The 72,089-nt window shown below is 47.1% G+C and overlaps 1 protein-coding gene across 2 annotated transcripts; it reads right to left on the reverse strand.

Moving 5' to 3' along the window:
• Positions 1-2,426: 2,426 nt before the first annotated feature.
• On the reverse strand, positions 2,427-41,626 carry LOC122539706 (tensin-4-like). 2 transcript variants are annotated; one of them, XM_043674712.2, is made up of 15 exons: positions 41,505-41,626; positions 29,270-29,995; positions 26,822-26,964; positions 26,328-26,448; positions 20,990-21,359; positions 19,625-20,118; positions 19,051-19,137; positions 16,936-17,064; positions 15,909-15,998; positions 15,397-15,474; positions 14,606-14,686; positions 10,514-10,682; positions 8,701-8,769; positions 6,547-6,573; positions 2,427-5,227 (listed from the first exon to the last, which is right to left on the reverse strand). In XM_043674712.2, the coding sequence occupies exons 2-15, from the start codon at positions 29,889-29,891 to the stop codon at positions 5,086-5,088; spliced, it is 2,622 nt and encodes an 873-aa protein (XP_043530647.2). In that variant the 5' UTR covers positions 29,892-29,995; positions 41,505-41,626; the 3' UTR covers positions 2,427-5,085. The 2 variants fall into 2 exon arrangements, with proteins under 2 accessions (XP_043530647.2, XP_087833831.1); XM_087977705.1 differs by lacking the exon at positions 41,505-41,626 and adding an exon at positions 31,015-31,034.
• Between the last annotated feature and the right edge of the window lie 30,463 nt (positions 41,627-72,089).

Genomic DNA, 72,089 nt, shown 5'->3' on the forward strand with positions numbered 1-72,089 from the left:
GGTCACTCTGTCCCCAGTGACCCACCCCCAGGGTAGGGACAGGTTTGTGTCCATGGGGGGTGGGGGGGGGAGGGGGGGGGGCTTTCATTCTGACCCTTCCCTCCATCAGTTCTCCATTCTCGGAATCTGTCCCATCATCCACATGCAGCTGGCCCCCTCCCCACCCACTCCCCCCGCTCCACCTTGCCTACCTCTCGCCACTCCCCCTCTCCCCCTCCCCTTCCCTCTCCCCTTACCCCCTCCCTCTCCCCCTCCCTCTTTCCCCCTCCCCTGCTCCCCCTACCCTCTCTCCCTCCCCTTCCCTCTCCCCTTAACCCCTCCCTTTCTCCCCTCCCCCTCTCCCCCTCTCTCCCCTCCCCCTCACTGCCCCCCACTCCCCCTCCCGCTCCCCCTCCCTCTCCCCTCTCCTTGCCCAGTTTGGTTCCGCAGCTGAGCTTTTGCTCAGAAACAGATTCCCTGAAACCTTGGAGATGTGCACTGGGTAAAGGGACTTGGGGGGGGGGCTGGTGTTGGATTAAGTTGAAAATCCCTTTACCGCCAGGTGATAGTCACCTGTATGAAACCTGTTGGTCTATGGCCTGGTGTGCTGGGATGTTTAACTGGGAAAGACAGTCCCAGGATGTGGAGTCTGTCTCCCTCTTGTGGCCACTGAGTGTGTGAGCAATATGCTTCTGTTCTGTCTGAAAGGGCAATGCACTGGAGGATATCTGTCAGTCTTTGGGCATGTTCCATTTCAGTTAAATCATTTCTGTCTTTGTAAAATATCCGCCCACATTTGTTCCAATCTTCTGAGTAGCTTTTGCTCAATAAAAATGTATTAATGCTCATTTGTCATTTCAATGACCTCCAGCTCAACTATTTGTTTTGCTTTGGGAGGAAAGACTGTTCCAATGCCCATTCCCTTTGGGTGAGGAACTGCTTCCTGCCCTTACCCCAGGAGGGGCCTGACCTGGATTTGAAGATGCTGCTACTTTGTTCTGGCCTCTCCCTTCCTGAGGAATTCTTTCTCTCTGTCGAACCTGTCAAAGCCTTTCTGTTAAATACCTCAACATGATCATCACTGAATCAATTTCGAAGGGAATTCGAGTGAGTCAATGTGGCCAGACTGGGAGGACTCTTGTGGTGCGATGGTAGTGTCCCTGTCTCTGAGACAGGAGATCACTGTCCATTCTCACCTACTCCAGAGTGTGCTGTACTATCTCTGAACAGGTTGATTAGAGAAATACCTATTCAGCCTGATTTCAATTTTAACCTGTTTTCCTGCAGCAAATGGTTCATTCAGCCCCACAGCCCCTGCTTTAGAAAAGCTTATATCTTGTGATGTTCACACCATCCTTTGTGAGATGAGACCAATAGGAAGGAGAGGCAGCAGCAGAGGTGAATGAAGGGGCAGGATCTTCTCAGGGTCTGAGTGATGTAGGCGAGGGTGAAATCTGGGGCAGAATTGGATAAGCCTCAGCACGGGTCCATTTTAAATGCGGCCAACTCTGCTTCCATGTTTTTGCTGACTAATGAGGGGAGTTTCTCACTGGCAGCAGAATGGTTGCTGATCATGGGGCATTGGTGCTTGTTAAACGTCTTTTTAATGCCATAACCCCCCCCCCCCCCCCCCCCCCCCCATTAATATTCAGTTTCTTCTCTGACCGAACATGCTTTTGAATAAACTCAGTATAAAGCAGGCTCCTGGTGGATTCATATCACCACTTGCTTCCTGTAGGTCTCAGGGCACCAACCACACTTACCCCATGGCCATGGGACATTGGCATCTGACGTGGGAGCTGTGAACTGCCATGGCACACAGTCACATAGCATGGAGATAGGCCCTTCGATCCATCTCCTCCAATCCTGACCAGCCTTTCTAATATGAACTAGTCCCATTGTCCCATATCCCCCTAAACCCTTCCTATTCATATCCCCATCCAAATGCCTTTTAAATGCTGTAATTGTACCAGCCTCCTCCACTTCCTCTGGCAGCACATTCCATACACGCACCACCCTCTGTGTGAAAAGGTTGCCTCTTAGGTCCTTTTAAATATTTCCCCTCTCACCTTAAACCCCTGCCCTCTGGTTTTGGACCCCCCTAGCCTGGAGGAATGGCCTTTGCCCTTCAACACTGCACCTCAGGTTGCATTGGGGAAGCTCTCCCTGTGGCATTGCTGAGCTGCCGTGCCCAGGGGGAATATGCCCAGCTCATTATGGGCCCCAGAGCCTTTCACTTTATCAGAATTTCTCTCCCTCTGCCAAGACCCCACTTCCACTGCCTTTTCAGGAAAAGGGTGACACAATCCTCTGGGAGAATGAAATTCCAGATTGTCCCACAAAGGAACGTTCCCCCCATCCCTTTGAGACCCGTCAGAATGTTCCATGTTTCAGACAAGTCATCTCTCCAGAGAGAGAGAGAGAGAGACAGAGAGATAAATGCTATGCAGTGTTTGATCTCAGACAGACATCTTTTATTTTGTAATTACAGTATGTAGAATGGTAAAAACAATATTAATTCAGTAACAGAGTGCTTAGAAAATCCTAAATTCTTAGAAACAAGGGGCTGGATTGTAGACTCACTGGCTGAGGGAGGGGTGATAGGGAGCATGGATGGTATGCCATCTTTGTGGAGTTACTGAGGGTCAGGGAGCCACTAATTGGAAAACCAGAGCCCAATAGCTGCAGCTTTTGTTGCCAGCTGGTTTGGGGGCTCAGCCGTGAAACTGCCTGGGACTGTGGGCCACTGGGGGCAGCACACTCGGAGGGTTGGGGGTTGTCTGCATTGTGCCCCCCACCCCCTCAAATCCTATAATCCAGTCCAGGATTAATCCCACTGGCATGATCTTTACCACGGAGAATAAAACAGCTCAAATTGTGTCAGTAGGAAGCCTTTAGGGTGTTTTGTGATGAACTAACAGAGACATTGCTTTAGAAATGTGCTTCTGAACTCTGATGGTTGAAAGGCTCAGTTCAGACCAGTTCAGACCCGCAGTTTACAAGATTCACACCAATGGGATTACAGGGATAGAGCCCGGTTCAACCCAGAGATAGACATTAATGGGGAAGGTTAGACTGAAATAAATATTTGGATCAGTGTCAGGACCACAGCTAGTGATAGAGTGATAGAGTTTTCACAGCATGAACAGAGGCCCTTCGGTCCATCATATCTGTGCTGTTCACCAAACATCCATCTACTCCAATTCCATTTTTACAGCACCTTGCCCTGTAGACTTTGTGCTACAGCATTTCAAATGCTCATCTAAGAAGTTCTAAGTTTCCTGTGTCTACCACCCTTTCAGGCAGCGAGTTCCAGGTTCCCTGATTTAATTAACTCGGTCAACCTGCCAACACAGGACACAATATCTGAAGACAAGACTAAACTCCAAAAACATAGGTAACACTGAGGAGGGTAGTGGTAGGATTCAGGGGACAGGGACTGGCTTGGTGTTGGTGGGGGGGGGGGGGGGGGGGGGGGGGGGGTGGAAACAGGAGGCAGATGCAATTTAACCCAAAGAAATATAAAGTAATGCACAGCTGAAGGGCCCAGGTAAAGGGAATGTACAGAAAATGATACCATTTTAAAGAAGGGTGAAGGAAACAAGAGCTGAGAGCTCACAAAGTCAGGACAAAATGTTTTTACAACATGATTCCAAAAAGAATATTTTGTCCAATTCTGTAAGTTTCTCTTTAGTCTCTCAGAGGGAGAGGATTTACTGGAACAGAGTCAGGGAATGGGGAGGTGAATGTGGAGAGACTGGAGAAGCGAGGATCACTCTTCCTTCAGTACAGCAGGTTTACAGGAGATTAGACAGAACAGTGTCCACATGAACGTGGAGGCACCACCATTGTCACTGGGAGGAGGGTCATTAACTAGAGAGACACCCAGAGGTGACATGAGGACGTTTTTTTTAAATGCAGTGTCAGATCATGATGGCCACTGCTTCAAAACATCTCTAAAAGGAACTCAGGAAGTATCTGAAGGAGACTTTTCACAAAGCTGTTGTTAAAAGGAGGGGGCTAGGGGAGCATGATATGATGGGCTGAATGGCTTCCTCTTTGCTGTAGCATTCTGTGATGATTCTATCATAAATCTAGAAGATGCCCTGCAGCAACTCACCAAGGCTCCTCAGTCAGCACCTTCCAAACCCACAACCACTTCCTTCCAGAAGGACAGGGGCAGCAGATACATGGGACCACCACCCCCTATAATGTTCCCTCCGAGCCACTCCCCATCCTGATTTGGAAATATATCCCCGTTCCTTCACTGTCACTGGGTCAGAATCCTGGAATTCCCTCCCTAAGGACATTGTGGGTCTACCTACAGCACATGGACTGCAGCAGTTCAAGGCGACAGCTTACCCCACCTTCTCAAGGGGCAACTAGGGACGGGCAATAAATACTGGGCCTAGTCACATCCACGTCCCAAGAACTGAAACGGAAGACCAAACCCAGGTTTCGGGTCTGTTGTCAGAGGGAGTGAAGGAAGAGGAGAAATAAATAAAGAATGAATTCTCTGAATGAGGTGGGTGGTTTAGTAACAGAGAGAGATTGAAGCCAGAGGATTGGAAGGAGGGTTTGGGTAATTAATCAACACAGCAGGTCAATGGATAATTGGTGAGCTGGAGAGATGATCAGTAATCGATATTACTAACTTTACATCGATGTGATAATGCTGTCAGATGTGGGACAGTTTTCATAGACAAGACAGGAAACAGATGGTGCAGTTTGAATGTGATTCCATATAAATGTGACTTTGTAAAAAGCTGTACACATTCCATGCACTGGCAGACAGCAATGGGATATCATTCCAGTACAGCCTCCTGTTTATAACTGGGTGTGAGGCACTTACTAACAAGTCCCTCAATGGCCCCCTCAGTGTTTGGCTAAAGCTGTGAAACGAGTTATGCCAGCTGGCGTTGTGATAGGGCTCCATTAGCTCCTCAGACACTGCCAGTGGGATCGGGGTCTCAGTTTGTTAGTGTCACTGTTTGACTGCAGTGCGTCAGCCTCCTGGACATTGAGCACAATGAGCAGGGTCCCAGCACACACTGTGGAGGGCCATAGGCTAGAGCTTTGGAACTCTTCCCCAGTTTCCTGGTTTGATCACATCCTGTTCGGTTCCAGGACAAGTTTAGACACAAGGTTGATAATGAAGTGAGCAGAATGCTCCTGCTCAAACTCTGCAAACAGGTGACAGACATTTTCCAAGGAATTTCCTGGTTTCTTCGCCACAAACGCAAAAAGCCTGAAAGTAAAATAAAAATCAAAGCTGAACAACTTCCTGCATTCAAAATAAAAATTACCTCAAAGCCATCTTCACAATTAACCAATAGGATACGAGTGTCTGATGTCAGAAACACTGCATGTTATTTATGGTTCTGTTATAGACAGTATTAGACTAAAAAAGAGAGAAAAAAAATCACAAATTTAATGAAATGTAACAGTTACACAGTTCCCAGGAGGTGAATCGTATCTGGGATGTTAATTTCCACAGGGACTCTGATTCCTCACAGTTCTGTTATTAGCCACTCACTCCCTGACAGAAACTTCCAAGTAATTAAAAGCTTTAAACCTCCCAGACTCAGTCTCTGTGTTTTCACAGAGTCCAATCCTAATTTCCAAGGTATAAATGCTGGAGGTAGAGTGGAGGGAGGTGCTGGAGGTAGAGTGGAGGGAGGTGCTGGAGGTAGAGTGGAGGGAGGTGCTGGAGGTAGAGTGGAGGGAGGTGCTGGAGGTAGAGTGGAGGGAGGTGCTGGAGGGGTGTTGGGATTAATCGGATAAGTCTTTGCTCCTAATGTATGTGTCCCTTGATCCTAACACGGTTTGCCCTCCTGTAAAACGCGTGACAAAGTGTAACCTGAAATTTAAGCAAGTGGGTGGCCCAAAGATCATGAGGCAGGATTTCTTTATCCCTCTGAGATTAGACCCTTACAAACATGAAGGGGAAAGGAGGCTGGATGAGGAAAGCAGCGTGTTTTCGTTGAATGGCCTGAAGTTCATGTCTGCTTGAGAATGTCCTTTGTCTGTCTCCTTGTGGCTGATGGGAGGATAGGAACAGGAGCATACCATTCAGCCCATTGAGCCTAACCCACACTCTATATAACCATTGAATACTTTATTGTCCCCATTGAAACAGAAACAGCGTCAGTTTCCCAGCCCAGACCAGCCTTTTGCCCAGAGACAGTCTCTAGAGCAGGAGAACTGCCCTTTGACCTGAGAGCAAAGTGATCAACATTGTTCCGTCCAATGGGAATGATGATTCCTGTTTGAGTGAACCAGCCACCTGGTTGAGGTGTTTGATTTGTGGGAGGGGTCACACTGTCCCCTAAAGTGAGGCACATTTCCTGTTAGTGAACTCCGAAACCAGAGCTGAGTGAGCCCTTCATGACAGGGATAGTAAGGGGTTGGGTTTGGGGTCGGATTTCTACCCTGGGACCCCATCCTGTCCAACAAACTCAAGCTGACCCACACCCAGCTCCCAGAGAGAGGTCAGCTTCAAGTCAAAACACGTCCTCACACCAGCGTTTGTAATAATCCATGGTCGTTCGGTGAGTAAACCCTTACCTGGAAGGTTCATTATCCTTACGCCACCTGGAAAACAAAACAGGAAGATGTAAACCTCTCACAGATTCTCAGTTCAGTCATTAACCCCATTACAGTTTTAACTGTTTCACCCACAATCAATTACTTTGACTGTTGCTACATAGACAAGTACACAGCAAGATCCCACAAGAGGAATGCTCTGAACACTCAGCCAATCGACATTCGACAGGATTGACTGAGGAACAAAGATGCAAAAAATCTCAATTCTGATGTTGATGATCAACACCCAGGGTCTCCCCCACATTTCCCCCCTCCCCAGACACAGGAAGTTAATGTCATTAATAGCTCCACTGGAAGGAGCAGGGCAAAGACTATTGAACACACCCAACCTTTGTCTCTGTAACGATGCTTCAGTTGATTGGGCTGGTTTGATAATGTCTCATGTCCAGCTGGTTAATGGTAGCTCAGTGGTTAGCACTGCTCCCTCACAGCGCCAGGGACCCGGGTTTGAGTCCAGCCTCGTGCGACTGTCTGTGTGGAGTTTGCACATTCTCCCCGTGTCTGCGTGGGTTTGCTCCGGGTGCTCCGGTTTCCGCCCACAGTCCAAAGATGTGCAGGTCAGGGTGGGTTGGCCAAGGGAAATGCAGGTTTACAGGGATAGGGTAGGAGATAGAAATGGCTCTGTGTCTCTGACCACCATTCGTAGGGTCAGTGTGGACTCGATGAGTCGAATGGCATGTCTCCACAGTGTAGGGATTCAATCATTAACCCATTGGGACTCGAGCCTCAGGCAGAGTATGGATCAGCAAACCTCAAACCAATCTCAATCAGGGAGGGATCAACTAACAGTCCAGGCTCCTGGTGGGAACAAAGGGTAAAAACAATGACTGCAGATGCTGGAAACCAGGATCTGGATCAGTGGTGCTGGAAGAGCACAGCAGTTCAGGCAGCATCCGAGGAGCAGTAAAAAACCCCTAGGGCTTTTGCCTGAAACGTCGATTTGCCTGCTCCTCAGATGCTGCCTGAACTGCTGTGCTTTTCCAGCACCACTGATCCAGACCCTGGTGGGAACAGTGCTGATCGGATGGTGCTTGGGAGGGGCAGGAGTTAGGGTGAATCTCTCGTCCCCAAATCGACCTGTTCACTTCTCAGGGGCGGGGGTTGGTTGGTGAATAAGCTCGCACTGGAGGAGGATCCTGATCCTTTGAATTCCGGTCATTTCCGAGCTCCCACTAACCTCACTGGCCCAGGTAGTGATTTTTCACACCCGTCAATCAATTCTGTGGAAGTAACTAATCCATGGGACCACAGTGATGGACAGGAGCTCATGGGGGGGCGGTGGGGGGGAGAGAAAGGGGAATAGAAAGAGAAGGGAGGGGAAGAAAAGAGGAGGGAGGAAGGAGGGGGCACTGTAAGAGGCATCATCTTCCCAGGACCATGTTCAGCTGATGCCCTTTCCCTCCCACTCTCCTTGGTACCAGATGAATCTCCCCCACCCCATGCTCTAAGTGCAATATTTATCCCACCCCCAGATCTGGATCTTCCCAATCTGCAATGCTGTGGGATCCTGCTGTGACTCTGCTGGCTGCTACCCTATGGCAGCGACTGTATTTCAGAAAGTCTTTGATTGATTGTAAAACACTCTGGGACACTCTGCAGTTGTGAAAAGACGCTACACAAATGCAAGTTTTCCTTTCAGTAATGAAGGAAGTGTTCCTTTCCCCTGGATCTGATGATAAATCAGTGAAGTATCTCTGAATGGCTCCCTGTTAGTCACTGATTTTCTGTGGGGGCAGGATAACTGCATCAAGGACATGATTCTGCTTAAACTGATTCAGAAAGGAATCAAATCATTTCTCTTACTTTGAAATGTTTTTGTCTCTGTCAGGGTGAAGTATGTGGGGTTGGGACATGAACACCCAATCCAGGGTGGAGCTGTGCGCGGTGATCTCAGCTCTATGTCCAAACCTGCCCCATTGCCTTCACAAGAGACTGCTCATGTCAGCATTTCCCATCCCAGCCAGAGGCTGTGATCCCAGCTCTGTTCACCCCCACCCCAGGGAGAGGCTCGGTCTCACCATGCAATGGAGGGGCGGGGGAAATCTGAGGCTAACTCCTCACTCTGCAGCTGCGTTGCAGACTGCACCCAGACTAACACAGTGATTACTGACTTACTTCCTCTGCAGTGGATCCAAACCACAGTGATTGACAGAGTTGGCAGGATAATGTCGTCTGAAAAAAAGTCTTCAAAAGGGAAAGGCAGAAACGATTAAGATGCAGCTTGAAACCACCTCAAACATAAACCCATCACCTCAACTGCTTGAGGTCAAACAGGCAGAGTAACCAGCCCTTTGCATATTGACCCTTTAAAATCTGCTCCCGTGAGGAACAGGGTTGAAGACCTGGAGACAGAGTTCACCCACTGGAACTCTCTGTCCACAGATCCCAAGCCTGCCTTGCAATGCCAGTTACCCCAGCCCCAATTTCACCCACTCTGGGGGTACTCCCTCCAGCACCTGACCACACCCCCCCCCATTACTGTCAGAGTCTTGGGGAGGGGGACATTAAACAGGAGCTGCTAATGAGTCACTGGGCAGCACTGGACAGGGGTTACATGGACAGCACAGGAGACACCAGGGTCCAGAGATATCTGAGAACATCAGACCAGGTGATTGGGAAATATTAAAAACACAGTTGGATTAATGATGATTGGACAGTTTTCACAAGTTGACCTTTGAACCCAAATGTTGCTAAAAGTGGTTTTGAACCCACATGGTGCCTGGACCCTCCCCTGGTCAGTCGCTTCAGCGTCTCAGTGACAGAAAAGCCCATTTTCCTCCAAATTGCATTGTGTCCTTGTCTGACCTGGGATTGGGACTCCAACTTTAAGCCTGAAACACTGAGGAAGGAGCTTGTCAGCAAGAGGGAAACAATTAAAAACAGCCCATGTCTTTAACTCCACAGTCACACTGTCCCCTTGCTGGCCATGACTGTTACGGCTCACTTTCAGGGAACACGTAAAATCAACAGGTTTCAGGTGAAAGTGAAACAGGGACACAGGGCGGCCTGGGCCCAGCTGCAGGGAGGGCGGCCTGGGCCCAGCTGCAGGGAGGGCGGCCTGGGCCCAGCTGCAGGGAGGGCGGCCTGGGCCCAGCTGCAGGGAGGGCGGCCTGGGCCCAGCTGCAGGGAGGGCGGCCTGGGCCCAGCTGCAGGGAGCAGGAAAGCTGCCCTCTCTCTGGGTTTAGATTACTTTACAGTGTGGAAACAGGCCCTTCGACCCAACAAGTCCACACCGACCCGCCGAAGCGCAACCCACCCATACCCCTACATTTACCCCTTACCTAACGCTACGGGCAATTTAGCATGGCCAATTCACCTGACCTGCACATCTTTGGACTGTGGGAGGAAACCGGAGCACCCGGAGGAAACCCACGCAGACACGGAGAGAATGTGCAAACTCCACACAGTCGGTCGCCTGAGGCGGGAATTGAACCCGGGTCTCTGGCGCTGTGAGGCAGCAGTGCTAACCACTGTGCCACCGTGCCGCCCACTGTGCACCCTCGAGGTTGTGCACCCTCGGGGTCTCCCCTTGCCCAGGATTGTCTCAGAAACCCCCTCATGGCCTCTCTTACTCGGGGGATAATCCTGGTCTCACTCATCACAGCCTCGACCAAGATTCAGACTCAGGAAACCGTGCCCCACCCCACCCCCTCATTCCAACCACTCACCCCATCTCCCTCACCCCCCCAACCCCCTTCCTAACTCCACACCATCCCTCCATAACCCTCAGCCCATCACTCCACACACTCCTGACCCCTCCACTCCCTGCCATGCCTCACCCTCCCTCACCCAGCACACACCTACTCCCACTTCCTCCTCCCCGTCCCCCAAGTTAAAAAATGTTTCTGTGAGGAGGAGGAGGAGGAGGAGGCAGCAGCAGCAAAGCATGGAGAGGCTTCCCTCGTCCAAGGTAGCTGGGGCTACTCACTTCCTCTTGCTGTCGGTCAGGGTGATGCCTTGATCGGTCACTTTGAACTGGACGACCGTGGGCTGAGGCCGTGGCTCCTGTTCTAGGGTTGCAGAGGCTGCCTTGAGAACAGCCTGTGGCCCTGTCAGAGACTCCATGGTTACGGAGCTCAAATACAGAACACAGCATGCTGGGAAAACAAATTAACATCTCATCAACACTTTCCAAATAAAACACAGTCACACCGCATTTCCATAGTACCTTTTACATCCGCAGCGGACCTCCCCAAGTACCTCATACCCAATGGGCAGCCACCGGAGTAATGAGGGAAACACAGCAAACTCCCACAACGTGATAAAGTCCAGTTAATCTGCCCCAGTGATTAGACTACCTACAGTATGGAAACAGGCCGTTTGGCCCAGCAAGTCCATACTGACCCAGACCCATTCCCATACCCTATAGTTTCCCCTGACTAATGCACCAAACACTATGGGCCTTATGGCATGACCAATTCACCCTGACCTGTACATCTTTGGACTGTGGGAGGAAACCCACGCAGACACAGGGAGAATGTGAAAACTCCACACAATCAGTCACCCGAGGCAGGAATCGAACCCGGGACCCTGGCACTGTGAGGCCGCAGTGCTAACCACTGAGCCACCGTGCCACCCCAGGTTGGGGGTGGTCAGGAATAAAATTGCCATGGTTCCTCACTTCTTTGATGAGAGGTGATGGTGGTTTGCTGGATAAATATTGGCGTAGAACTCTCGAGTGAACTTGGAGGTTCAGTTTGCCTTATCGGAGGGAAAAGGTGGGGCCTCAGTTTAAAGTTCTGTCTCAAAGACATGGAAGAAGCTATTTAGGGATGATGCTGTTTTCCAGGGTTGACTCATGACTTCTCCTTTTGGAAACTTGTGACTGTGTTTGGACATAACAGGTTCACTGTGGGTGAGTAATTATGTGCACAGGAAACAGCCTAGGGCCGTTACCATGGCAATGTTGTTATGAGGTAACTGTGGAATGGGGGATCCCACAGCAATGATTCTCTGAGCATCGAAATGAACAATTCTTATTCAATTAGGAGTGGGATCTCAGGAAAGGTTTCATCACTTTTGTGAACATTTGTGTTCCAACAGCTGGTAATTGGTGCCCAAATGTTAATATAAAAGTTTAAGAATTTTAGGATTTTCAAAATACACCATCGGTAACCGCCTGGTGCCTACCACCTCAGTCAGTCTCTGGCTCAGGTTGTTAGAAACAAAATTCAATAAAATTTAGACGAGACCACCAAAACTGGAAACAAGGCAATTTATTACGAACTTGCAAGTAAGGGCTTCAATTGCATAAGCAAATGAGCAAATTAGAACTCAGGTTAGTGTACAGTTATACCCTTTGAGCTGAGTGAGGTCATCTCTCCAGACTCCTAATTACCCAATCTCTCTTACTGTGCCAGACCACTGCCCAGCTGCGCTCCACCCTTATTACTTCCCCCTTCCCCAGGTTGGCCACCTTCCTCTCTGTAAGTGCTGACACATTATTTTGTTGACAGTACATCTAGATCTGGTTTAACATCTTGTATCAATTCTGCTGGTACATTCCATCCTCGGACATTTCATTAACTTGTAACATTTTGTATAGCTCAAGCATTTTGGTTATCTCAGCTTTTTGCTGAAAGCATAATTTTACAAAAAGAACTTTTTGTTATAGTAATTACACATCAAAGTTAGTATTTAATTAACCACAATTATACACTGAAAAGTCCCTAAACACCTGCAGGGTTGATAGTTCTCTTGCTGTACCCCTTTTCTGTACGCTTTTTCTCTATCGGCAAAAACAACACTTTACCCCATTTCTAACAAGGTGAAGGGTTGTTAAGTTAAAGCAAAAACAGTGGATGCTGCCATCTGAAACAAAAGCAGAAAATGCTGGAGAAACTCAGTGGCTCTGGCAGCATCTGTGGAGACAGAAACACAGTTAACATTTCAGGTCTAGCCTGACCCTTCTCTAGAAGTGAAAGGGGCTGGAAAATGGTGATTTTGATGCCATTGACAGAGGGGGAAGAGGAGAATGCGGAACAGTTTGTAATGACCATAAGACCAAGGAGCAGAAATTAAGCCATTCAGCCCATTGAGTCTGCTCTGCCATTCAATCGTGGCTGATAACATTTCTTAACCTCACTGTCCCACTTTCTCCCTGTAACCCTTGATACTCAAGAACCTATCTATCTCTGTCTTAAATATACTCAGTCTTCAGTGGCAATGAATCCCACAGATTCACCACTCTCTGGCTGAAGTGGTTTCTCCTTACCTCTATTCGAAGAGGTCTTCCCTTTACTCTCAGGTTCTGCCCTCGGGTCCTAGCCTCTCCTACATCTTCCCAACATTCACTCTGTCCAGGCCATTCAGTATTCTGTAAGTTTCAGTTAGATCCCCCCTCATCCTTCTAAACTCCATTGAGTATGGACCCAGAATCCTCAAATGTTCCTCACGTGTTAGGATGGTGCCCAGAGCAAAAAGACAAATGCAGGTAAAAGAGGAGGTTAAGATGTAAAATGGATGAAAGCGTGAAGAGGATAAAATGGGTGAACTTTCCCGAGAGCAAAGCGAACAAGACCCAGCCAAAAGAGGGTGCGGGGAATGTAGGAAAACTGGAGGGTAGTGGACAAGCTGGGAGGTTGTGGATTTCGATATGGAGTCTGAGAAGCTGCAAAAGAGTTGCTGTAGTTTACTGCCACCAGTCCTCCTTAATCTGGATGGCCCTGCAGACCCTGTCAGCAGTGCAGGATAGACAGTGGCTACGTCTTAACAGAACAGGCACTTGTCTCAGGCAAAAGATGGTTTACTGCAATGATAGCAATAAATAGTTGGCGTTTATAGAGTCAGGCAGCATGGAAACAGACCCTTCAGTCCAACCAGTCCACGCTGACAATGTTCCCAAACTAAACCAGTCCCACCTGCCTGCTCCTGGCCAGTCTCCCTCCAAACCTTTCCCATTCATGTCCTTATCCAAATGTCTATTAAATGTTGTAACTGTACCTGTATCCACCACTTCCTCTGGCAGTTCATTCCACACAAAACACTAAAATTGTTGCCCTTCATGTCCTTTTTAAATCTTTCTTCTCATCTTAAAACTATGCCCCCTAGTTTTGAAATTTCCCACCTCAGGGAAAATACTTTTGCTATTCACCTCATCTATGCCCCTCATGATTTTATAAATTTCAATAACCTCAACCTTCCAAGGTCCTGTGAAAAATGTCCAAGCCTATTTTTGGAAATCAAACCCTCCATTCCTGACAACATCCTGGTAAATCTTTTCTGAAGCCTCTCCAGTTTAATAATATCCTTCCTATAGTAGGATAACCAGAATTGTACACAGTACTCCAGACAAGGCCTCACCAACGTCCTGTACAACCTCAATGTGACAACCCAACTCCTACACTCCAAGGTCTGAGCAATGAAGACAAGTGTGCTAAACCCCTTCTTAACCACCTTCTTCGCTGTCCACTCCACCTCCAGTTTTGGTGTCATCTGCAAACTTACTAACTGTACCTCTAATGCTTGCATACAAATCATTTATATAAATGACAAAAAGTAGAGGGCCCAGCACCGATCCTTGTGGCACTCCACCGGTCACAGGCCTCCAGTCTGAAAAACAACCCTCCACCACCACCCTCTGTCTCCTGCTATGAAGTCAATTTTATATCCAGTTGGCAAGCATACTCTGAATCCTACATGATCTAACTTTACTACCATTAAAAAAAATCTTAAAGACTCTCTGGTGCTAGACAGAATCCTTCAGGTCCCTGCAAAGGCCAGTGTAAAACCCTGGTCTTCACCAGATAGGGTGGAGTTAAAGCAACTTCAACATTAACCCTTTTAGAACCATTACCTTGAACAGCAGTCAGATTCCTTCCCCCAATTTAAATCCCACCTGTTTCTAACAAGAAGCTGATTTGATACAAGTCATATTTTTAAATTCCTCCCAATTATTTACAAGTCACTGCATCTCGGTGACTGACTGTCACTCTGATGTTGCTCCAGATTGTGAGGGAGTGTGGGATCGTTCTGTACCCAGTCTCTGCACTGATACCCTCCCCAGGAGGGAGGCACTGACCTGCACTCTGCTTTCTCGGAGGTGAGGTGGAGCTGTCGGTTGAGTCCGGACTACTTCCTTCACTCTTATCATTCAAATAGTCTGTAAGAGAAACAAACAAAGTGTTCAAGGAGGGCAGAGCAGAGAGACCACTCCCTATCCTGGACGTTTCCCTCTATCCTGTACCTTGTGGCTGTTTCTTTCCTTCAGCAGTCACTCCCCCAACCGCAGCCTCCCCCACCGACACATGCCCTCTCTCACACCAGATTGGAGAACAGGGCTGACCACTCAGGCTCCAATTGGGGTCTGGCCTCAGCCCAGTTGAAAAATTACAGCCCACATGTGGGCTAAGCCTTAGGCTCTATCTGCAGCCTGAGGCACGTCCAATCTCTGTAGCCTTAGTAAGAGCTCGATGTGGCTGGGAGCCCGGGTTTGTCAGTGCCCCGTGGATTTCTCGATGAACACCCCCACAGGGTGGTCCATGCTCTCAGCTCTGATGTGAGATGGGGCCCACGCGGCCTAGTGTCAGAGCAGATTGTCCAGACACTTCAATCTCACTGCAAGTTATCCACCTTTCACTAGCCACTATCAGTATTTGGGCCCTGACCCCATCTTGACCTCTGACCTGACCCCATCCCCTCCCATGGCCCCCAACCGCTCATCTGACCCCTGAACTAACCTCATAACCCCTGGTGTGACCGTACCCTGATCTAGGTCAAGACTCTGGCCCCCTCTCTGACCTTGCCCCACTCAGACCCCTCTCCTGGTCTAGTGACGTTTTCTGACAGGTTTTGATGGTTTTGGTGTCTCACCTTTGTCTGGTAGACGTAGTTTACAAGGTAAGCTCATGGTGGTGATGCAGTGCTGATAGACAAGAGCTGACAGACTCCCTGTTAGACAAACAGATCACTGTTAAAGCAAAAAAGACTGACCAATCCATAACAAGGCCACAGTCTGCTGACAGTCACCTCAGTGTTGATGTGGAAGAGCTGGTGTTGGTCTGGAGTGGAGGAAGTTAAAAATCACAACACCAGATTATCACCAGTTGGACTATAACCTGGAGTTACCTCAGTGTAACGTGTGGGCTGGTTAGTGTACACCACTCTGTGGTGATGTAGTATTGTGTGTGTAAGTAAGGGTCTTGGTTTTTCGATAGAGTTAAAAGGTCCAATGTTTGTTTGTTTTTCTTGACCTGCTACTGTACAGAACCAAACTGCATTTGTGACTGTGTGTAGACACAAAGATACTTTTTACAAATAAACTATATTTTTGAAAAAAAAACTGAAAGTCACACAGAACAATGAAACAGTGAAATGTTTCTTACCAAAATATGGTTCCTGGGGACATCCTTTCAAACACACTCCTTTTCGGGAGAATTCAATCAGAAAATGTCGGATCAAATCAGCAGGAAGATCTGTTTAGAAAGGGGCCAAGGGAATGAGAGAGGAATTGGTGATATCATTTTACATCATAGAATTTATCTAACAATGGTGCTCTCATCTTCAATCTGGTATGTCTGTCTAACTGTCTGCCTGTCGCTCCTCTGTCTGTCTGTCTATCTGTCCATCCATGGTCCCTCAGTCAGTCTGTAGATCCTCTCAAAGATTACTGACCGTATTCCAAGGACACCGTTGTGGTGACCATCTCAGCTCAACTCTCTCACATCACAACTTGTACCCTGTCAGAGGGTCATTAACCTGTTAAAAATCATCTCCGGTGACAGGAGGAGATGAAACACTCAGAAATGGGTGATCTGTAACACTAGTCTTCATACAATCCCCCCACGACTGACTGGTACACACACATACACACCTTTTTGGATCAGAAATTGGAGTGTTTGACACCCTATTTGGATCCAGTCATTTCAATCAACTTGCTACACACAGGTATTACCTGCTGTTACCAAGTTAGGTTCAAGCTGGAAGTGTGGCCAGCTCACCCCATTATCCTGCAGCACACTGACACCCACCTTGGAGAACACAGAACCACAAGACGGTCCTTTCCCGTTACTGCCCCCTCCCCAGGTCACTCAGTCATTTTACAAAATCTTGGTGAAGCAGCGCAAATTTAAACAGTAGCTGAGTTTTCAAATGTGTTCCTGATCGTTCCTCTTGGAGGACAGTAGCTATTTTGTTATGAATCAGTAAAAGGTTCCAATTGAGAACATTAACATCAATCAGTCCCATTGTCGCATATACCACACAATTCAGAGTTATTACTTACATAGTCCACAGATATTACTCACAATATGTAACAGTGTTATAATGTGCAATACAGATTGCTAGTCTATAATCGAATTTCAATGTGCTCTGCAATAGTACAGGATGTATATTTGTATACGGAGTACAGACCTGGCTTAGCCTCAGAGTTTCTGAGATCTCCTGAAGAGACTTTTATGGCCAATCCGAATGAACCAACGTACGTGGAGCTTTCTCGAATAACAAAGGCACCCGGCTCCTTGTCTTTCAACATCTCCACAGCTGCCACAAAAACAAACAATAACCAATGAGCCAACTCTCCCCTCCTGTGTTGCAGAGGTAGTGTCCCTACCTCTAGACCCAGAGGCCCAGGTACAAGTCCCACCTGCTCCCAAGGTGTATAACAACATCTCAAAACAGGTCAATTAAAAAATGTTAATAAAAAATTAAGCAAACTCCCAATTGTCAGGAAACCCATCTGGTTCATGAATATCCTTCAGGAAGGAAGCTGCCATCCTTACCTGGTCTCACCTACACGGGACTCCAGTCCCACAGCAATATGGTTGACTCTTAACTACCCTCTGGGCAATTAGAGATGGGCAGTAAATGCTGGCCTAGACAGCGACACCCTTAACCCATGCACAAATTTCAAAAAGACTTGTGTTTATATAGCAACTTGCACAATCTTGGGACATCCCACAATGCCTTGCAGACAATGAAGCACTTTTGAAGCATTAACACTATACAAGATGTAAAGATTCCCTGCATCGTTTTATTAACTAGTTACCCCAATAATTATCAACCCACTCAGGAGATCGAGTTAACAAATATAGTGGAAGGAATCCAACTATGGAAGACATCACTCTGCACAGGTGCAGTTCCCATCACAAGATATTCGATAAAGATTGGGAGCAGGATTTACTTTCAACATTCACCCTTTGTAAATTAGCACAGACACAACGATATAAGATAGGAACAAGAGTAGGCCATTCGTCCCTTCAGCCTGTTCAATAAGGTCATGGCTGATCGGATTACTCCACGTTCTCACATTGGATAGAAAACCCACTTGGCTTATCAACAATTAAGCATCTGCTTTCAAAACATTCAGATACTCAACTCCCAGTGCCTTCAGAGAAGATAGTTCCAAAGGCTCACAGCTCTCTGGGAGAAAATAAATTCTCCTAATCCTGGTCTTAACTAATGTTTAAACAGTGCCTCCTCATTCCAGAATCACCAACGAGATGAAACATTCTCTCCACATCCACCTGGTCAATGCCCCTCTGGATCTCCTATGTTTCAGTCGATTTGCCTGAACCTCTACAAAACCCCAGTGAATATAACCCAGCCTCACCGTTCCTGCTACAACCCACCATTCCAGGAACTGAGAGATGAAACTCGCAGTATCCTCTCCAAACAGACTGAATTCATTAAACTAAAACAAAAGGATTGAACTCTGCAGCTGTCCTGAATGATGGTATGTTCTTATTCATTCATGGGACATGGGTATCTCTGGCTGACTCCACCATTTATTGCCTGTCCCTAGTTGCCCCTTGGGAAGGTGAGGATGAGCTGCCTTCTTGAACCACTGCAGTCTATATGCTGTAGGTAGACCCACAATGCCCTGAGGGAGAGAATTCCAGCAACAGTGAAGGAACGGCGATATATTTCCAAGTCATGATGGTGAGGGGCTTGGAGGGGAACTTCCACGTTGTGGTGTTCCTAAGTATCTGCTGTCCCTTGTCCTTCTAGATGGAAGTGGTCGTGGGTTTGGTGAATTTCTGCAGGGCATCTTGTAGATGGTACACACTGCTGCTACTGAGTGTCGGTGTTGGGAATGGTTCCAATCACGTGGACTGCTTTGTCCTGGATGGTGTCAAGCTTCTTGATGTTGTTGGAGCTGTACCCATCCAGGCAAGTGGGGAGGATTCTCTCACACTCCGGACTTGTACTTTGGAGATGTGGACAGTCTCCGGGAGTCAGAAAAAAAAGAGGATGATGATGTCCAGGTCTTTTATCTGGATGGACACAGACAGCTTCAGTATCTGAGGTTTGTGAATAGTGCTGTTTGAGCAGTACACGTTCTTAGTGAGGCACTGCCAGAGTTGGTAATCTCAATGATGAATGTGCAGAGTGACTACAGCATTGGTGCTGCATCCTACATTATGCTGAGCTGGTCAGAGACTTTAAATACGTGTATCTGATGTGGTTCACCATGGGATTATATCTGGGCTGATTGTCACAATAATTGCAGGGAGAGTGTGACCTTACCTTGATATCGGCTGATATTTGGTTTGTACCAATATTTGGATGTATCTTGTACAAATTTAACTGTAGGCTGTGTCTCACACTGGAGATCTGGAAGAAAAGATTAAGAATATTTGAGAAGACAGGTAGAGAATTCCACAGGTTTACCACCCTCTGCGTAAAAAGATCTTCTCATCTCAGTGCTACCCTGGATTGGAGACTGTACCCCTGGGTATAGACTTCCCCCATCCCCTCTCAGGAGTATCCTTGCTGTCTGTCCAGCCCTGTCAGAGTTTTATAGCTCCATCACAGCCCCCTCTCATTCCTTCCTTAAAAACAAATAAATTCAAGTGAATTGTACAGCAGCAAAGGGTGTAAATGGAACAGGTTTTAAAGGAGAGTTTTGAGGATAGAAAGGGTTGTAGCAAGGATTGGGAGGTGATCCACAGGAGACCAGAGGGAAGAGGAGAATGTTCAAACAGGATATAGAACAAGAGAAGATCACCACTCAGGGATTTCTGAAATGATTAATTTGGGAATGTTGAGTTAGTGGAGGCCAATAAGAAGCAACAAGTGAGTGGCACTATGAGGGGCTTACCTTTGAGGGATGGGGTGCTCGAAGCCTTTGCAAATGGAAGGTTGGAACAAGAATTGAGGGGAAGGCTGGGAGTACTTGAAGAGCTGGATTGACGCCTCTCATTTTTCAATTTGTGAATGTCTCGCTCCAAGTATTGTGTGCTCCCGTTCACCAGTAGGATGGGGATATCTGTCCATGAACTGGCAGCAGATGGTGGGCAGCTATTGGAGTGATCTTTAACGTGGGCCATGACTGGTCTATCCAGGGTGCTGCCAGAGGCTGCTTGTTGACCAGTATGGTCTCCTTTCCCCCGGGAGCGTGGCACAGTCCGATAGTCCGCTGGGTGCCCAGGAGCCTGGTGAAGATGTTGGTCACTAAGAGAGCTCTTGTATGAGGAGGGTGAAGCTGTGTAAGGGCTAGTCAGGTTCACAAAGGATCCACTTGATCCATACGTGCTTCCAGTAGATCTAAAAATCCGTCCAGCTTCTCCATCATCACTCAGCAGAGACTGGGAGCTAAGGGAAGGAACATTTGCATTTTTTAGCACCTTCACAGGTTAAATATCTTCCAAAGCACTTTACACACAATAACTTGTTAAATAGTCACCACAGAGACCCAGCAGTTATTTTACCCACAGTACAATCCCACAAGCACCAATATGAAAATGACCAGGTGGTGAGGGGAGGAGGGTTCTTTATCTGATGTGGGACACAAACATTCCCCACGATCCTGAAGGTTCAATTTATTGTTTTTGTGTGCGGGTGGCACGGTGGCACAGTGGTTAGCACTGCTGCCTCGCAGCACCAGAGACCCGGGTTCAATTCTCGCCTCAGGCAATCGTCTGTGTGGAGTTTGCACCTTCTCCCCGTGTCTGCGTGGGTTTCCTCCGGATGCTCCTGTTTCCTCCCACAGTCACAAAGATGTGCGGGTCAGGTGAATTGGCCATGTTAAATTGCCCATAATGTTAGGTGAAGGGGTAAAGGTTGGGGAATGGGTCTGGGTGGGTTGCTGTTTGGAGGGTCGGTGTGGACTTGTTGGGCCGAAGGGCCTGTTTCCACACTAAGTAATCTAATCATAACTGGGAACATTTATAACAATATGATATCTCATCCAAAAGGATGACCCTCCAACTGTGCAGCGCTCCCTCAATGTTGCTCTGGGAGTGAGTCTGGATCACGGGTTTAAGTCTCTGGAGTGAAACCTGGTCCCACACCAACTGCAGAGTCGGGAGAGAGCTAGTGCCTGAGCCACAGATGATGCACAACAAGAGGGTCAGAGCTAATGAAGAAAATATCAATCCAAATCCATTCTTTGATTTGAGAGTTACTCCAACAGAGGTGAATTTTCATTAGAATTGCACATTGTTAACAATTGCAGAGAGAGTACCTTCCCAGTGTGTCCCAGGCTGGAGAGGCTGACAGCAAGGAGATGGCACTGTCAGTGTGACTGGTATGGTCAGTCTGGAGCGTATGTTCCGAACCTGCTGAGGTTGACAGATAGGGAGTTGCTGCAGCTGCTCTGCGGGTGCTGGTGTGTAACGGTGAGGCAGCGTATTGTTCGTGTGCACTTGGCAAGGAGCTCGCACTGGCAGGGGTGTAGTTGCTGGAAGCTGGCACAGGGATAGGGCAAGAGTCCTGCTGTGGGGAGATGGAGACTGGAGCAGAACACACTATCCCCTGTCGCTGCTTTGAACTCACTGTAGTCCCCTGTGATGACTGTCCAGTCTGACCGGGAAAGGTGTTCACACTTTGGAAACCTGAGAGAAAAGGAAGTGAAAGGAGTTATTTTGATCTTTGTTCAGAATCTTTCATATATTTCTCAGAATCAGCAGGTTCTTTGCTTTTTAAGTGACGGGGTAATATCCATGAAACCTGTTCATTTGGCCATCTCTCTATTTGCATCTTACATCCTAATTACTCTTCTTGGTATTTTATTGGCTGCCCAAGAGTAGACTTCCCCAGGATTGGAGTCAGAGACATTAGGGGAATCTGCCAGGGTACACTGCTAGGCAAGAGTGGGTACTGCAGATGCTGGAAATCAGAGTCTAGATTAGAGTGTTGCTGGAAAAGCACAGCAGGTCAGGCAGCATCCGAGGAGCAGGAAAATTGACGTTTCGGGCAAAAGCCCTTCATCAGGCTGCACTGCTGCCTACGCACTCAGTGTTGGTACATAGAATCACAGGATCCCTCCAGTGTGGAAACAGGCCATTCAGCCCAACAAGGGTTGCACGGTGGATCATTGGTTAGCTCTGCTGTCTCACAGCACCAGGGACCCAGGTTCGATTCCAGCCTTGGGTGACTATGTGTGGAGTTTGCACATTCTCCCCGTGTCTGCGTGGGGCTTCCTCCCCGTGCTCCAGTTTCCTCCCACAGTCACAAAGATGTGTAGGTCAGGTGAACTGGCCATGGGAAATTGTCCCATAGTGTTAGGTGCATTACTCAGCAGTAAATACAGGGCAGGGGGGTGGGTCTGGATGGGTTGCTCTTTGAAGGGTTTGTGTGGACTTGTTGGGCAGAAGGGCCTGTTTCCATACTGTAGGGAATCAAATCTCTATACCTACAGAAAGAAAGAGTCCACACTGACCCTTCAGAGAATAACCCACACAAACCCACTCCACCACCCTATTATCCTATATTTATCCCTGAGCACTATGGGGTAATGTAGCATGGCCAATCCACCCTAACCTACACATCCCTGAACACTATGGGGTAATGTAGCATGGCCAATCCACCCTAACCTACACATCCCTGAACACTATGGGGTAATGTAGCATGGCCAATCCACCCTAACCTACACATCCCTGAACACTATGGGGTAATGTAGCATGGCCAATCCACCCTAACCTACACATCCCTGAGCACTATGGGGTAATGTAGCATGGCCAATCCACCCTAACCTACACATCCCTGAACACTATGGGGTAATGTAGCATGGCCAATCCACCCTAACCTACACATCCCTGAACACTCTGGGGTAATGTAGCATGGCCAATCCACCCTAACCTACACATCCCTGAACACTATGGGGTAATGTAGCATGGCCAATCCACCCTAACCTACACATCCCTGAGCACTATGGGGTAATGTAGCATGGCCAATCCACCCTAACCTACACATCCCTGAACACTATGGGGTAATGTAGCATGGCCAATCCACCCTAACCTACACATCCCTGAACACTATGGGGTAATGTAGCATGGCCAATCCACCCTAACCTACACATCCCTGAACACTATGGGGTAATGTAGCATGGCCAATCCACCCTAACCTACACATCCCTGAACACTCTGGGGTAATGTAGCATGGCCAATCCACCCTAACCTACACATCCCTGAACACTATGGGGTAATGTAGCATGGCCAATCCACCCTAACCTACACATCCCTGAACACTATGGGGTAATGTAGCATGGCCAATCCACCCTAACCTACACATCCCTGAACACTATGGGGTAATGTAGCATGGCCAATCCACCCTAACCTACACATCCCTGAACACTCTGGGGTAATGTAGCATGGCCAATCCACCCTAACCTACACATCCCTGAACACTATGGGGTAATGTAGCATGGCCAATCCACCCTAACCTACACATCCCTGAACACTCTGGGGTAATGTAGCATGGCCAATCCACCCTAACCTACACGTCTTTGGATTGTGGGAGGAAACCGGAGCACCCGGAGGAAACCCACGCAGACAGTTATCCGAGGCTGGAATCAAATCCGGGTCTCTGGCGCTGTGAGGCAGCAGTGCTAACCACTGAGCCAACATGCACCCCCCCCCCCCCATGGCTAGATACAACCCCATTTAACTAAAACCAGCAGACAGTGATCAAGCTCTCTGTGAACAGAAAGGATTTAAGATCAGATCTAGGTCAGTGAGAAATTCATCTCAAGACTCCAACTGGGTCATTTCAATGAATCTCCTGTTGAAGACTTTATAATTTTGGATAATGGAATGCAAATTTGGAAAGGCACAGGTCAGGAGTGTGATGGAATCCTCCCCACTTGCCTGGATGGGGGCAGCCCCAACAACACTCAAGAAGCTTGACACCATCCAGGACACAGCAGCCGCTTGATTGGCACCACATCCACAAACACCCACTGCCTCCAACACCGCGCTCAGTAGCAGCAGTGTGTACCATCTACAAGATGCCCTGCAGAAATTCACCAAAGACCCTCAGACAGCACCTTCCAAACCCACAACCACTTCCATCTTGAAGGACAAGGGACAGCAGATACATGGGAGCACCACTCCCTGCAGGTTCCCCTCCCAGCCACTCACCATCCTGTTTTGGAAGTATATTGCCGTTCCTTCACTGTCATTGGGTCAAAATCCTCCCTCAGGGCATCGTGGATCAACCTACAGCCCACGAACCACAGCGGTTCAAGGCAGCTCACCACCTCCTCCTCGAGGGGCAACTAGGGACGGGCAATAAATACTGGGCCCAGACTGTAACACCCGCATTCCACGTGTAATTTAAGAAAATACCAAGGAAGGTAATTAAAGAGGGTTGATGAAATATCTTTTACAATATTGACCAAAGTCAAAATCCCCTCAACGTGCAAACATCCCATAATAACCATTAAATTCCTTCCCATCCTAGAGCCCCCTGAATCCCTCAAACCTGCCACAGTGTGGCCACATTAACCCAGTTCGTTGCACAGCCCCGGGAACGGATTGGTTAAATTCCTCCCTGGTGCTCACACACACCCTACAGGATTTGGAGGAAATTTCTCAACAACTGCAGCTGCTTTCTGCTTCATGTCTCCTCGTGACTCTTCCCTTTCCCTTTGGTTTTTGTCCTCATTTAGCATCAGCCCCCAGCCCCGTTCGTGAGCATCGGACTGCTCCATGCCAGAATCCTGGGGCAGGAACACACAGGTTCTGGGGATTAGGGCATGTTTGGAATGAGATTCATGATCCAAGTGGGTGAGGCAGCTTTTAAACTTGTTCAAACACACAGAGCTGGAGTTTCTGTCTTTAAGCAGTTGTTAAAACAACAAGAGTGGTGTCAATAATTCTTATCCTGCATTTGGTAATCTCTCTGGGATTGATATTCTGCTGGTCACCAGGGAATAGTGGATTTCCCAGCTACTGGAGTCCTTGACAGTAAGAACTCAGAGCCCAAAGCTGGACTGAGCCACTCCTGCCCTGAGTCATGTTCAGATTAATCAGGATCAGTTTCTCCAGGTCAGTACAGGGAAGTGGCCAGCTGCCGACAGCCTACTGAATGCTGTCAGTCTTTTAAACACGTCCACACTGAGTGATATCACTGACTCATCAAGATTAAGACACAAACGTCAATTCTGATTAGAAGTGGCTTTGTTTATAACATGATTGCCCAGGTTGCTAGGATCTCAGCTTTTCCTGCTGCAGATATTTATAATGAAGCCACTGCATGTCAAGGCCACGTTTCCTATTTCCTTTGTTTTTGGTTTGTTAACTACTTTAACTCAGGGAGTCAATGCAAACAGATGGCTGCAGCTTTAAAAGCCATGTCCCACTGGGGTGTGTTGTGCACAATGTTGTGTTTTCATGGAACAAGGAGAGCAGAAGATCACAGAGGGTCACTGAGTCATTGGTCCCCAATTGAAGGACAACTGCTTGACAACAATGTTGTGATTTGCCCCTGACCAAGTGACCATGACTCCTGTGGGGCCAGTGCGGCAAAGGGTAAATAACCTGCAAATCGCTGACTCTCTCTCTCTGTCCAGTATCTCCACCCAAGAGCCAGAGAGAAGCTCCAGGAACAGCTTCCACTCACTGTTCTATACAAACCCCCCCCCCCCACCCCCCCACTGTAGGAGGAATAAAACACTTTCAAAAGAGAGAATGCAAGGATATACTCTCAACTAGTGAATGAAAGAGAGCATTGGTGTGCAAACAGCATTGTGTTAACAACAAAAAGGAATTGGGGGAAAAGAAGAGAAAGAAAGCAACTCAAATTCTGTGCTCTGGACGAGAGCTACTGACCTGTGCTCCCTGATCATTTTAATTCGTGTCTGTCTTTGTGTGACAGTCTGTTTGTGAAGGAGTGGGAGAGGGCTGAGTTTAGGAAGGGATAGGGTTTAAGTTGTAGAGTGATGTTAGCTTTAATCAATGGCAATGAGGAAATATTAAAGACCATTTGCTTGTGGAACAGTTATTTTCTTGTTAAGTACAGAAACCTGGTGAACACCTGCCTTTAATCAAAGTTTATCAGGAATGTTAGATAGTTTGACTAAACCTTTTCACATTTTGTCATAACTCAAGGAATAGTGGGGCTTTATTTCCAGAGCATTGCTCCAGTAAGTTGTAACAAATATGGTCCCATTATATCCGAAAGTGCCGCACTGTCGGAGGGTCAGCGCACTGACGGAGCGCCACACTGTCGGAACAAACATTGAACCAAGGTCCTACTTATCCCTTTGGGTAGAGTTTGAAGATCAGATCCCTCTTTTCAGATTCAATGTGTCACCCAAAGAGAAACTCTTTCAGTAATTGTTCAGAAGATGAAAGCAACATAGGTGTACCTGTCCCAGTTGTGGAAGGCGGGTGGTTTATCTCAGGAGTCTGTTCAAAGATGATGTTGATATTATTATTCAGGAATTTGATCTCAGGATCTATGTCTCTGAGGTTTCTGTTGGGGCTGTGTAGTCAGTGTTAGCAGATCTTGGCTGGTGAAGAGACCTTGTTGGAAATTCCTGACCAAATTTACAAACCCCACACGATGCTATATCTTACCAAGAGAGGAGTTACAGTGTGGTGACCCAGTAGAACCAGAGAAAGCTGGGGGAGCAGGCAGAGAGCAGGGGGCGGACCGCAGCTGTCCACCATCAAACCTGTTGTATCCAAAAGAGTTGGGCTGCAGAGAGAACACATTAGTTACAGGCAACAATTCAAGTTATCTAAGAGTATGAGCATGTGTTTGAAGACAGTCAGCTCTTGAAGTCTCGTTCACAGAATGTCTGTCAGAGGAAGCTCTGCAGTGTCTGATAGACTGAACCCACTGAGTCCTTACTGTGAATACAGTCCATGCATCAAGCAGTGTGTGTCTGGTAATTAACCCTCAGATCTAATCAGAGAATTGGCTTACAAGTGGACAATCTGAGAAAATAAATCTGACATTTATTGTTAGACTCAGCAGTGTCAAAGAGTCACGCTGTGTTGAGTGTGAACAGACACATACAGACACGCCCACCGACAGACAGTATATTAAAGCTGCTGTATATTCCTACCAGCCGACGGTTTTGCGGATTGGTCGAAGTGCCAGTGGTTTGAATCCCCAGTGAATCGGATTGGTGATCGTCATTGATTGATGTGCTGCTGTGCAGAGAGTTGTTTATTCTTCCCGAATCCCATTCATCATAAATCAGAATTCCTGGGGGAAGAGAGAGTGGAACAAGTTAAATACTATCAGCCTATGGAAATAAGTTGATGGAGGAAGAGACCCTGGTGCAATGGGTCTCGAAGATGGTGAATGGAATCGGTTTGGGAGTAGGTATGGGACCTGGATTGCGATGGGGATCAAGACAGAGACTGGGATTGATACAGGGAAAAGGTATAGGCATGAAACAGAGGACAGGGTAATGGATTGATATAGAGACAGGCTTTGGAATGGGGTTGAGTTCGAGATTGGGAAAGGAATAGGACTGGTATTGGAATTGGGATTGGGACAGAGATTGGGACAAGGTTTGGAATAGAGACTTTAACAGGGTTAGGAATTCGGATTAGGAGACAGATTTTGAGAGGAATTGGGAGAGATTGGAACGGTGTCTAGTTCTGATTGCCTTGTTGGATGAAGAATATGATTAAGATGGAGAGGGTTCAGAAGAGATTTACCAGGAATATTGCTGGGAATGGAGGGTTTGAGTTATAAGAGGAGACTGGGACCTTTCTCATTGGAGAGGAGGAGGTTGAGCAGTGACCTTATAAAGGTTTCTAAAATCATGAGAGGCATAGATGAGGTGAATGGCAGGTGTCTTTTCCCTAGGATGGGGGATTTCAAGATTAGGGGGCATATTTTTAAGGTGAGAGGAGAAAGATTTATAAAAGACATAAGGGGCAATTTTTTTTTTAAAACACAGAGTGCTTCCTGTGTGGAATGAACTTCCAGAGGAAGTGGTGGATGTGAGCGCAGTTACAGTGTTTAAAAGACATTTAGATAAGGGCATGAATGGGAAAGGTTTGGAGGGATACTGGCCAAGTGCAGGTGTGTGAAGATAGTTTGGGATTATGGTCAACGTGGATTGGTTGGACTAAAGGGTCTATTTCCGTGCTGTATGACTCTAGGACTCAGATTACATCGATCGAGCAGGCCTGTGTTTATCAGCTGGTATTAAATGCTGCTGATAGGCTTGCAGGCTGTCAGAGCAAACGCTGTTCTCTCCATGAGCTGCACCCTAACTATATTTGCACTGGAGGGACAGGAAATTATTACAAAACAAAGTCAACCATTCAATAACACGTGACGGACTCTGAGCCAAAGCAGCTTAAAACAGAGCGTGTTCCTGCTCGCATTGAGTCAGATTGTGAGGTTTGAACATTCTCCAGCAATTTCCCCACTCTGCCCACTCTCTGGTGCTGAGTGGCCAACCACCCCCTCAACCCCATGGCCATCCTCATGTGGAACTGTATCCCACCCACCCCAGCAGTTCCTCAGTGCCCCTCCCAATGGCACACATTCACCCAGTGTCCAGGAAGATCCCATAATATCCTGATCCTTGCCTGATCATTCCTACCACCTCCCACCCTGAGCAAGCCAATGAGCACAGAAATGGAGTCTCTGACCTTCGCACTGACCCAGTGAGTCCAACCACTGCACAGTCTGGAAATCGGAAATGTCAGAGACTGAAGAACAGTCACATTCAACTCAAAACATTAACTCCTGCTTCTTGCTCCACAATGCAGCCAGGGCTGCTGAGTGTTTACAGAACTTTGTTTTAATTCAATAAATCAGGAACAGGATGCTGATTGGCTCAGTGCCACAAGATCCCACCTCACTCTCACTGGCCAACTCTAGTAGAATTGTCCAGAAATATACACTTGGGATGGCATTCCTAGAGGATTGCTCAAAGGAAGGCAATTCAGGGAAGGTTTCCGAAACTCATGTCTCATGAGGAGTAGTTGGGCTTGTATCCATTGGAGTTCTGAAGAGGAAGAGGCAACTTGATTAAAATGTACTATTAAGGGGCAGAATGACCCACTGTGCTCCTCAGTGGATGGACTATGGTGAAGGAGACCAGTCAGCCCATTGAACTTGTGCTGGTCCACTCAAAGGGTCATCCAACTCCATTCCTCCTCCTATATTGCAAAATCTCAGCAAAATGCTTCTGTTGGCCTATCTTTTGCCTGACACCACCCTAACCAATCAGCATCCACTAGACCCAGCAGCAGAATTCAACCCTCAAACAGCCAGAGCGTGACCCTTAACCTGTGATCCCTATTCCAAGCATGACCCTCAGCCCATGAGTGACCCATAGCCAGTATCCCAGCACAGGGTTCAGTTGGAGATTGAACATATCCCAGTCCCGTGTGGGAAAAGCATCAGGAAATTCTGAAGCAGCTGGAGAGAGGGAGGCTGAGTGCTGGGGGTTTTGTAAGCTCGGTCATTGTGGGGAGACTCCATCTGTCTCTCAGTGTGACTTGTGTTTGTACAGCTAACCATGGTAACCGGCAATCTCTACCTGGATGATGTCCATCCAATGGAGCCTCCTCATTGGCCCTGTCCAGAAACCTGCTGTTGCCACTCACGAAGCCATTTCCTTGGTCACGGGTGCTGATTGGCTGAAAGGTGGGATCCAGCTCTAAAATCAGGTTGTTAAGATTTTCAATGGTTGCGTCTAAGGTTGGTGATAATGGATCATTTCCAGCACAGTTTGATTTTGATGTTTCAGAGCTGCTCCGGGCCTGCTGGGAGGGTTTTGGCACCTCCTGGGGATCAGGGTGTGGTTTTACTCGAGTTGCCGTGATCCGCCGACATCCATCATGGATTGGAGGTTTCTGGTTGGTGACGGAGTTCACCATGAAGGTTTGGGATCTTCCCTGCCCTGGTTCAGGCTTGTCCTGTAACGGGCAGCTGGGGTACGGAGGGGAGATCTCCCGACAAACCCACCTCACAGGAGGGCATTGGGATCCTCTAGAAATACGCTCTGGGTCTGGGTAGGAGGCTTTTGATTGGCTGCGATTGACTGAGGACCCACTCAGGATGATGGTCTCCACCCGAGGGGACGTACACGAGCTCTGGCTCCTGTTCACGTGGACGGTGTGTCTGGACATGGCGTCAGAGAGGAAGCCTCTGTCTTTCATCAGGGCCTGAAGATCTCACTCGGGCGGAGGTTGGAAGCAGTTCTCGGGTTTGTCCTCCTGGTTACTGGTAATGGTTTAAATCGGTCAGGGATCTGTCCTCAAACCTGAAAAAAAATCATACACCATTATTAAATTGAAATCAATGATAAATATGGCCAAAACACACATGTTAAACAGAAGCTTTTTGAAGGAGTTGTAATGATCTGTAGGAACAACATGGGGGTGGAGAAGGTGACAAGACAGGGAGGGTGTGTTAGGGCTGGAGGGGGTTACAGAGATAGGGAGGGTGTGTTGGCCCTGGAAGTATTTACAGAGATATAGGTTACAGCAGAACTCCTTGCCTCTGACCTGCTCTTTTAGCCACTATATTTATATGGAGAGTTCAGCTCAGTTTCAGAACTAGGGTAACGCCCAGGACATTGATAGTGGGGGATTCAGTGATGGGAATGGTCTTGAATATCAAGGAGCAACGGTTAGTTTCTCTCTTGTTAGAGATGGTCATTGTCTTGTACTCGTGTGACACAAATGTCACTTGTCAGTCCAAACCGGATACTACTGGTTCAGGTCTTGCTGCATTTGGTGATGGACTACTTCAGTATCTGAAGAGTCATGAATCAGACTGACACTGTGCAACCAACAATCATCCCACTTCTGACCTTACGATAGAAAAGAGGTCATTGATGAAGCAGTTAAAATGGCAGGGTCTAGGATACCACTGAGACACTCCTGCAGAGGAGGCTGCTAAAGTATCGGAATTCCATTTACGTGACTGCATATAAAAAAATTGTTAACTGTCTCTGACAACATTTTCACAATCTAGATTTTTCTTTAAATACAAAGACAGACTGGCACCATCCCACTTCTTCCACAAATTTGTACATACATTGCCCTAACAGGACCTGCAAAATATTGAACTCTCACTACAGGCCCCCTCTGCAGAACTGCAACAGCTCCTGCAGTGGGATTTGAACCCATAACCTCGTAGGTCAGGGTGTGACTGGGGGCTACAACTGAGACACAACCATCAGCAAATCAAAACTCTCTGGTCAGTCAGCTGGAAAGCAAGGCCAGGTTTATCAAATGGTCAGTCAAGTCTCTGCAAGAACACAACTAGTACAGCAACCTCTAATGGAATAGTAAAGTTAGCAATGGGCTGAATGGTCTGCTCCTGTTCTGACAGTAGACAGAGATGATGCAAATGGCTGAGGTAAGTCTCTCCGGAACTTGTCATTGAGTTATTCTGAGTGCTTGAGTGGCAGAATGCCAGTTAAATGCCTCCTGAACACCCACATCCAGCTCTCTGGACATTTCCAGCAGGGATAGCGCAGATACACAGGGTCCAGGCAGTGGGTGGGGAAGGGAAATACAGACAAATCTGGCTAGACCTTCAGCACCGACTGTGGTGACGACACGGACTCAGGAAATTATGTTCACCACAAATATTGCATACACACACACGGATAGAAACACAGACAGAAACACGGACACACGGACTGGTGTGTTGGAGGCTGGGGAGGGAGCCAGATAGTGAGATCATTGCTAGGATTCTCAGCGCGCTGACTAGCAAACGGTGCAAGGAGTGGCTGTGCGGTGGTAATATTAACTTGGAATCACAGAACTACTGAGAGTCAGAATAATTTGAAGATCTTATTTGTTTAAAAAAGACAGTCCTAGAATCACAATGTTACAGCCTGTCATGCTGTACTGGCTCATCAAACAGGCATCATTACCCAGGGCCTTTCTCACCCCATTACCCTGCACACCATTTCCATCAAGTAACCATCCAGTGCCCCTTGTAATGCCCCTTGTAATGCCTCAATTGAACCTGCGCCCCCCCCCCCCCCCCCCACCATTCCCAGGCTGTGCAGTGCAGACCCTAGGAGTTGCTGCTGACAAAAGTTTCTCTCAAACTCCGCGCGCCCCCCCTTGCTTCTTTCACAAATCACTTTAACTCTGTTCCCTCATCTCCCTTTTACAATCAGGAATAGCTACTTCCTATCACATTTGTGAATTAGAGATCGAGAGAGGGAATGATTTAGAGAGGACCTGAGGGCTAACGTCTTCCCTCAGAAGGTGCTGCATGTATAGAACAAGCTGCCAGAGAAAGTGGCACCTGGATGGGGACATGAATAGGAAGGGTTTAAAAGATGTCTGCTCAGTGTGGATAAGTTGTACCAAAGGGGGTGTGTCTGTGCTGTCTGACTCTATCTTGCCCATTCACGATTTTGAAAACGTTTATCAGGTCTCCTCAGCCCTCAGCGACAACAATCCCACTTCTTTCATTTCTCTTAATCACTGACGTTTCTCATTCTGGTAAATCATTTCTGCGCTCTCTCCAATACATTCACATCTTTCCTATAACAGCCCAGTAGCATGGTCCCTCAAACCCCAGGGAAATGTTGCTTTATGAGAAACAACTGAGCAGCTGGAGTCTACACTCACTGCAGATCAGAAGTGGGGGAGGGTGTGATCTTACTGTAACAGGTTAGAGTCTGAGGAGGGACACTACAGAGTCTGCCCATGGGGTTATCTAGCAGTAGGGGTCACAGTTTAGAAATAAGACTGAGTGATCCAATTGCTTTTCTAAGAGAGCTGGGAGTTTGTGGAACCACTCCCTCAGACAGTTAGACAAATGTTTGACTGATGCTAGAGTCGAGGGTTATGGGAAAGTGAAGTGGAGCCCACATCAGACAAGCCATGGTCTTATCGAGCAGTGCAGCAGGTTTGATTGATTTCACGTTGGACGGAAACTGTTCAGAGCAAAAGGATGAATACACTGTTCAGCTTGTTGGATCTTCATCGTTTAGATAACAGGCCAGCTGTCTCTTCATTTAACTGACCTTTCTCATTCTGTAGCTCTCTGTAACCCCCCTCCACAACAGGAACTCATCCATCTCTTCTCTGACATTTCCAATTGGTCTTCAACTTTAGCAACATTTTTGGGGCAATAAGCTCCAGATTTCCCCGTTGTGTGAGTGCTCTCCCAATGCACCGACTCCTCCCTGGCCCACCAGAGGGGACAGTTGCTGTGTCACAACATGGCCTGGTTTGGAGGGTATCGGCTGTGAGGAGTGATTGGACTAACTTGGGTTTATTTTCACTTGAAGGTTGGAGGCTGAGGGCAACCTGATAGAAGTCTAGAAAATGATGAGAGACATGGAGTAGAACAAATAGTCAGATTCTCCCCTCACCTGCCAAGAGGGTAGAAATAACAATTACAAAGTATAAGGGAGAAGGGGAAAGTTTAAGGGAGATGAGAGAGATCAGTTTTATTAATGCAGAGGATGGTAAGTGCCTGGAATACCTTGCCAAACGAGGTAGGGGTACAGGTGGATACAATAGCAACATTTCAGCTGCATCTTCACTGATACACGAACAATCAGGGAATAGAGGGATCCGGACAGCATAGAGGCAAAAGGCTTTTAGTTTAGAAAGGTATCAGGCTTTGCTGCTGTCTGGATGGGCCAAATGGCCAGTACTGTTCTTTCTTTATCAACCCTATCAAATCCTTTTTCTTAAACAGTTCAGTTCCACCACTCCTGCATCTTGTATCCTTCTGTATTGAGATCCTGGTTCAGAGAATGGATCCCATCTGGGCCAGCACAACTCATTGCCCAAGTACATCTCCTTTCAACGCTGTCTGAAAGTGTCCTAAACAGCCTGTGGGTGAGATCAGGTTGGAGCTGTGAAGCCCCCTACACTCAAACAGCTCAATAAATATCAGAGGTTTACAGAGAAAGGCTGATCATATGGGCAGTGGCCCTAGGGGACTGGCAGCACCATGTCCAGAACACACAGAAACACACCCAGTGACTAACACAGCTGGAGGGCCCATACCCAGTTCCAGACCCTCCAAGAGAAAGGCAGCTCTTCTCTGGTACACCATTTCACAAATATTATCCCTGTTTCCTAATCACACTGACCTCACCCATTCAACTCCCTTCACTTCCCATATGCTGCCTGAACAGAATCTCAAAGCTGTTTCCTGTGGCCGCCCCCCATTGCCCCTGCTGGGCATCCTGCTGGTTAGAGGATTCGCAGTAGGTTGAAATCTTTGAGGAGAAAGTGAGGTCTGCAGATGCTGGAGATCAGAGCTGGAAATGTGTTGCTGGAAAAGCGCAGCAGGTCAGGCAGCATCCAGGGAACAAGAGAATCGACGTTTCGGGCATAAGCCCTTCTTCAGGAATGAGGAAAGTTTGTCCAGCAGGCCAAGATAAAAGGTAGGGAGGAGGGACTTGGGGGAGGGGCGTCGGAAATGTGATAGGTGGAAAGAGGTCAAGGTGAGGGTGATAGGTCAGACTGGGGTGGGGGCGGAGAGGTTGGGAAGAAGATTGCAGGTTAGGAAGGCGGTGCTGAATTCGATGGATTTGACTGAGACAGGGTGGGGGGAGGGGAAATGAGGAAACTGGTGAAATCCGAGTTCATCCCTTGTGGTTGGAGGGACTGCCCCCTTGACCATGACCCCACCCCCCACCACCAAACCATCATCTCCCAGACCGTCCATAACCTCATCACCTCGGGGGACCTCCCATCCACCGCCTCCAACCTCATAGTCCCACAACCCCGCACCTCCCGCTTCTACCTCCTGCCCAAAATCCACAAACCTGACTGCCCCGGCCGACCCATTGTCTCCGCCTGCTCCTGCCCCACCGAACTCATCTCCGCATACCTTGACACCGTCCTGTCCCCCTTAGTCCAAGAACTCCCCACCTACGTTCGTGACACCACCCACGCCCTCCACCTGCTCCATGATTTTTGCTTCCCCTGTCCCCAACGCCTTATCTTCACCATGGACATCCAGTCCCTGTACACCTCCATCCCCCATCACGAAGGACTCAAAGCCCTCCGCTTCTTTCTTTCCCGCCGTACCACCCAGTACCCTTCCACCGACACCCTCCTTCGACTGACTGAACTGGTCCTCACCCTGAACAACTTCTCTTTCCAATCCTCCCACTTCCTCCAAACCAAAGGAGTAGCCATGGGCACCCGCATGGGCCCCAGCTATGCCTGCCTCTTCGTAGGATATGTGGAACAGTCCATCTTCTGCAACTACACTGGCCCCACCCCCCACCTTTTCCTCCGCTACATCGATGACTGTATCGGCGCTACCTCGTGCTCCCACGAGGAGATTGAACAGTTCATCCACTTCACCAACACCTTCCACCCCGACCTCAAATTCACCTGGACCGTCTCAGATTCCTCCCTCCCCTTCCTCGACCTTTCTATTTCTATCTCAGGCGACCGAATCAACACGGACATCTACTACAAACCGACCGACTCCCACAGCTACCTGGACTACACCTCCTCCCATCCTGCCCCCTGTAAAAACACCATCCCATTCTCCCAATTCCTTCGACTCCGCCGCATCTGCTCCCAGGAGGACCAGTTCCAAAAACGTACAACCCAGATGGCCTCCTTCTTCAAGGACCGCAATTTCCCCCCAACGTGGTCGACGATGCCCTCCACCGCATCTCTTCCACTTCCCGCTCCTCCGCCCTTGAGCCCCGCCCCTCCAACCGCCACCAGGACAGAACCCCACTGGTCCTCATCTACCACCCCACCAATCTCCATGTACAGTGCATCATCCGCCGTCATTTCCGCTACCTCCAAACGGACCCCACCACCAAGGATATATTTCCCTCCCCTCCCCTATCAGCATTCCGTAAAGACCACTCCCTCCGTGACTCCCTCGTCAGATCCACACCCCCCACCAACCCAACCTCCACTCCCAGCACCTTCCCCTGCAACCGCAGGAGGTGCAAGACTTGCGCCCACACCTCCCCTCTCGGCCCCAAAGGAAACTTCCATATCCGCCACAGATTCACCTGCACCTCCACACACATCATCTACTGCATCCTCTGCAGCTGATGTGGCCTCCTCTATATTGGGGAGACAGGCCGGCTACTTGCAGAGCGTTTCAGAGAACACCTCTGGGACACCCGGACCAACCAACCCAACCACCCTGTGGCTCAACATTTCAACTCCCCCTCCCACTCCACCAAGGATATGCAGGTCTTTGGACTCCTCCATCGTCAGACCACAACAAAACGACGGTTGGAGGAAGAGCGCCTCATCTTCCGCCTAGGAACCCTCCAACCACAAGGGATGAACTCGGATTTCACCAGTTTCCTCATTTCCCCTCCCCCCACCTTGTCTCAGTCAAATCCATCGAATTCAGCACCGCCTTCCTAACCTGCAATCTTCTTCCTGACCTCTCCGCCCCCACCCCAGTCTGACCTATCACCCTCACCTTGACCTCTTTCCACCTATCACATTTCCGACGCCCCTCCCCCAAGTCCCTCCTCCCTACCTTTTATCTTAGCCTGCTGGACAAACTTTCCTCATTCCTGAAGAAGGGCTTATGCCCGAAACGTCGATTCTCCTGTTCCCTGGATGCTGCCTGACCTGCTGCGCTTTTCCAGCAACACATTTCCAATCCTGCTGGTTAGTATTGCATTGATGATTCAATTCTGCTGTCAGCAAAATGGTTAGCTTCATTGCTGTGGTCACTAACCAACTTCCCAATACACCCATGACCCTCGGCAGAGCTCGTTCTGAATCACACAGAGCATTGTTCAAATCACCAGCTGTTCACAATGAAAGGAAGCTAGCCAGCAACCGACAGCTAAACCTTGCTCAGAACCAGCATTGTCTTTTTGTTCAACTTTAGGCTTCTGAAGCATTCCCTGTTCATGAAAGTGAACATTCAGAGGGTTGCAACTGTTTAGACAGCGCACAGTCCCTCTACTCAGAGCGAAGTTTTACCTTCACTTTTAAAAACTGTTCCCATCAAACACTTCTAGGACAGAGTCAGCACAGGGTTGGATATACAGCAAAGCTTATCATTAGGGGTTTGGAAGGTGCTGTCTGAAGATCTTTGGTGAGTTTCTGCAGTACACCCTGTAGATGGTACACACTGCTGCTACTGAGTGTCGGTGGTGAAGGGAGTAGATGTTTGTGGATGTGGTGCCAATCAAGTGGCTGCTTTTCCCTGGATGGTGTCAAACCTTTTAAAATGTTGTTGGAGCAGTACCTATCCAGGCAAGTGGGGAGTATTCCATCACACTTCTGACTTGTGTCTTGGAGATGGTGGACAGGTTTTGGGGAGAGGGATGGTGAGTTACTCACCACTGGATTCTCAGTTTCTGACCTTCTCTTGTAGCCACTGTGTTGAGTTGGCTAGTCTAGTTCAACTTCTCATCAATTGTAACCCCTGTGACAGTGAGGGATTCAGAATGCCAAGGGGCATGGTTAGATTGTTTCTTATTGGAGATGGTCATTGCCTGGCATTTGTGTGGTGTGAATGTAACTTGTCAGCCCAAGCTTGGATATTGTCCAGATCCTGTTGCATTTGAACATGGACTGCTTTAGTATGAGTCACGGATGGTCCTGAACATTGCGCAATCATTGGTGAACATCCCCACTTCCGGCCTCAGGGAGGGAAGGCCATTGATGAAACAGCTGAAGGTGGTTGGGCCTTGGACACCAACCTGAGGGATCCCTGCAGAGATGTCCAAGAGCTGAGATGACTGACCTCCAACAAGACAACCATCTTCCTACATGTCAGGTAAGATTCTAAGCACTAGAGGGTTTGCCCCCTGATACCCATTGATTCCAGGGCTCTTTGATGCCACGCTCAGTTGAATACAGCCTTGATGTCAAGGGCAGTCCCTCTACCCTCCCCTCTAGAATTCAGCTCTTTTGTCCATGTTTAAACCAGTGCCCCTGGGGGAACCCAAACTGGGCGTCACTGAGTAGGTGCTGCTTGATAGCACTTTTGATGACACTGTCCATCACTTTCCTGATGATCGAGAGTAGACTGATGGGGGTAGTAATTGGTTGTGTTGGATTTGTCTTGCTTTTGTGGGCAATTTTCCACATTGTCGGGTAGATGCCAGTGTTGGAACTGTACTGGAACAGCTTGGCCAGGGGACGCAGCAAGTTCTAGAGCAGAAATCTTCAGTACTATTGCCGGAATGTTGACAGGGCCCGTAGCCTTTGCAGTATCAGGTGTCTCCAATTGTTTCTTGATATAATGTGGAGTAAATCAAATTGGCTGGAGACTGGTATGTGTAACGCTGGGGACCACTGGAGGAGATGGATCATCCACTCGGTATTTCCTAATCAGTTCTGATGAAAAATCTCCGATCTCGAAACATTAACTCTGCTTTCCTGCCACAGATGCTACCAGATTTGCAGAATTTCACGAGAATTTCTGTTTGTATTTCAGATCTAACAATTCCAATCCCATTTTCCAGCACTTGGCTCAGAGCTGTACATCCCTCCAGCCCGGCACCGCCTTCCTGACCTGCAGTCTTCTTCTTGACCTCTCCGCCTCCATCCTACTCCGACCTATCACCCTCACCTTGACCTCTTTCCACCTATCACATTTCCAACGCCCCTCCTCCAAGTCCCTCCTCCCTACCTTTTATCTTCTCCTGCTGAACACTCTCTGCTCATTCCTGAAGAAGGGCCTGTGCCCGAAACGTCGAATCTCCTGTTCCCTGGATGCTGCCTGACCTGCTGTGCTGTTCCAGCAATAAAGTTTCAACTTTGATCTCCAGCATCTGCAGACCTCACTTTCTCCTCAGAGCTGTACATGTCTTGGAATTACCCACAAATGCATATCTGAAGAATACTTCTTCAATATTGGGGGGAGGGGGTTTAACTTTACCATCCTCACAGGCACTGAGTTTCAGATTCCCACCACCTTCTGAGGGAAGATATTTTTCCTGACACTCTCTCCATCCCTCCTGACCCTTACCTTAAGTCTATTCCCCTGGTCACTGATCCCCCCCCAGCAAAAGGAAATCTCTCTTCCTGTCTACCCTATCTATGTCCCTCAAATGTTATACATCTCAACTATGCTCCTAACCAATTTTCTCTGTTCTGACAAAACCACCCCAGTCTGCCCAATGTTTCTTCCTAACTGAGACTCTCCAGCCCAGGCACCATCCTGGTCAATCTCCTCTACAGTGTTTTATTTAATGTGAAATGTTTATTGATATTATCAGGAATTGTGGATTCCAACAATTTGCACACAACTGGACCTGAGACGAAGTGATCTTTAGTAACGTTTGAATCAGAAGTTTTGTCTGAATTTCTAGCTGACACAGAGTAGCTCAGTCCTGCCTATTCACTGTACATCAGGCACAGACAGTAGGAGGAGACCAAGCTGTCGCTGAGCTGGTTCTCTGAACGGGCTGATTAGAAAATCTCAAAATCAGGTTTTCTTGCAGTGGGAGGGGAAGCAGCCTGTTAATCGCTAAAGCTGGGCAGGTCTCATTTGGAATGTACTCAGTTAAAAATGTATTTATCGGCACATTTCATGTTGTTTTTGAATTGTTCTTTGGCACAGATACTGAAACAAAGATACAAACCAAACGGAGCAGAACATCTTATAATCTCAGCAGTTTTCAGCCTGACATTTGTAAAATTCACTACCAGGATGTGGGCACCACTGACTGGACTAGCACCTGCTGTCCCTCCCTAATTGTCCCTGGAAAAGGTGGTAAACTGCTGCCTTCTCAAACTACAGCAGTCCACATACCGACAGGAGGCTAAGGAAATTCAGTGTGGCCACAAGGATTCCAACCAATTTTTATCGATGCACCACAGACAGCATCCTGTCTGGATGCATCACAGCATGGCATGGCAACTGCCCTTCCCAGGACCACAAGAAACTATAGAGAGTCATTAGAGAGCCCAGTCCATCAAGTAAACCATGCTTCCATTCACTGACTCCATCTACACTTCCCACTGCCTCAGTCAAAGGTCGCCCCAGATTAGACGGCCTTCTGACGGAAGAAGAAAGATTCTAGAACAGTTTCTTCCCCACTGTTCTCAGACTTTAATGTTAGCGTTGATCTCCCTCTGCACCTTCTTGGCAACAGTAACACTGTTACCCTGCACTCGGTTCTGTTTACCCTGACACACTTGTATAGTACAGACAACACCTTTCACTGCAGCTCAGTACACATGAAAGTAATAATCAAATCAAATGTTGCATTCGCTCCAGAATGAGAATGTTAAGCTGAAGTTTCTCAAAGCTCCTGAATAAAATCCCAGGTGGAGTGTGTCCCAGTAAGAACCCTGACCCTCCACGTAGTGACTCAGAATGGTGCCCTGGTAGCGGGCAATCTGCCAGCCCCCTGCAGTTACACAATTCAGTAACTTCATCAGGTGCAAAACTTTAAACAGGAAAATGCTGTGGGATTTAAATGTTTCAATTGGAAAGAAATAGAACCATACAACCAGGACATTCACCAGCCCATCGTGTTAATGCTCAGTCTTTGGTCACACTCCCTTTGTCCATTCCTCATTGTCTTGAGTAATTCTCCCATGGAAATGTTCAGCCAATTTCTTTCTGAACCTGCTTCCAGTCTCATTTCTGACAGCACATTCCAAATTACAACTCACTACAGGAAGAAATCCCCATTCTCCCTTTGGTGTTTTTGTTACTGATGTCAAATTTTGTGGCCTCCAGTTACTAAAGCCTCATCCTAAATATTAGGATGAGGCTTTTGTGGGCGGCACGGTGGCACAGTCGCACAGTGGTTAGCACTGCTGCCTCGCAGCGCCAGAGACCCGGGTTCAATTCCCGACTCAGGCGACTGACTGTGTGGAGTTTGCATGTTCTCCCCGTGTCTGCGTGGGTTTCCTCCGGGTGCTCCGGTTTCCTCCCACAGTCCAAAGATGTGCAGGTCAGGCGAATTGGCCATACTAAATTGCCCCTAGTGTTAGGTATAGGGGTAAATGTAGGGGAATGGGTGGGTTGCGCTTCGGCGGGTCGGTGTGGACTTGTTGGGCCGAAGGGCCTGTTTCCATACTGTAATGTAATCTAATTATCTTTGTGAACATGTCTCATGTCTCCATGGCATTAGTTATATCACAAGTTGAAGAAAACTAAATTCCTATTTTAGTTTAATCAGACTCTGACTGAACCATTGAGGGATTTTGAACCAGAGCCCTGAATTCACAATCTCCTTCCTCCCACGTTCTATTTCCCCATCCTCTGCCATTTATCATTCACTGTGTGGGCTTGATCCTTTGACCAGCCCAGCAGTTCCTGATGAAGGGCTTTTGCCCGAAATGTCGATTTTACTGCTCCTCGGATGCTGCCTGACCTGCTGTGCTCTTCCAGCACCACTGATCCAGACTCTGTGAACAGCAGGGTGATTCAATTAATCCCTCATTCTGCTTAGAATCTGCTGTTTGATGGGTATAACAGCCCTGAGCAGCCCCTCATGTCTCTGCCCAGTCAGTGGAACCATCACCTCTGTCCCCGGTCATCCTTACCCACTGGCATTGCCAAATCTCTCAACTCTTCTTGATTCCAGCTTCAGGATCTCAGGGAATTCTCTCCAGAATATTCAGCAGTAATCATTAAATCAAATTAATCAATCGCTTTGACCAGAAAGCTCGCATACTCTTCACCTCACATTTGGTTCCAGAAACAGACGGAACCCTATCCTTTGCCCAGCTGGGTCTTCCCCCATCCATTTCACCCCACACGGATAATCCCCCACTTCCTCCTTCAGACAGTCTTTACTCCATAAACGTCCAGAATTTCTGATGTTAATTTACAACAAAAGCAAACCTGGTGTGCCTTACCTTTCCAGTGCAGTGGGGAAAGCTGCCTGCTGCTGGCAAACCCAGTTCCCAGCTCCTTGGCGGATCTTTTATTCTCCCTCTCACGGGAAGAAGTGAAGTTACTGTTGGAGGGTGGGGTCAGGTTCAATTGGAACAAGCAAACTGCAATCGCCAGGGAACCACTCCCTCAGTGAGTACAGGGTAAACCGTACTACACCCATCCTCCCTCTTAAAGAGACATCCCTCAGCAAGCATCTCCCATTAGTAATGCATCTGTTATCAAAGTTAAGTCTTGATCAAGTTACTTCAGATTAACGTCAATACCTCTCACTGTGTGAAAGATTTCTGTTTTTCAGTTAAAACATAAAGCTGTCTTTGAGGGCGTGGGTTTCCTGGGAGTGTTTGATGGGGGCTGTGTAGAGAGACCATTACATTCAGTTTATAAAAGTAGAGGAAGTTTTACTCTGTATCTAACCCCGTGCTCTCCCTGTTTGATGGGGTCAGTGTACAGGGAGCTTTACTCTGTATCTAACCCCGTGCTGTCCCTGTTTGATGGGGTCAGTGTTCAGGGAGTTTTACTCTGTATCTAACCCCATGCTGTCCCTGTTTGATGGGGTCAGTGTACAGGGAGCTTTACTCTGTATCTAACCCCGTGCTGTACCTGTTTGATGGGGTCAGTGTACAGGGAGCTTTACTCTGTATCTAACCCTGTGCTGTACCTGTTTGATGGGGCAAATTTACTTTCAGTTCAAAAGAGTAGAGAGAGTTTTACTTTCACTTTAAAGGTGTAGAGGAAGCTTCATTTTGTATCTAACACTATAAGGTACCTGCCTCAAGCAGAAACATCTGGAATGTAGATGGAACCAAACTTGAGATTCCTAGAAAGACCTTTCTGTTTGGACATTTTCCCTGAGCTGGGAACAGTAATGTCATCCTCTCACCCAAACCTCCAGTTAATTCCGCAGCCAGAGGTGAAATATAATATCTGACGTTCAGATTTCACCGTTCCCAATATCACCAGCTTTGTATCATTCTACCTTCCAATTAGTATCCGATTGGAATTGTTGGCAAGAATGCAATATAAACCATTATTGCAAAGTATTGTTGCTTTTCCCACGTATGATGTCAGTGTATAACCTTTATTTGTATGGGGAATTATTGAAGTGAGTTCCTGAGCTTTATGAAGAGTCACTGCCAGTAGAATTCATGAGAAGTCAATAACATTGGAGAACTCAATTTCTGTCTGTGGAAGAAAAGGTCAGTGTTTCTCATACATCATTGGATGTATTTCCTCATCCAACCACCTTTATATTAGAAATCAGTCGGCTTGTGAATGGGTACGACTCCATTTGCTGGTCAGTATACATCCCCTCAACTCAGCAAGTAAGCACATGGTCTTTACTACAGTGCTGTGACCAACAAGGGCAGGGTTGTAGAAGTCCATCGAATGTGAACTAACCTGCCCCGTTTACATAACCCAACTTTAGCTTCTGGTTCTCAATTTTGCTAACATTGTAAATGGTTCACTCTCCTTGTCTCCTTCTGCTACCTTCACTCCTCACCTTAAAGCAACAATACCTGACCCCATTGTCCTTGAAAATTACTGCCCCATCTCTAACATCTCTTCCTCTTCAAAGCTCTCCCAAACCTACATGACCCGCCAGCGCTCTCTCTCTCTCTCTATCATTTTGTATTTGTATTTGATTTGTGTCATCGATAGTCACAGGTGAGGTGCCGGGAGACTGGAGGTTGGCTAACGTGGTGCCACTATTTAAGAAAGATGGTAAGGAAAAGCAGGAACTGTAGACTGGTGAGCCTGGCATCAGTGGTGGGTAAGTGAGGGGATTCTGAGGGACAGGATTTACATGCATTTGGAAAAGCAAGGACTGATTAGGGATAGTCAGCATGGTTTTATGCATGGGAAAAACTATCTTATTAATTTAACTGAGTTTTTTGAAGAGGTGACAAAGAAGATTGATGAAGACAGAGTGGTGGATATTGTCTATATGGACCTCAGCAAGGCATTTGACAAGATTCCCCATGGTAGACTGGTTAGCAAGATTAGGTCACATGGAATCCAGGGACAGATAGCCCATTGGATGCAAAATTGGCTTGAGGATTGGAGACAGAGGCTGGCGGTGGAGGGTTGTTTTTCAGACTGGAGACCTGTGGCTAGCAATGTGCCGCAAGGATCGTGCTGGGTCCACTGCTTTTTGTCATTTACATAAATGATTTGGATGTGAACATAGGAAGTATGGTTAGTAAATTTACAGACCCACACTAAAATTGGAGGGTTACCTCAGGGTACAATGGGATCTCGGTCAGATGAGCCAATGGGCTGAGGAGTGGCAGAATGGGTTTACTTTAGATAAATGTGAGGGGCTACATTTTGGAAAAACAAATCAGGGCAGGACATATACACTTAATGGGAAGGTCCTCGGGAGTGTTGCTGAACAAAGAGACCTTGGAGTGCAGGTTCATAGCTCCTTGAAAGTGGAGTCGCAGGTAGATAGGATAGTGAAGAAGGCGTTTGGTATGCTTTCCTTTATTGGACAGAGTATTGAGTACAGGAGTTGGGAGGTCATGTTGTGGCTGTACAGGTCATTGGTTAGGCCACGGTTGGAATATTGCATTCAACTTTGGTCTCCCTGCTATAGTAAAGATGATGTTATCTTTGAGGAGAAAGTGAGGTCTGCAGATGCTGGAGATCAGAGCTGAAAATGTGTTGCTGGAAAAGCGCAGAAGGTCAGGCAGCATCTTAGGAGCAGGAGAATCAACGTTTCGGGGATAAGCCCTTCTTCAGGAATTCCTGAAGAAGGGCTTATGTCCGAAACGTCGAATCTCCTGTTCCCTGGATGCTGCCTGACCTGCTGCGCTTTTCCAGCTACACATTTTCAGAGCAGAAAGATGATGTTAAACTTGAAAGGGTCCAGAAAAGAGTTACAAGGATGTTACCAGGGTTGGAGGATTTGAGCTATAGGGAGAGGCTGAACAGGCTGAGGCTGTTTTCCCTGGAGCGTCGGAGGCTGAGGGGTGACCTTATAGAAGTTTATAAAATTATGAGGGGCATGGATAGGATAAATAGACAAGGTCTTTTCCCTATGGAGGGGTAGTCCAGAACTAGAGGGCATAGGTTTAGGGTGCGAGGGGAAAGATATAAAACAGACCTAAAGGACAATGTTTTCACACAGAGGCTGATGTGTGTATGGAATGAGCTACCAGAGGAGGGGTGGAGACTGGTACAATTACAACATTCAAAAGTAATCTGGATGGATATATGAATAGGAAGGATTTGGGGGAGATGAGCCAGGTGCTGGTAAATGGGACTAGATTTATTTAAGATATCTGGTCGGCATGGACGAGTTGGACCGAAGGCTCTGTTTCCGTGTTGTATAGCTCTATGACTCTTCTCCTTTCAGACTATTCTGAAAGACTGCCTTAAATTTTCATCCTCTATCCAATTATGTCTTTATGTGGCTTACCGCCAAGTTTCATTTTATAATCTCTCAGCACCCCCGACGCAGTTCGTGTGTAAACTGCTGTTGATGATTGCGCAGTGAAAACAAGATGAAGGATTTTAGAAATGGTTACATTGGGATCCTATGTATGTCGGTGAGCACAGGGACAGTGAGTGAGTGAGACCCAGCCTGTGAATTAGAACACACAGGATGGGGTAATGGATGAACACGGCAATTGAAAGAATTGTGCAAATTCGGCAACATGTTTGTGATTCATTCACCCATTTATATTTCATCGTTCAAACCAATTTTGCATTATTCGAAAATACAGTCACATGGTCAGTTTGTGATACAGAAAAATAGCACAGACTTTCTGACTCCTGAAACTGTGATGTATCAGGAACCTCCAGTGTAATGATTATTTGATTTTTGTGCAATTTGACTCATCTGCTGAGGATGTTACTGCAGACCAGACTCTCCCTACAGACAGAATCTGTCAATTAATCTGTGGTACAATTCATCAACTCTTCATACAGCAATGACAGGCAAAAAAAAAATTCAGCCCCTGAGCACAAAGTGTGATGAGAGAATGCTGGAGTTGAGTGTCTCAGGAAGTCAAGCCATGGAAAGAAAGGTGTTTGGCTGCTATTTACCAAAACAAAGCAACTGATTGGTGAGAAGGATTAGTGAATATTTCTAGTTTTGAAAGTAAAAGTAGGGTCTTTGGATTGTCTCTTTATTTGTAAAATTAGTTTTTTAGGTACAAGATTGGTACTGATATTTCTAAAAATTACAGTAAGTGTAAGGAGTAGGTAATTAATTAAATTAAATAGCATACAACAGTGATGGCAGAACAAGTGATGTGTTGCTGCTGCAGTATGTGGGAGTTGCTGGATATTTAAATGATCCAGAGTTAACGCACCTGCAGTAATTGTTTGCAACTGAAAGCATGTCAAATCTGAATTGCGGAGCTGGAGTCTGAGCTGTAGATATTGCACTACATGAGGTGAAGGGAAAAGTTACCTGAATACCTTGCATCAGGAGGCAGTGACTCTCCTTATATTACATAATTGAAATTTAATCAATGATCAGGCACAGCAGGATGTAACTACAAGTGAGGGACATCTATGCCCAAGAGTTGGTGTTCATGGAACCTTGGTCAGTAATTTTCCAACCATTACAAGGCTTTTCCAAGCTGTGTGGATAAGAGTGGGGATTGCAAGAGAAAGACTTATTCACTTCATAGGAAGGTCCTGGGGAGTGACCTTGGAGTGCAGGTTCATAGCTCCTTGAAAGTGGAGTCGCAGGTAGATAGGTAATGAAGAAGGCTTTTGGTATGCTTTCCTTTATTGGTCAGAGTATTGAGTACAGGAGTTGGGAGGTCATGTTGTGGCTGTACAGGACATTGATTAGGCCAGTGTTGGAATATTGCGTGCAATTTGGTATCGGAAGGATGTTGGTCTCCCTGCTTTGGAAAGATGATGAAAGGGTCCAGAAAATATTTACAAGGATGTTGCCAGGATTGGAGGATCTGAGCTACAGGGAGAGGTTGAATAGGCTGGGGCTGTTTTCCCTGGTGCATCGGAGGCTGAGGGGTGACCTTATAGATGTTTATAAAATCATGAGGGGCATGGATAGGGTAAATAGACAAAGTCTTTTCTCTGGGGTGGGGGTGGGGTCCAGAACTAGAGGGCATAGGTTTAGGGTGAGAGGGGAAAGATATAAAAGAGACCTAAAGGGCAAAGTTTTCATGCAGAGGATGTGGTGGAGGCTGGTACAATTACAGCATTTAAAAGGCTTCTGGATGGGTACATGAATAGGAAGGGTTTGGAGGGATATGGGCCAGGTGCTGGCAAATGAGACTTGATTAATTTTGGGGATCTGGTCGGCATGGACAGGTTGGACTGAAGGGTCTGTTTCTGTGCTGTACATCTCTGTGACTGTAAACAGATGTGCAAAATGATCTCAGAACCTTGGTGCAGGGAGCTGTTCAAGTGGGGGCAAGAAATAGGAATGAAGCTGTGATTAGTGGACAGTATAATGAGAGGAATAGATTCTGTTCTGTACAGCTGTGAGGGGTAGTCAGGATCCTGGCCTCCTGCCAAGGGTGAAGACCCTCTCCTGCAAGCTGGTTCAGAGGAATTTGATTGTCATTATCCACATTGGCACCAATGACATTGATCAGGCAATAAAAGGAGGATCTGCGAAAGAACTTGCACAGGAAAGAGCTAACTTACAATCAGAGGGACCATATTAGTCATCTCTGGATTACTACCTGAGTCAAAAAGCACAGTCGGTCAGGCAGCATCCGAGGAGCAGGAGAGTCGACGTTTCAAGCTTACGTTCTTCATCAGAAATGAGGAGGTGGGGGAGGGGATGTGGCAGGAGGCTGAGAGATAAATGGGAGGGGAGGGGAAGTAGGCCTGTGGGGGGGGGGGGAGGGAGATAGCTGCGAAGGCGATAGGTAGATGAAGGTGGGGGTAATGGTGATAGGTCAGAGAGGAGGGTGGAGGGGAAAGGTGGGAAGGAAGATGGACAGGTGGGACAGTTCCAGAGGGTGGTCCTGAGTTGGAGGGTTGGTTCTGGGATTACTACCTGAGCTAAGGGAAGACTGGCACAGGGTTAGTAAGGTCAGGGAGTTAAACGTGTGCTTCAATAGTTAGTGTGGGTGGAATGGGTTTCAGTTCATGGGGCATTGATACCAGGATGGGGTGGGAGTGGGTAGAGGGAGCTGTTCCAATGGGAGGGGTGCAACTTAAACCAGTATCCTGGTGCATTAAATAATTAGAGGTATTTAAACTAAAAAGAAGAGGAAGAGGTATTTAAGCAAATTAGAAAAAAAAAGAACAGGAGCAGGACACAGAGGTTTCCAAAGTGAATGGCTGTGACAGCTGTTTCAATACTGAGACCCAAAGTGGGACATGAGTCAATGTTGAGGTGTCTGAGGACAGCTCTGTCCTGACTATATCCCCAGTGCTGCCAGAGGGATGGGGCAGACCCAGCAACACTGATGGTGGTGCCTGGGACATTAACTGTACGGTATGACTCAATGAATGTGACTATGTCCGCTGTTGTTTGGCTAGTCTAAAGGAAATCTCTTGCAATTTAGGTTCAATCAGATGTTGTTGAGGAGGACATTGAATGGTTAACTGGGTTGAATTTATGTCTAGGTCAGAGTGGTGCTGGAAAAGCACAGCAGGTCAGGCAGCATCCAAGGAGCATTCCTGATGAAGGGCTTTTGCCCAAAACGCCAACTTTCCTGCTCCTCAGAAGCTGCCTGACCTACTGTGCTTTTCCAGCACCACTCTAATCTAGACTCTGCAGCATCTGCAGTCCTCAGTTTTGCAGGGTTGAATTTATCATTGTCTCTAGTACCAAGTAGATTTTCAGATTTCATTCCTTTTCCTGACGTTGTAGCTGTTTAATGCAACAGTGTGACTTGCTCAGCCATTTCAGACGGCAATTCATAATCAACCACATTACTGGGCCTGGAGTCACATATATGCCAGACCGAGTAAGGATTTCCTTCTCTAAAGGGTGTTAGTGAACAGCAGTTTACAATGGCTACATGGTCATCATCACACTGGCGTTTAATTCCAGAAATGAATAGAATTCAATTCTGACTTTTTTCTGAGTGGAATTCTAACTCACATCCCCAGAGAATTAGCCTCAGGTTCCACCTCACGGCAAAATACTGAATAACAGATCCCCAGGGATGGAGGTACAGATAGGATTATACTAAACCCCCAACCCCGCCCCCCCCACTCCATAGTCACCGAGACATTGAAGAACAAATATGTAGGTGCCTTGTAGAAAGGTGCAATAACAACAGGGTTGTCATAGTCGGTGACTGTAACATGCCCAACATTGACCAGGACTCCCTTAGAGCAAGAGGCCTAGACTGGGCAGACTTTGTTAAGAGGGTTTCTTGAAACAGTATGTGGACAATCAAACTAGAGGAGGGGACCATACCTGGATCTTGTATTGGCTAATGAGTCTGGTCAGATGACTGATCTTCCAGAGGAAGAGCATTTTGGAAACAGTGATCTCAAGCTTTCAGACAGCAATGAATAAGGATAAGTCTGGACCTTGTGGGAAGGAACTAAATTGGGGGAGGGGCAGATTACCGCAATATTAGGCAGTGGTTAACCAGGGGTAGTGGCTCAGTGGTTAACACTCCTGCTTCACAGCACCAGGGACCCAGGTTCAATTCCAGCCTCGGGCGACTGACTGTGTGGAGTTTGCACATTCTCCCCGTGTCTGTGTGGGTTTCCTCCGGGTGCTCCGGTTTCCTCCCACAGTCCAAAAATGTGCAGGTCAGGTGGATTGGCCATGCTAAATTGCCCGTAGTGTTAGGTGCATTAGTCAGAGGGTTGTGGGTTGCTCTTTGGAGGGTCGGTATGGACTTGTTGGGCCGAAGGGCCTGTTTCCACACTGTAGGGAATCTAATCTAATCTAAAGTGTTAATTGGGAGGTGCTGTTATCAGGCAAGTCCATATTTGACACGTGAGAATTGTTTAAAGACCTATTGATGAGAGTTCAAGACCAGCATGTTCCAGTAAGGAGGATGCACAAGATGGCAAGGTCAGGAATGGATAATGAGGGAGGTTGTGAATTTATTCAAAAAGGAAAAAGAAGCAGATGTAAGGTTTAGGAAGCTAAAATTGGATCGGGCTTGTGCGGAATATAAATAATGCAGGAAAGAGTTCGAGCAGGAAATGAGGAGAGGAAGCAGGGGCCATGGAATGACCTTGGCAAGTAGGGTCACAGAGAATCCCAAGGCATTCTCTCCAGACATTCAAAACAAAAGGATAACGAGGGAGAAGGAAGGGCCACTCAAGGATAAAGGAGGGAACTTGTGCTCAGAGGCAGAGGAGGTGGGTCTGATCCTAATTGAGTACTTTGTGCAGTATTCACCCAGGAGAAGGATATGGAGGATAGTGAGATTAGTGTGGAAGATGCTAATATGCTGGGGGCATTTCGAGACCAAGAAAGAAATGGTGTTGGGTCTCTTGAAAGACATCCAGGTGGATAAGTCCCCAGGGCTCAATGATATCTACCTTGTTTATTGAGAGAGGCAGGAGAGGAGATTGCTGGGGTCTTGACCGAGATCTTTGTATCCTCACTAGCTACTGGAGAGATCCTAGAAGACAGGTGAGTAGCTAATGAGATTAGATTAGGTTACTTACAGTGTGGAAACAGGCCCTTCAGCCCAACAAGTCCACACCGACCCTCCAAAGAGCAGCCCACCCAGACCCATTCCCCTACATTTACCCCTTCATCTAACACTATGGGCAATTTAGCGTGGCCAATTCACCTAACCTGCACATTTCTGGACTGTGGGAGGAAACCGGAGCACCCGGTGGAAACCCACGCAGACACGGGGAGAATGTGCAAACCCCACACAGACAGTCGCCCTGAGGCGGGCTGATGTTGTTCTTCTGTTCAAGAAGGGAAATAGGGATAATCCAGGAAACTGTAGACCAGTGAGTCTCACATCTGTGGTTGGGAAGCTGTTGGAGAGAATTCTTAGGGATAGGATTTACGCGCATTTGGAAAAGCATGGTCTAATTAGGGACAGTCAGCATGGCTTTGTGCAGGGCAGGTCAGGACTTACTAACTTGATTGAATTTTTTGAGGACTTGACGCAGGGGATTGATGAGGCTGGAGCAGTAGATCTTGTCCACATGGATTTTAATAAGGCTTTCGACAAAGTCCCTCATGGTAGGCTCATCCAGAAGATTAAGATACATGGGATCCACAATGACTTGGCTGCTTGGATTCAGATTGGCTTGTCTGTAGAAGACAGAGGGTAGTGGTGCAAGGGTGTTTTTCAGGCTGCAGGTGTGTGACTAGTGGTGTTCCGCAGGGATCCGTACTGGGACCTCTGCTGTTTGGGATATATGTAAATGACTTGGATGAAAATGTAGGTGGGTGAGTTAGTAACTCTGCAGACGATAGAATGATCAATGGAGTTGTGGATAGTGTAGAAGATTGTCAAAAGATACACTAGGATATAGATCAGCTGTGAGAACTTCAAAGCAGATGTGAGGGTGTGGTTTATTACCCAGAGAGTTGTAGGGGTATGGAATACGCTACTAGGGATGGTGGTGGAGGAAGATAATATAAGGGACTTTTAAATAACCAATGGATGTGCAAGAAATGAAGGATATGGACCAAGGGCAGGCAGAAGGGATTTGTTGAACTTTGCATCATGTTCAGCACAGCACTGTGGGCCGAAAGGTCTGTTCCTGTGCTCTACTGTTCTGTTCTGTACCCAGGAGGCAGGCACAGACTGGAATCTAATCAAGGGGTTCAGGCTGCTTTATATACAGAATTACAGATACCCAGGAAGGAGTTACAGAGTGGAATATAATCAAGAGGTTCAGGGTGGTTTATATACAGAATAACAGATACCCGGGAGGGAGTTACAGAGTGGAATCTAATCAAGGGATTCAGTCTGCTTTATACATATAAAACAACAAATACCAGGGAATGAGTTACAGACTAGAATTTATTTAAGGGGTTCATGTTGGTTCATGTATAGAATAACAGATACCCAGTGGTAAGTTGTTGCTTGGAGACTCATTGAGCGGATTCTGAGGTTTGTATTCAGAATAACAGATAACTGAAAGGGAGATGCAGACTGGAATCTAATCAAGGGGTTATCTGTTTGCTTTGTATTTATGTAATAACAGATATCTAGTGGTGAGTTGCTGACTGGAGTCTAATTAAGGGTGTGGATGTGGGTTTGCTCACTGAGCTGAAAGGTTTGGTTTCAGGCATTTCATCACCATATTCGGTAACATCATCAGTGAACCTCTGGTGAAGCACTGGTGGTATGGCCCACGTTTTATTAATGTGCTTAAGTTTTCTTGGGTTGGTGACATCATGTCCTGTGGTGGTGTCATTTCCTGTTCTTTTTCTCAGGGGGTGGTAAATGGGATCCAGTCATTGTGTTTGTTGATAGAGTTCCTGTTGGAATGCCATGCTTCTAGGAATTCTTGTGCATGTCTCTGTTTGGCTTGTCCTAGGATGGATGTGTTGTCCCAGTCAGAGTGGTGTCCTTCCTCATCTGTATGTAAGGTACTAGTGAGAGAGGGTCATGTCGTTTTGTGGCTAGTTGATGTTCATGTATCCTGGTGGCTAGTTTTCTGCCTGTTTGTCCAGTGTGGTGTTTGTTACAGTTCTTGCAAGGTAGTTTGTTTAAAAAAAACAGGAAATGACATCACCACAGGAAATGACATCACTAACCCAAGGAACCCTAAATGCATAAATTAGAAGTGGGCCATACCACCAGTGCTTCACTGGACACTCACTGATGATGTTACGTAGTATGGTGATGAAACATCTGAAAAAAAACCTTCCAGCTCACCGAGCCAACTTCCATCCAGAACCTCAACCTGAACTACAAATCTTCTCAAAACTCTTAATTAAGGGTTTCTGGGGTTTATATATAGAATAACGGTGCTACAGCTATCAGGAGCTGTGATAACCCCCCCAAGGCCCAGGGTGAATCTCTCATTAATTTCACCATGGAGCCCATTGAATATGAGTTCCTACAGTGGCCTGCCCGACTGGAACTCATCATCTGAGCTCTTTATAAAATACACCCAGGGATGGGCCAGTGGGACCTGTCTGTCCCCAGCTGGGTTGAGGCGTTTAGCAATAAACAATGTTCCATTCTTGTTATCATGGTGGTCATTTTATTCCTCAATATGGGAAGCAGGTTTCTTCATTTGTGTGGTCCTTATTCCCATTTCTCTCCAGCTCCTACTCTGTAATAGCCCAATACCATCAGTGCTTCCATCCTCACATGATTTCCTGCCTCAGCTATCTGCAAAACCAGTGACTGTTTATTCTCTTGGGTGAGTCTGAAGATGTTCCTGATTTTACAGGATAGCTCTTTATTGCACTCCACTCAATGCTGTGCCCAGTTGCCATGGAAATGTTTCACAGGAAAATATAAACTGTTCCTCTGATATTTCCTAATATATTGTCATATTCCATACATCTACATACGCATTGAGACCTGCCCGGACACAGCCACTGTCTCTCTCTCTCTCTCTTAAATATATTCATGATCTCTCAACTTTACATGCACACATACACACATATATGCCTACTCACTCTCTCATATATACTGTATACACACACACATACACTTGCACACATTCACACACTCTCTCAGATAAACACACACACTCACCAATGCACTGACAGCATGTGACCCTGTTGTCATGTATTCTGGGAGGGACCGTGTCTAGATTGCTTGTTCCTGAGCCTGAACAGTGGAAGTGTCAAGCCCAGTCAGCTCAGGCTTTGTACTGATTTCAATGCCTTTTTTGCTGAGGATCCTCTTACACTTTGACGAACGAATGGATTGATTACCTGGACACAGTCTGAACATGCAGCTTCCCACAGTCAGAGAGTCAGCGGGAATACACCTCACATGTTTCAACTGATACCTTCTCTCTCTGGGAAGAGTTGTTACCAGACGTGGTTAATACGAGCACACAGTGTCTAATCAGAAATGAGAAAAACACAAAGAGCAAACTCCTGCACCCCGACACCACCAATAATGTCACCAAAGATTATGACCTCATTATAAAATTAAAACAACAGGTATTCATGGGACAGTGTAGAGGGAGCTTTACTCTGTGTCTAACCCCCTGTCCCTAGGAGTGTTTAATGCGGGACAATGTAGAGGCAGCTTTACTCTGTATCTAACCCCGCGCTGCCCCTGTGCTGGGAGTGTTTGATGGGGACAGTGTAGAGGGAACTTTACTCTGTATCTAACCCCGCGCTGCCCCTGTGCTGGGAGTGTTTGATGGGGGACAGTGTAGAGGGAGCTTTACTCTGTATCTAACCCTGTGCTGCCCCTGTGCTGGGAGTGTTTGATGGGGACAGTGTAGAGGGAACTTTACTCTGTATCTAACCCCGCGCTGCCCCTGTGCTGGGAGTGTTTGATGGGGGACAGTGTAGAGGGAGCTTTACTCTGTATCTAACCCTGTGCTGCCCCTGTGCTGGGAGTGTTTGATGGGGACAGTATGGAGAAGCTTTACTCTGTATCTAACCCCATGTTGTCCCTGTGCTGGGAGTGTTTGATGGGGGACAGAATAGAGGGAGCTTTATTCTGTATCTAACCCACTGTCCCTAGGAGTGTTTAATGCGGGACAGTGTAGAGGCAGCTTTACTCTGTATCTAACCCCGCACTGCCCCTGTGCTGGGAGTGTTTGATGGGGACAGTGTAGAGGGAACTTTACTCTGTGTCTAACCCAGTGCTGTTCCTGTGCTGGGAGTGTTTGATGGGGACAGTGTGGAGAAGCTTTACTCTGTATCTAACCCTGTGCTCCCCCTGTGCAGGGAGTGTTTGATGGGGGACAGTTTAGAGGGAGCTTTATTCTGTGACTAACCCCGTGCTGTCCCTGTCCTGAGAGTGTTTGATGGGGGACAGTGTAGAGGGAGCTTTACTCTGTGTCCAACCCTGTGCTGTCCCTGTCCTGAGAGTGTTGATGGGGGACAGTGTAGAGGGAGCTTTACTCTGTGTCTAACCCCGCGCTGCCCCTGTGCTGGGAGTGTTTGTTGGGAGACAGTGTAGAGGGAGCTTTACTCTGTGACTAACCCCCTGTCCTTGGGAGTGTTTAATGGGGACAGTGTAGAGGGAGCTTTACTCTGTATCTAACCCCATGCTTTCCCTGTCCTGAGAGTGTTTGATGGGGGACAGTGTAGAGAGAGCTTTACTCTGTATCTAACCCCATGCTTTCCCTGTCCTGAGAGTGTTTGATGGGGGACAGTGTAGAGAGAGCTTTACTCTGTATCTAACCCCATGCTTTCCCTGACCTGAGAGTTTTTGATGGGGGACAGTGTAGAGGGAGCTTTACTCTGTGTCCAACCCTGTGCTGTCCCTGTCCTGAGAGTGTTGATGGGGGACAGTGTAGAGGGAGCTTTACTCTGTGTCTAACCCCGCGCTGCCCCTGTGCTGGGAGTGTTTGTTGGGAGACAGTGTAGAGGGAGCTTTACTCTGTGACTAACCCCCTGTCCTTGGGAGTGTTTAATGGGGACAGTGTAGAGGGAGCTTTACTCTGTATCTAACCCCATGCTTTCCCTGACCTGAGAGTTTTTGATGGGGTCAGTGTAGAGGGAGCTTTACTCTGTGTCTAACCCCATGCTGTCCCTGGTGCTTTACTCTGTTCCTACTGTATACCCGTGTTGTTTCTGTTACTGATATCCATCAACTTTTTGAATGGAAATCTAGTTTAAGAACTGAATGAAGGAAAATGTAATTTTGATGAAAAGTAAATGTGATAAAGAGATAAAAATCAATGCGCCTGAAATGGCCCAGTTGCAGGAATGAGTTACACAGAAAGACAATGTTGTCAGTTTGTGTCCTACACCATGGATCAGCTCGATATCCCTGTTGTTCTATGTTGGCTTTGGAATCTGCTCAAGACCAGTTTTCCAGATTAAAGGATTAGGTGGAGGCCATCCAACCCCTCAGAGTGTCTGACTATTTGGTTAAATCTGAGTGATCTGTATCTTTAATCCATCTACCAAAGTTGGTCCGTAATCCTGGAGATCCTTTCCTCAATAAAACCTGTCCGCTTCCATTTGGAATCCATTAAGGCTGGGGAAGGAGTTCCAGATTTCCACTCTCCTTTTGAATGAAGAACTGCTGCCTGACTCTACCCCAGATCTTTATGCAGGTTTTTGGGAGTTGACTTTCAGATGTGAGGGGTTAGTCTTGTGAAGAGAGATTGGGTTATAGTCCAATTGGTTTATTTGGAAGTACAAGCTTTTGGAGCACTGCTCCTTCATCAGGTAGCTAGTGGGGCAGGATCATAGGACACAGAATTTACAATAATTTAAATGACTGTATCCTGCCCCACTAGCTACCTGATGAAGGAGCAGTGCTCCAAAAGCTTGTATTTCCCAATAAGCCTATTAGACTATAACCTGGTGTTGTGTGATTTTTAATGAAGAGAGATTGAGCAGTTTAGGCCTACACGCTGTGGAGACTAGAAGGATGGGAGGAAATCACATTGCGGTATATAAGATGCTAAAGGGGGTTGACAATGTAGATGTAGAGAGGATGGTTCCTCAACTGGAGCAGTTGAGGAGGAGAGGTCATAGATCTGGGATAAGGGGCAGCAAACTTAAAACAGAGCTGAAGAGAAATTAATTCTTTGAAAGGTCATGAATGTGTGGAATTCACTCCCCTTGAGTGTGGTGGATGCTGGGACGTTGAGTAAATTTGAGGAGGAGACACTCAGTTTTTTAATTGGCGTTGGGTTATGGAGAGTGAGCAGGAAAGTGGAGGTAAGGCCAAGATGAGAACAGCCAAGATCAGATTCAATGGCACAGCTGACTCGATGGACTGATTGGCCTCTTCGTGCTCCTAGTTCTTACCTTCTAATGTTCAGAAGTGTTTAGATGTGGCCTTGAGATGCTAAGACATACAAGGCTATGGACCCGGTGCTGGGAAATGGGATTAACAAAGGTGCATGGTTGCTGTTCGCTGGGGCAGACTCAATGGGCTGAAGAGTCTTTTTCTGTGCTGTAGACCTCTCTGGCTCTGTGTTCAGGATCTGGATGTGAGGAGACTGTGGGGGATACAGTAGTGGACCATGGACATGAGGGCAGTGCTCAGAGCTCTGATACAGTGCCGAGCAGCTGACCTCCTGTTTGTATATCCATCCATTACCAGGGGACAGCAAGCAGGGCCCAATCCTACAGTGAGCCCCATCGTCCCACTACAAGGCTTCAGCTGACCATTCAGCCCATTATCTCAGCTCTTCAATCGGGTATACATTCCAGCTGACTCCATCATCACACAATTCGGGGCAGGTGCCTGAGGTGTCAGTGGGGGAGCACTTTGGGGCCAGTGACCATAATTCTATTAGATTTGAAATAGTGATGGAAAAGGATAGACCAGATCTAAAAGTTGAAGTTCTAAATTGGAGAAAGGCCAATTTTGACGGTATTAGGCAAGAACTTTCAAAGGCTGATTGGGGTCATATGTTCGCAGGTAAAGGGACGGCTGGAAAATGGGAAGCCTTCATAAATGAGAATCCAGAGAAAGTATATTCCTGTCAGGGTGAAAGGAAAGGCTGGTAGGTATAGGGAATGCTGGATGACTAAAGAAATTGAGGGTTTGGTTAAGAAAAAGAAGGAAGCATATGTCAGGTACAGACAGGATAGATCGAGTGAATCCTTAGAAGAGTATAAAGGCAGTAGGAGTATACTTAAGAGGGAAATCAGGAGGGCAAAAAGGGGACATGAGATAGCTTTGGCAAATAGAATTAAGGAGAATCCAAAGGGGTTTTACAAATATATTAAGGACAAAAGGGTAACGAGGGAGAGAATAGGGCCCCTCAAAGATCAGGAAGGCGGCCTTTGTGTGGAGCCACAGGAGATGGGGGAGATACTAAATGAATATTTTGCATCAGTATTTACTTTGGAAAAGGATGTGGAAGATATAGACTGTAGGGAGATAGATGGTGACACCTTGTAAAATGTCCAGATTACAGAGGAGAAAGTGCTGGATGTCTTGAAAACGTAAAGATGGATAAATCCCCAGGACCTGATCAGGTGTACCCTAGAACTCTGTGGGAAGCTAGAGAAGTGATTGTTGGGCCTCTTGCTGAGATATTTGTATCATCGATAGTCACAGGTGAGGTGCCGGAAGACTGGAGTTTGGCAAACGTGGTGCCACTGTTTAAGAAGGGCGGTAAAGACAAGCCAGGGAACTATAGACTGGTGAACCTGACCTCGGTGGTGGGCAAGTTGTTGGAGGGAATCCTGAGGGACAGGATGTACATGTATTTGGAAAAGCAAGGACTGATTAGGGATAGTCAACATGGCTTTGTGCGTGGGAAATCATGTCTCACAAACTTGATTGAGTTTTTTGAGGAAGCAACAAAGAAGATTGATGAGGGCAGAGCAGTAGATGTGATCTATATGGATTTCAGTAAGGCGTTCGACAAGGTTCCCCATGGAGACTGATTAGCAAGGTTAGATCTCATGGAATACAGGGAGAACTAGCCATTTGGATACAGAGCTGGCTCAAAGGTAGAAGACAGAGGGTGGTGGTGGAGGGTTGCTTTTCAGACTGGAGGCCTGTGACCAGTGGAGTGCCACAAGGATTGGTGCTGGGCCCTCTACTTTTTGTCATTTACATAAATGATTTGGATGCGAGCATAAGAGGTACTGTTAGTAAGTTTACAGATGACATCAAAATTGGAGGTGTAGTGGACAGCGAAGAGGGTTACCTCAGATTACAACAGGATCTTGACCAGATGGGCCAATGGGCTGAGAAGTGGCAGATGGAGTTTAATTCAGATAAATGCGAGGTGCTGCATTTTGGGAAAGCAAATCTTAGCAGGACTAATACACTTAATGGTAAGGTCCTAGGGAGTGTTGCTGAACAAAGAGACCTTGGAGTGCAGGTTCATAGCTCCTTGAAAGTGGAGTCGCAGGTAGATAGGATAGTGAAGAAGGCGTTTGGTATGTTTTCCTTTATTGGTCAGAGTATTGAATACAGGAGTTGGGAGGTCATGTTGCGGCTGTACAGAACATTGGTTAGGCCACTGTTGGAATATTGTGTGCAATTCTGGTCTCCTTCCTATCGGAAAGATGTTGTGAAACTTGAAAGGGTTCAGAAAAGATTTACAAGGATGTTGCCAGGGTTGGAGGATCTGAGCTACAGGGAGAGGCTGAACAGGCTGGGGCTGTTTTCCATGGAGTGTCGGAGGCTGAGGGGTGACCTTATAGAGGTTTACAAAATTATGAGGAGCATGGATAGGATAAATAGGCAAAGTCTTTTCCCTGGAGTGAGGGAGCCCAGAACTAGAGGGCATAGGTTTAGGGTGAGAGGGGAAAGATATACAAGAGACGCAGAGGGTGGTACGTGTATGGAATGAGCTGCCAGAGGAAGGGGTGGAGGCTGGTACAATTGCAACATTTAAGAGGCATTTGGATGGGTATATGAATAGGAAGGGTTTGGAGGGATATGGGCCGGGTGCTGGCAGGTGGGACAAGATTGGGTTGGGATATCTGGTCGGCATGGATGGGTTGGACCGAAGGATCTGTTTTCATGCTGTACATCTCCATGACTCTAAAAGCACAATGACTGCCCCTTAGTGGGTATCCTATTGGTTGTGAAGTGTGTTGCTCAGGCTGGTACTGAGCAGCATGAAGGCAGAGCCCCATCTCCTGCACAGTGTGAGCGACTGTGATCCGAGTTACAGACAGCGAGAGAGAGAGAGAAGGACACTTGGCCATTCATCAGCAAGCACTGGGAGGGGTGAGGCTGTTCGGGGTGGGGGGATGAAACTCAGCACCAGATATTGTAAATTGAGGAAAATTACAGTGAGGCTGCCCCTCCCAATCACTGCCCACAGACGTCTGGATGCACGTGTGAACTGAAAACAGAATCTGTGATGGTTTCCCTAGTCTAATAGCCCCACTGCAGGAATGACAGACGAAGAATGTGAACCTGCTGACAGTGAAAGCAGGAGCAGTCAGTGTTTCAGAGAGGATACCATGGCAGGAACACAATCAACTCGGAGAAAATGGCGACTGCAGATGCTGGAGATCAGAGCTGAAAATGTGGTGCTGGAAAAACGCAGCAGGCCAGGCAGCATCCAGGGAACAGGAGAATCGACGTTTCGGGCATGAGCCCTTCTTCAGGAATGAGCCCTTCCTGAAGAAGGCCTCATGCCCGAAACGTCGATTCTCCTGCTCCTTGGATGCTGCCTGACCTGCTGCGCTTTTCCAGCAACACATTTTTCAGCGGGAACACAATCAGTAATTCCTTCAAGCTATGGCACAATCTCCAGGCGTAACCTAGACCCCAGCCGCCGTAGCTAAACAGGCCCCCCAACTATTCTGACTATCTTCGACACTGCTAAACAATCCCGAATGAACAACTGTTTCCTCCCAGTCACAAATAACCCAACCTGGTATCTGCCAGGAGTGACTAACAGCCTCAATGGGACAAAACAAAACAGAACTGTGGATGCTGGAGATCTGAACCAAACCAGGAATTGCTGGAGGGACTCAGTAGGTCTGGTAGCATCTGTGGAGAGAGAAAGCAGAGATAATGTGACCCCCTGATGAGAAGCAGACCTTCTGAATTTTTCCAGCAGTTGCAGGTTTTGTTAGGTTTAGTGGGTATATTTGAATTTGATCAGACGATGAGTCTGCCTTGTTGAGGCTGCAGGGTGTGTCAGTCTGATGAGCCAGTTAGACTGTAGACTGTCTGTCTCCCTGGAAATGTCTCATGTGCAACACATTTTGGGCAGATTGGGACACTGCAAAAGTCCCCCCTAGCATCACATCCTAGCACTCAAGATCCATAAGGTCTTATTTCTAACCCACCATCTCCCACATCCCTTCTTCCCAACCCTCTCTCTCTCTCTCTCTCGCTTTCTCTCTCTCTCTCTCTCTCCTCCCCACCTCTGACTCTCTGCATATTCCCACATCCTGTTCGCAGTGACAGATTCAATTTGATTTTCTTGTTAATTAGCGCACTATTGCTCCAACTGGGGAAATCGCTCTCGCTGCCTTTCATCTTGAATTCCTTATCTGAACTCAGCAGTTCTGACTGAGTAAATATCCTGTAGAATTGTGAAACTCCAGTTAGATCCAAGCAAACAAAACCTTTCTTTTATTCACTCACAAGATGTTGGGGGTGGGCATTTATTTTCCACCCCCAGAGGGAAGTTAAGAATTGACCAGGTTGTTGTGGGTATGGAGTAACATGTAGGTCAGACTGGGTAAGGATGGCAGATTTCCTTCCTGGAGGGACATGAGTAAACCAATGGTTTTTACAACAATCACCACACACTCTCTGTGACACTGGAAGTTGTCTCCACTGCTGCCCCTCATCAATCATACAGGCTGGTGATTTATTTGATTGGATGTATATGTAATTGATTAATTAGGACTTTGAATTCACCCCAATGCTATGAGACGGTGTTCAGAATTATTGGCCCAGTGACATTAACGCTACATCATCACCTCTGCCCAAAATCCAAAGAAACCAAACTCATTTCTTTAAATTCATTCACAGACTGCAGGCTTCACATTTAATTGCCCGTCCCCAATTGCCCCTTGAGAAGGTGGTGGTGAGTTGCCTTCTTGAATGGTTGCAGTCTGCGCACGATGAACAGATCCACAATGCTGAGTCAGAGCTGCCTGTGATTAATGCAGAATCGAAAGGTGTGGGACTGGAAAAGTGTCCCAGGAGCTCATTCCTGATGAAGGGCTTATGCCCAAAACATCAACTCTCCTGCTCCTCAGATGCTGCCTGATCAGCTGTGCTTTTCCAGCACCACTCTCTCGACTGTGACCCTCCAGCATCTGCAGCCCTCACTGTCTCCATGGCTAATGCAGTAAAACTGGCTGACAGTAGCATTAGGAAGCTTGGGAAAATACTTACTTAAAGCAGTCTGCATAAATTAGAACAATGGTAGTTCTATAGACGCACAATAACCAAACTGAGAAACTTAACGTGCAGCTGCAGTTTACACTGGAGACATAGATAAGAACATTTCACATGAGAATTCTACATTTAATTAATGAATCCTTAATTAGTCAATTTGTTACAATACTAGATTTTAGATTCTTCAAATAATCATGGATATAGATTCTGAAGTAGTTATGGATTCATATACCTGCAAAAGTCACTAAAAGCATTTGAGCGAGAGAGAGAGCGAGAGAGAGAGATTTCATTAATCACGCCAGTCTCAGACAGTGCAGAGCATCCGCCACGTTATTGCAGAGAAGACTGAATGGTGCAGGAACAGCCAGACATTGGAATGTGGGGAGAACGATCAGGGTGTGTAGTGAACACGGTGAGGTCATGAGAGAGTTGGAAGTTGTCTGTAGGGCTGCCCATCATCAATCATACAGGCCTGTGATTTATTTGACTGGATATATATGTAATTAACTAATAAAATAGTTGGTTTGTAAATGTAAAAGGTGTGATGAAACTAAAGTGTATAAAAATGCGTGCTCTTCCTTTTCCATTGAAGAACGCTCTGATTCCCTGAGGTTTCCTCCCACTGGTATCAGCTCAATAAACTCATTGATGCTGCAAGTGTCATGTGATTCTTTGGTGATTCAATCCCAACAGCCCTTAGGGAGGGAATTTTTAAAAAATGATTCATTCATAGGATGTGGGTGTCACTGGCTGGGCCCAGCATTTACTGCTCATCCCTAATTGCCCTGAGGGCAGTTAGGGATCAACCCCATTGCAGTGGCTGTGGAATCACACAGGGTAATGATGGCAGTTTCCTTCCCTAAAGGATATTGTTGAACCACATGGGATTTTCCCAACCATCGACAATGGATTTGTGGTCGTTATTAGACTCTTAATTCTAGATTTTTAAATTTAATTCAAATTCCACAATCAGGATTGGTGGCTGGATTTGAACCACATCATTACCTGGGTCTCTGGATTAACAGTCCAGCGATAATACCGCTCGGTCCATCACCTTCCCCAAATTCTGGAATTTTGACCGATTTCCAACTTATCTTCAGAATCTTGGATCTTGCTCTGTCTTACAGATCGGAAGGGTGGATTGTTCGGAAATGCTTTCAACCTTAACCCATGATTGTTTTGATATGAGGTCAATAGAATTTAGAATCAGAAATACTGGAAATTCCAAATGAAAATCCCAGCAAGTGTCAGGAACTATCCCAATGGTTACCATCATGTCAGAGACTGGAGAGTGAAGTAAATTTCTGAAGAGGCAAAACCCAGAGAGAGGGAGTGCTGTATTAAAATTGCAGAGGGGGGAGGAGAGAAGGCAGGTGGCAAAGACACATGACAATAAATATCAAATACACCCAGCGTGGATCAAATACTTCACCGCATTACTGATCTCACAGCTCTCACAGATCGGAATGCAGCACCGTGAAGAGTTCAAGAGACTTGGATCAGTGAGTGCCCACTTTGGAGCGAAGGGGATTGAGGGGAGGTTTGATCAAGCTGCACACGGTAGGAGAAGGTTGGCAAGGGAAACCATTCCCATTGGCTGGTTACATAATGCTGAGGAGGAGCACACGGGGTGAGGGGTTGTTTGGGGAGTGGTGATGGTGGGGACAGGTGAAGGGTAGAGGGTGTGAGGAAGGCCAGTTTTATACAGCCAGGGGCAATGATCTGGAACTCTCTGATAACCAGGAAAGAGGAGCTGGAGATGATGGATGATGCATTTCAATGATCTGGAGGTGGGGAGCAGATACAACATTTCCAAATTTGTGGATGGGACAAAGTTAATTGGGAATGTGTGATGTGAAAAAGATATAAAACAGCTTCAGGAGGATTTGGACTAATTTTGTGAATGGGCAAGAACATACAGATGGAATACAATGTGGAAAGATGTGAGGTTATCCACTTAGAGTCATAGCGATGTACAGCACAGAAACAGACCCTTCGGTCCAACCCGTCCATGCTGACCAGATATCCCAATCCAATCTAGTCCCACCTGCCAGCACTTGGCCCATATCCCTCCAAACCCTTCCTATTCATATACCCATCCAGATGCCTTTTAAATGTTGAAATTGTACCAGCCTCCACCACTTCCTCTGGCAGCTTATTCCATACACGTACCACCCTCTGTGTGAAAACGTTGCCCCTTAGGTCTCTTTTATATCTTTTCCCTCTCACCCTAAACCTATGCCCTCTAGTTCTGGACTCCCCGACCCCAGGGAAAAGACCTTGTCAATTTATCCTATCCATGCCCCTCATAATTTTATAAACCTCTATAAGGTTACCCCTCAACCTCCGACGCTCCAGGGAAAACTAGCCCCATCCTATTCAGCCTCACCCTATAGCTCAAATCCTCCAATCCTAGCAACATCCTTGTAAATCTTTTCTGAACCCTTTCATGTTTCACAAGATCTTTCCGATAGGAAGGAGACCAGAATTGCACACAATATTCTAACAGTGGCCTAACCAATGTCCTGTACAGCTGCAACATGACCTCCCAACTCCTGTCCTCAATACTCTGACCAATAAAGGAAAGCATACCAAACGCCTTCTTCACCATCCTATCTACCTGTGACTCTACTTTCAAGGAACTATGAACCTGCACTCCAAGGTCTCTTTGTTCAGCAACACTCCCTAGGACCTTACCATTAAGTGTATAAGTCCTGCTAAGATTTGCTTTCCCAAAATGCAGCACCTTGCATTTATCTGAATTAAACTCCATCTGCCACTTCTCAGCCCATTGGTCAATCTGGTCCAGATCCTGTTGTAATCTGAGGTAACTCTCTTCGCTGTCCACTACACCTTCAATTTTGGTGTCATCTGCAAACTTACGAACTGTCGCTCTTATGCTCGCATCCAAATCATTTATGTAAATGACAAAAGGTAGAGGGCCCAGCACCGATCCTTGTGGCACTCCACTGGTCACAGGCCTCCAGTCTGAAAAGCAACCCTCCACCACCACCCTCTGTCTTCTACCTTTGAGCCAGTTCTGTATCCAAATGGGTAGTTCTCCCTGTATTCCATGAGATCTAACCTTGCTAATCAGCCTCCCATGGGGAACCTTGTCGAACACCTTATTGAAGTCCATATAGATCATATCTACTGCTCTGCCCTCATCAATTTTCTTTGTTACTTCTCAAAAAACTCAGTCAAGTTTGTGAGACATGATTTCCCACGCACAAAACCATGTTGACTATCCCTAATCAGTCCTTGCCTTTCCAAATACATGTACATCCTGTCCCTCAGGATTCCCTCCAACAACTTGCCCACCACCTAGGTCAGTCTCACTGGTCTATAGTTCCCTGGCTTGTCCTTACCACCCTTCTTAAACAGTGACACCACGTTAGCCAACCTCCAATCATCTGGCACCTCACCTGTGACTATCGATGGTACAAATATCTCAGTAAGATGCCCAGCAATCACTTCTCTAGCTTCCCACAGAGTTCTTGGATGCACCTGCTCCACTTTTATACCATTTATCCACTTTTATGCAATTCAAGACATTCTGCACTTTCTCCCCTGTAATACGGACATTTTTCAAGATGTCACCATCTATTTCCCCACATTCTATACCCCAAGGCCCTTCTCCACACTAAACCCTGTTGCAAAATACTAGTTTGGTATCTCCCCCATCTCCTGTGACTCCACACAAAGCTAAAAATCACACAACACCAGGTTATAGTCCAACAGCACTAGCTTTCTGAGCACTGCCCCTTCATCAGGTGGTTGTGGAGGTTAAGACCATGTTCATAGAATTTATAGCCAAAGGAGTCCAGTGTCATGGAGATGTGATGCAGTAAACAATCTTAGATTAAAACGTTCATCTTTTTAATGGGGTATGCTGGTTCCTGTTCTTTGATATGTAAATCCCAGAATTTCTTCTAAATGACATTCTCAACATATTTAAAAATCACACAACACCTACCACTTGATGAAGGAGCAGCGCTCCGAAAGCTAGTGTGCTTCCAATTAAACCTGTTGGACTGTAACCTGGTGTTGTGTGATGTTTAACTTTGTCCAGCCCAGTCCAACACCGGCTCCTCCACATCATTCGCAACATTGCTTTTTAACCAATAGGAGTGAAGGCTGTCTGTGTCCCAGTGCTATGTCAGACTGACAAATCCTCTGTATAGTTTTACGGAGTTTTACATGGATTCATGCAGTTTTTGAGCAAAATAAAATGCAATTCTGCAAAAACAAATTCATCCCATATGCTTGTGTATGTGCACATGTAGGAGTGACAGGTTGAGTTTGCATGTGAGTGTGTGTGTGCGCGCATGGGTTCCACACGTAGGCTGCCTTGCTGATCTCTGAGGGGCCCTTTTCTCTCCCTCGTTACCCTTTTGTCCTTAACGTATTTATAAAAACCCTTTGGATTCTCTTTCACCCTGTTTGCCAAAGCTATCTCATGTCCCCTTTTTGCCCTCTTGATTTCCCTCTTAAGTATACACCTACTGCCTTTATACTCAGGATTCACTCGATCTCTCCTGTGTACACTTGTCATATGCTTCCTTCTTTTTCTTAACCAAAATCTCAGTTTCTCTAGTCATCTAACATTCCTTACAGCTACCAGCCTTTCCTTTCACCCTAACAGGAATATGCTGTCGCTGGACAGGTAGGTAGAGTACTTCTTAACTGTGAAAAAATCTTTCAAAAGGACCAAGTTGTCCTTGTTAATAAGTCACTGAACACTAACATACAGGTGCAGCAAGCTATGAGGAAAGTTAATGGCATGTCTCCGCTCGGTTTGTGAGTGAATCCTGCCCAGGCAGGTTCCCGGGGGCAGTGGGGGCGAAGGTAGAGGGGGACAATTTCAGTGACAGTATCTGTGGGACTGGGGGTGATGGGAGAGGGGTGCAGTTTCAGTGACAGTATCTGTGGGACTGGGGGTGATGGGAGAGGGGTGCAGTTTCAGTGACAGTAACTGTGGGACTGGGGGTGATGGGAGAGGGGTGCAGTTTCAGTGACAGGATCTGTGGGACTGGGGGTGATGGGAGAGGGGTGCAGTTTCAGTGACAGTATCTGTGGGACTGGGGGTGATGGGAGAGGGGGACAGTTTCAGTGACAGGATCTGTGGGACTGGGGGTGATGGGAGAGGGGGACAGTTTCAGTGACAGGATCTGTGGGACTGGGGGTGATGGGAGAGGGGTGCAGTTTCAGTGACAGTATCTGTGGTATTGGGGTTGATGGGAGAGGGGTGCAGTTTCAGTGACAGTATCTGTGGGACTGGGGGTGATGGGAGAGGGGTGCAGTTTCAGTGACAGTAACTGTGGGACTGGGGGTGATGGGAGAGGGGTGCAGTTTCAGTGACAGTATCTGTGGTATTGGGGGTGATGGGAGAGGGGTGCAGTTTCAGTGACAGTATCTGTGGTATTGGGGTTGATGGGAGAGGGGTGCAGTTTCAGTGACAGTAACTGTGGGACTGGGGGTGATGGGAGAGGGGTGCAGTTTCAGTGACAGTATCTGTGGGACTGGGGGTGATGGGAGAGGGGTGCAGTTTCAGTGACAGTAACTGTGGGACTGGGGGTGATGGGAGAGGGGTGCAGTTTCAGTGACAGTATCTGTGGTATTGGGGGTGATGGGAGAGGGGTGCAGTTTCAGTGACAGTAACTGTGGGACTGGGGTTGATGGGAGAGGGGTGCAGTTTCAGTGACAGTAACTGTGGGGCTGGGGTTGATGGGAGAGGGGTGCAGTTTCAGTGACAGTATCTGTGGGGCTGGGGGTGATGGGAGAGGGGTGCAGTTTCAGTGACAGGATCTGTGGGACTGGGGGTGATGGGAGAGCTGAGGCCTCTCTGGAAAGTGAGATAAGTGGAGGGCTCAGCAAAGACTATTTAACTTTTAACGTATTCCTTTATTTTCCTAGTTTAAACCGTGAATGACTTTAATGTAAATTCTTACCTTATCTCTTTCTTTTTCTGTTATTGTATGGAGTAATGCTTCACTTCTTAACTCTTGTTTCTTTTCCTACTTTGTGTCTCAATGTTTTTATAACAAGGTACGTTATGTTGTGATATTATACAGTTTTCTCTGTACTCCTGTACTTCTGTACTTGACAAAGTCGCAGGTAGGTGGGATAGTGAATGCAGCGTTTGGTATGCTTTCCTTTATTGGTCAGTGTATTGAGTACGGATTTGGGAGGTCATGTTGCGGCTGTACAGGACATTGGTTAGGCCACTGTTGGAATATTGCGTGCAATTCTGGTCTCCTTCCTATCGGAAAGATGTTGTGAAACTTGAAAGGGTTTAGAAAAGATTTACAAGGATGTTGCCAGGGTTGGAGGATCTGAGCTACAGGGAGAGGCTGAACAGGCTGGGGCTGTTTTCCCTGGAGCGTGGGAGGCTGAGGGGTGACCTTATAGAGATTTACAAAATTATGAGGGGCATGGATAGGATAAATAGACAAAGTCTTTTCCCTGGGTGAGGGAATCCAGAACTAGAGGGCATAGGTTTAGGGTGAGAGGGGAAAGATATAAAAGAGACCTAAGGGGCAACATTTTCACACAGAGGGTGGTACGTGTATGGAATGAGCTGCCAAAGGATGTGGTGAAGGCTGGTACAATTGCAACATTTAAGAGGCATTTGGATGGGTACATGAATAGGAAGGGTTTGGAGGGATATGGGCCGGGTGCTGGCAGGTGGGACTAGATTGTGTTTGGATATCTGGTCAGCATGGACAGGTTGGACCGAAGGGTCTGTTTCCATGCTGTACATCTCAATGACTGTATGACTCTGAATTCGAAAATCTAAATCTAGAACCAGACCTCATAATTTATACAGAAGGGGATGCCACTTTGAGTGGAGATGAGGAGAATTCTTTCTACAGTGAGATTGTGAACCTTTGGAATTCTGTATCTTGAGGACATGGATGTGTGTAAGGTAGAAATTAATTTTTTTTGTCTTTATGTTCCTTTTTCAAACCACTTTGGGGGAATAAACTCACAGAGAGTGGGGGAGGAGAACAGACTGGATTTTTTATATATTCACTCTTTGCTTTTTGTGCCTGTGTGTATTACCCTCCTATACTGCCTCCTGGTGGTGGCAGTAATGAGCTGCTTTTTGAACCGCTGCAGTCCATGCGCTGTGGGTAGACCCACAATGCCCTTAGGGAGGGAATTCTAGGATTTTGACCCAGTGATACTGAAGGAATGACAATATATTTCCAAGTCAGGATGGTGAGTGGCTCAGAGGGGAATTTGCAGGGGGTTCCCATGTATCTGCTGCCCTTGTCCTTCTAGATGGAAGTGGCCAGGGATTTGGGATGAGCTATTTGAGGATCTTGGGTGAATTTCTGCAGGGCATCTTGTAGTGGGTACATAAAAGCTGAAAGAACTGTGGATGCGGTAAATCAGAAACAAAAATGGAAATTGCTGGAAAAGCTCAGCAGGTCTGGCAGCATCTGTGGAGAGAAATCAGGTCAAGTGACTCTTCCTCAGAACTGTAGATGGTACACACTGCTGCTACTAAGCATCGGTGGTGGGGGGAGTGGATGCTTGTGGATGTGGTGCCAAGCAAGTGAGGGCTGCCTTGTCCTGGATGGTGTCGAGCTTCTCGAGTGTTGTCACCTCACTGAGGCGCAGTCTGAAAGGGAGCAATCCCTCCTTACATGGACCTGATGGTAATTTTTTCAAAGGGGCAACAAAGAGTGCAATTAGAGTTTGCCATTTGATTTGAGAAAGCAGACAGCTTTATTGGACAGTGTTTGTACACCCACTCGGGGAAGGGATAGTAGGGTTGCGAGCAGTGCTGACTTTTCTGTCAGTTTTGCTCACAGATTTCCGCAGTGATGGAGCCAGTGAATTGAGGAAACTTTGGGAGGTAGCTGTGGTTGCCAGACAGCAGTACACATGCTGAAATACTCCCCACACCCAAATTCACAGGGACATGTTTCACATTCCAGAGACACCTCAGCAATTCACACTCAGAGTTTCAGGAATGTGTTGAGATGGATGCAATTGCTCAGTGGCAAGTGGTTCTGTAGAAATCAGGACTGACTCAGAATTGACAGAAAACGCAAGGAGAATGCATCTTAATATCTGCAATAAGGGAACTTACAGCCCTGACCTCAGTTTCACTCTTAACAGAGTTGTTTACGTTCAGAAATTTGTGAAAATGCCCCAAGTGGAGAAATGCAGTTGAGCCCCTTGTGTACAGGAATCATGTGAACTCTGCTGGAAGTGCGGTCAGTGGGAGCTACTTAAACGCACATCACACACAACATGGTGCAGCTGAAAAGGTGTGGATTTCTAGAGCTGTAAGAACCAGCCTCCTGGGAGAAAAAGGGAGGAAGGAGTAAAAGAAATATCAGTTTTCAGTGTTGAATTACTGAGTGTGTCAAAACAGTTGCGCAGTTCCATTTCCTGCAGCTGTGGAAACGAAGGGAAAAAGGAGCTCAATCTGGAAATGTTCCACTCTGTGGTCAAAGCGATAAGAATAGCAAGATGCTGATCAAAATGAAATCATGAGAGAACAGGAATTGTAACTCTGCTCTCAGTGCAGAGGGAGGAGAGCTACATTACAGTCTCAATCTAGGATTCTGCAGGCTCTGAAGACACGTGCTGAACCCCATAGTAAGGTTATTCTGAACAGTATTTGTCTAACGTCAGAGTTGAAGAATCTCCCAAACCTACTAAGTTTCTCCAGAATTAGAAAGTCCCTACAGTGTGGAAGCAGGCCATTCAGCCCATTGGGTCCACACTGACCCTCTGATGAGTATCCCACCCAGACCCACCAAATTCCCATAGCTACCCCACCCTACCTACACATCCCTGAACACTGTCAGCAATTTAGCATGGCCAATTCACCTAAAACCCACGCAGACACGGGGATAATGTGCAAACTCTGCACACGGTCACCTGATAGTGGAATCGAACCCAGGTCCCTGGTGCTATGAGGCAGCAGTGCTAACCACTGGGTCAACGTGCCGCCTCACAGAGCACTGTTCTCTGTGTTTGCTTCAAATTTCCATCTCCACACTGTTTTCCCTTTAGTTAGGAGAGGGAGGCTATTAATCAGAGTATTGGCATGGATACATCGATCCGAATTTTCAGTTTGGACAATGGGAGGATGATCACGTCAGAGATGGGACTGTCTTTGACACAGGGGATCCAGAGTCTTAGTGTCTCTGCTGGAGAGCGGGGCAATTACTCTCATAAAAGTTATCAATGTGTAAAAGCTTGGAGGTTGGTAATCATCAGTTGGAACGTAGATTAGATGAGATTCTCTACAGTGTGGAAACACACCCTTCGGCCCAACAAGTCCACACTGACCCACCGAAGAGTAACCCACTCAGGCACATTTCCCTCTGACTAATGTTCCTAACACTATGGGCAATTTAGCACGGCCAATTCACCTGACCTGTGACAGAGCATCCGGAGAAAACCCACACAGACACGGGGAGAAAGTGCAAACTCCACACAGTCGCCCGAGGGTATGAGGCCTCAGTGCTAGCCACCAAGCCACTGTGCCACCGCAGTTCTAATGGGAGAACAGACAAGGCTTTGCATTGTATTGCGAGGCATTCCAGGTCAAATGATAACAATGGAGTGGAAAAAACAAGAAATATTTACAGAGGAATAAATTGGTGCCCCCTTTGTTTAAACTCTGTTTCTTGTCCCAGTGATGGGTACCAGACACAAATGTTGACTTCTTGCCTCGTTTAACAAAGTGACAACTCCTACAAATTGGATTAACAATGTGGCAGCAATGAAAAAATCCTGGGAAACTGAGAGCACGCACTGATCCAGATGATCTCAAGAAAGAGATCTCATCGCCCCACACCAAATTCAAAAGAAATATCACCTCCATTTGCCAAAGTAGAGATCTTTCCTGCCCTCAAAAGGCAGGATAGTCACTGACAGGTGAGGGTCAGATTGAAAGCAGCAATTTTCTGACCACATTCGAGAGGTACCTTGGGGGATACAGGGGCTTTTACATGTGCTTGGCATTTCCACTGTTACTGGAGAATATTGACCCAGGTAGCATGTGACAGGGTAGAGGCTGTTCTGAGTGATCTGCCAGTCTCTGGGTGCAGACAGACAGTGGAGAGGCCATCAGAGATCACAATCTTAACCTGGAGTGATTGATAGAGAGAGCTCATTGGATAATCCCAAAGGCAAACAGAAAAAAAATGGAATGGAAGATGTCTGAGGTCAGGTACTGGCAGGAAATACACTTGACCCATATTCCCCTGAGAGGACAAGCAGTGACCTACGGGTGAGAAACTGCCACCCTCGCCCATCGCCCCCACTACCACAGATACTGTGATTGGTTGAATTTCTGCTTACCAAACTTGCAGCTCGTTTTTATTGAACTGAGAACCACTTTGTAAACCCACACCGAGGACGTGCCAAAGTACTCAGCAGTGAGAAGCCGAACAAAACACTGAGGGGAATGCAGGGTGGAGGGTGAGGGAGGGGACTGGAGGGTGGAGGGTAAGGGAGGGGACTGGAGGGTGGAGGGTGAGGGAGGGACTGGAGGGTGGAGGGTGAGGGAGGGGAATGCAGGGTGGAGGGTGAGGGAGGGGACTGGAGGGTGGAGGGTGAGGGAGGGGAATGCAGGGTGGAGGGTGAGGGAGGGGACTGGAGGGTGGAGGGTGAGGGAGGGGACTGGAGGGTGGATGGTGAGGGAGGGGAATGCAGGGTGGAGGGTGA

This window comes from Chiloscyllium plagiosum, unplaced genomic scaffold (genome assembly GCF_037043375.1).
Source record: "Chiloscyllium plagiosum isolate Xiang-an unplaced genomic scaffold, Cpla_swu_hap1 HiC_scaffold_32, whole genome shotgun sequence".
In the NCBI taxonomy this organism is placed as follows: Eukaryota; Metazoa; Chordata; class Chondrichthyes; order Orectolobiformes; family Hemiscylliidae; genus Chiloscyllium; species Chiloscyllium plagiosum.

Excerpts from the sequence above, each read along its gene's own strand:
- LOC122539706 (XM_043674712.2), bottom strand. The coding sequence starts at position 29,891 with ATGAAAGACAGAGGCTTCCTCTCTGACGCCATGTCCAGACACACCGTC. Across the intron at positions 26,449-26,821 it reads ATCCGCAAAACCGTCGGCTG|CCCAACTCTTTTGGATACAA; the intron begins GTAGGAATATAC and ends TTCTCTCTGCAG. Across the intron at positions 17,065-19,050 it reads AAATATCAGCCGATATCAAG|CTGTGGAGATGTTGAAAGAC; the intron begins GTAAGGTCACAC and ends TTTTTGTGGCAG.